The 72089-nt window shown below is 26.4% G+C and overlaps 2 protein-coding genes across 2 annotated transcripts; one reads left to right on the top strand and one right to left on the bottom strand.

Annotated features, from left to right (window-relative positions):
• Positions 1-7219: 7219 nt before the first annotated feature.
• Positions 7220-21535, top strand: LOC145836671 (nuclear receptor subfamily 2 group F member 1-B-like). Its single transcript, XM_082944456.1, has 7 exons — positions 7220-7597; positions 9627-9828; positions 14306-14543; positions 14800-14920; positions 15161-15413; positions 20669-20852; positions 21094-21535. Exons 1-7 carry the CDS (start codon positions 7220-7222, stop codon positions 21215-21217), a joined length of 1500 nt encoding a protein of 499 aa, XP_082800582.1. The 3' UTR covers positions 21218-21535.
• Positions 21536-36077: 14542 nt separating this feature from the next.
• Positions 36078-64355, bottom strand: LOC145836670 (ATP-binding cassette sub-family C member 4-like). Its single transcript, XM_082944455.1, has 30 exons — positions 64342-64355; positions 62699-62809; positions 60161-60281; positions 59436-59645; positions 59212-59301; positions 58977-59140; positions 57689-57814; positions 55907-56048; positions 55381-55491; positions 54816-54938; positions 54472-54558; positions 53551-53742; positions 51494-51706; positions 50687-50755; positions 50295-50436; positions 49123-49211; positions 47019-47191; positions 46574-46704; positions 45824-45970; positions 44736-44815; positions 44208-44358; positions 43772-43891; positions 43254-43471; positions 40322-40516; positions 40045-40203; positions 37933-38022; positions 37328-37500; positions 36833-36938; positions 36471-36620; positions 36078-36352 (listed from the first exon to the last, which is right to left on the bottom strand). Exons 1-30 carry the CDS (start codon positions 64353-64355, stop codon positions 36317-36319), a joined length of 3933 nt encoding a protein of 1310 aa, XP_082800581.1. The 3' UTR covers positions 36078-36316.
• Between the last annotated feature and the right edge of the window lie 7734 nt (positions 64356-72089).

The raw sequence follows: 72089 nt of genomic DNA, 5'->3' as shown, positions 1-72089 counted from the left end.
TAAACACTTATCAAACGTTTCTTGAAAACCAAAAGTTTTCATTGCTAACGAAATTAAACTATGTAATTACAAACTATAAACTGTCAACAAATATTTATGCATCATTTAAAAACCCTATGTAAACGTAAAAACTAACCATCACTTTTAATCTGAAGTTTGTTTTTTCTTCTTTTTTTATGTGTTTTTATTCATTAACTTTAAAAAAAGTTTAGATAATTAATGTCTTTAAATAAAATTATAAAGAATAGAATTTTTTTTATACACATGCAAGTTTTATTAATTTGTTATTCTACTTTGTAAAGTTTATCATTTTTAATCCTATTATTTTGTTTTACCAACGTTTTAGTACTTTTTAAAGTACTGTAATCTTTCACTTTTTAAAAGTGCTATCTTGTATAAATGCGTCTGGTTTTAAAGCTAAAAGAAGTATGGCAGCCATTTTTAGTTTTATATTAAACAAGTTTTTTATCCTATAAAATCTTGTTTCGACGTTTAAAAGCAGCATTTAAAAAATTACTATAATTTATGTTTATAAAAAGGTTTATTTAAACTTTAGAGTAACTTATTTATTATTTTTAAGTGATTATTAAATGAAAAATATGTTGATTAAATTTGATACTATTTTATAAAAAAATAAACAATGAAAATAAAACAATTAAATGTATTTAAAAGTCGTTGTTTTCTTAATCAGGTTTAGTACTTTTTTCTTAAAACTGTGTTCATAGTTTAGTAATTTTTTGTACAAGATAATACTATATTGATCTTATTTTGTTGTACTTCTTAATTAGATTTTGTAAATTGACTGTAATTGGATTGTTAAGATGGATTCGATGAGAAAAGTTGTTTTTAGTTCAACGAGTCGATCTGAAAGGTTTTCCAAAACACACTAGCTTAGTCTACAACTTTGTATCTAATTTTATTTTGCACAAAATAAATACTATTAATCGAAAAAATTTAAACAGTATTAATGTATGTGGTTATTTTTCGACCTAAAAGAATTAATAAATTTTATAAAGCACCATAAAAAGTTGTTTAACTTTTTTACCTATAATATCTACAAAAATATTACGTTCAAATAAGAGTCTAAATAGAACTACTTTTGATAAACTTTAATGATTAATAAATTAAATATAATATTCAGTGCACAAAAAAAAAAATTAAGTTTCATATATCATGAACATTAAATATTCGAAAAACTGTTTTATAAATGTACTTTTTCAAGGACAATCAAGTTTTTAAAAGTACAAGGTAGGTCAGAAAAAGTTTTCAAAAGTCTGTACTAAAGAAGAAACTTAATTAAAAATGATACCATGGTATAAAATGTGTTTATAACACTACGATAAAACACTATATATAAGTAAATATATCTATATCTAAGCACCTTTTATAAGAAGCTCCTAAAAATATTTAATTAAATAAAAGTTTGTACATTAGTTGTATGGCACTTGTAGTAAATGCACTTGTAGTAAATCTTTAAACATTTATTAAGATCTTATTTACTAAGATCTAAAATAAACTAAACCAATAAGTATCTTTTACTACACGTTTTACAAACTTAAATTTTAAAAATATATAACGTTGTTTATTATTATTAATTTGTTTATACTACAAAATAAAAGTACACTTAAGTAGTTTATTTAAAATATAAAAAATAAAATAAAAAGTTATTATGTAAACATATAATAACACTAAGTTTAAAAATCATATACATAATACTTGGTTTAAAATGGTTTAAATGATAAACAATCTTTAAGCTAAGATAGATTGTTTCTAGTTTATTGATTTAATTAGTTTCCATAAAGTTATAAAAAACGATAATTATATAATAAAAATAGTAACTTAAAGAAATATTTATTTTGAACTAATGTTTTAAAAGACAAATTAGTATTAAATACACCGTAAAATGGTAAGTTATATAAATATATTTTTATACAAAGGCATTATATTAAGCAAACAAGTTTAATTGTTACGTCACTAAGCTCAAGTAGGCGTATACGTGTGGCCAATGACACTTGACACCTAGTCAAGACTTCCGACTAACCGTACTTACAAATAATTACGACTTATATGTTTTGCAATTTTCTCAAAGAAAACAAAACAAGTGGTTTAATTACTGCTAACCTTTTTTTAAATGCTTAAATATTTTTGGGTTTCAAAATGTAAGCGTTTCTACTAACAGATTTTTTAGTTTTTCAAAATTTTATTTCACACTAAAACCTTATATTCGGAAAACTTAAAAAAACATTCAAAGTGGAAATGTGATCTAATATAAACTTTATTCACTTGTATCTTGTTTCAATGGAAGACAGTGCTTTTATGTACCGTATCTTATTATTTGAGTCATTGTTGTATGTATGCACTAATGTGCTGAAAAGCTCCGTGTTTCTAAAGAAGTTAAAATAATATTTTTTAAATAGAAGTATTTTTCTGAACAAATTCGCTCATTAAACTATTAATATGACTATTTTTATGAATGTTTTAAACAACTGCTTTAAAAAACAAATCAACTTTTCAAAGTCTAGTTATTTTAACTTAATTGGTAAATTTATATTTCAAAAATTATATCCTTAAAGTTATTAGTTGTGTTTATGAAATAAACTTTATTACACAGATTAATTTTAATTTAAAGAAATCCACTAAATTGTTAAACTTTAATAGTAATGACAGTAAAATCAATTATTTTCAAATAGTTTGCTATTGTCACAGTATATGTTTTTTTAAATTATTTATTGATATTAACTAGTTCAAAAAAGATTTTTTTTGAATAAATCTAATAAATGTGTAATTTAAGACAATTTTCATTTTTAAATATGTGTTTGGTTTCTTACTCAAAAACTGAAAACTTTGAAAAGTTTAATTTCGAAAAATGGAAGAAAAAAAAAGTATGACATCACGAGCTAACAAGGTTTTTCTCACCCTAGTTAATATTTATACGTCATAAGGCTCCCACAGCGAACAATTTTTAGTGGGTGGCTCAGCAAAAAGTATGACAGTTGATTGTGTCGTCACAGCTGTTTGTCGAAAAAGACTACCACTACTTTTTATTGCTTTTTCGGCTTTGTATTCTATTTTCGCTTGAGTTTTTATACTTGTTTTAGAGTTACTACTTTTTTGTTATTTGTAATCTTTTTTAAGTACTTCTGGCATTATGCAGTTTTACTAAAATTTTCTCACTAAAAATTTAAAACGTAACAACTAAACCCTGTAAGTAGATAAACTTCAGCATACGTTTTATATAAACAGGCAATAACTTACATTGGTAAGTAGTCTCTGTTTTTAATAATACCTACTTTGCTTTTCTATGCCTATAAAGTACGGAGTACTATATTCATATATTAAAACAAAACAACATGTCAATAAATTTATAAATATACAAACATTAAGCTTTTCTTGATAAGCATTAAATCAATACTTCATGATAGAATTTTTGTTTTGCTTGACTTAAAATACGTTTAGAAAAACTTAGAACTAAGAAGATTATGTAAGTTTATAGAAAGTTACTAAAAAAAAAGTTCGTTAAATTAAAACTATAAATTTATTTAAAAATAAAAGAAAACAGTTTGAGGTTTTGTTGGTACTTTTAAATGTTACTTGTTTTTCTAACCTTTCTGATTTTACTTTTCATTAAACTGTCACAAACTTTAAAATCTTTCCCCAAGAGGTTGTAAATGTTGTGTATTCTAGTATTCATCATCATTAGATGACAAACTACTGCATCGAGTGTATATTCATACGTCATAAAGGGATATGAGAAACTCGCGGTTTGATAAATTGTTTTGTAAACTGCAAAAAGTGTCAACAGTAAAGAAGATAAATTTTATTTCAAAATAAAATAAAAAAACAAAATATTTTTTAAGTAAAACTTATATGAATCATAACCATGAAAGTAAAAAAGAAGATATTTAAGAATTAAAAAGGGTCTTATATTTTTCAAACAGGTTAATTTGGTTTTGTAATTTCATGAGATATATTTGCATTTTATTAAATACCTATTGTTGCACATATTTAGATAAAGTTTGGACGGTTTACAAAAAAAGTACAATGTTTAAAAAAAGTATTATACAAAATCATAATTTTTATAGTTTATATTTGAGAATTTTATGATATAATATTTATTTTTACATTAGTTAATTTAATTAGCTTAAGGTTAATTTAATTAGAAATATTTAAAAGAGTAATTCAAACACTAACAAAAATTTTTTAATTTATAAGCGATTTTTTTATAGTTTTCATGAATTTATTTTTATATCCGTAAACAAAAAAAAAAATTTATATAGTTTATACGATACTAAAGGGCTTATTCTGTTTCAAAAAAGTTTGAGTTTGTTTTAAAATCAATGGTTTTAGTTAAAAATGATAAAAACTATACAATCTTATATTTAGTGTTTTCAAAAAGTAAAACGCTATGCAAGTGTAAAGTTTTCTTTGTAAGGAAATTGAAAATATTTTAAATATTGTCATAAAATATTTTTGACTTTATTAAACTGTGGGTCACAACTTTACCACCGAAATGTCAAAGGTCCATACAATTATTTCACAGCAGGTATTCTCTTGAAACTTTATTGCGTCATCAAACAGTAATATGCTGTATAAGAACTTTAAATAAATTCGAGGGACATTTTTTCTCAAAGCTATCCAACTAAAAGAAAGTAAGATATTTTTTGCATTTATTAAACTTGTGTTATTCTAAATAATATTTTTTTTTCAATAAAAATTCTAAATTAAACAAACTTTACAGCTAATTATAATGCATATTCATTAGTACAGTTTCTTTTAACTTTGTTTTAGTAAACTGTATGTTTAGTCAGTAAGAACTTTGTAATTCGAAGTACTAATACATCCACTAATGAACTTAATTCGCATAGCTAGTGTATGTTTATTAATGTAAAATCATGATGACGTCATTATGACTTTATTGATTTGCTGTCCCTAATAAAAAATGTCGGAAGCATTAGATTGTCATTATGACGTCACGATATCGATTGCCAGGTCACCTGACCTGAACACCTTTCTGTCATACTTGCTGTCGTCATCCTGCTACGAAACGCGTTAAAAGTTTTTCGTGTTTGCTTCCTTGTTTATGAGTGTTAATAACTTTTTTCTGCGTTGGAATATTCGCAATGGTACTTTGAACACCAGAAAGTAAACACAAAAAGGTTTTGAAACCTTTTTAGGCTTTACTTTGACAAAGATTCTGGTGTTATATATTATATTTTTGTCTTATTTTATCACGATACTTTTTTTGGATAGATGATCTTTTTTTATTCTACATAATTGTTTTTGAAGGTGAGTTGCGCTAAATGTATACTTTTATACATGCATGGCGCAACTTCGCTTTAAATGTAAACTTCTTCTGCGTTTGTTTTAAATTTACGAAGCAAACTTCCAACCAAACAGAAGCCTCGCAATAAAAACAAGACACAAATGAAAGGCATGAAGTTAAAGTCTGCACTTTAAATAAACCCGGCCTCTCTGACCCGAAGTGTCAAGAAATAAGTATTTTTGTCACCTTAAAGCGTCGCAACAGATGATTTTGATTAGTTCTAAATTTCCTTCCATCAGTCACTTAGCTGAAACCGCAGTTCCACCACCAGCGTCGCCGCGGAGCACCCGAAGCTTTCCCTTTTTTACCGAGTATTTGTCTATGAGATTGGTGCTTAGCGGCTTCATTAGTCGTCTGCCGTGGAAGCATGAACACCTCTAAAAACTAGTTTATGGGTTGTAAATAGTAGTAGGTTAGAAGTAATAATAAACAAAATTATAATTTTTAAAGTGTGTTTTAAAACTTTAGTTTTGATTTTAAAACAATAAGAATAATAATTTTAATGTTAATTACTTGAGTTAATTCATTTTTTTGTGTGTGTAAATTCGATGTTTAAAAATAAAAGACTGATCGAATTTCAATTTTTACTTCCATATAAAATTTCTAAGATAAAACTTAATCACATTGCTTTAATATACTTTTTACAAAATATTTAGTTTAGGTAGTTGGTATAGAAACTATCGTTGAAAATATTTAAATGTTTTTGTAGTATAGGTTACTTTAAAAAAAAGCAAATTAATTTTTATTTTAGAAATTATATTTTATATTTAAATTTAAGTCTTAATCTTATAAAAAATATATTTTTTAACGTTTAACATACAACTCCATATAATGAGCTTTTTTTTTTTCAAAGTATTATACCGTGGCTATACGTGATTACTTTTTATCAAACTTTTTTTTAGTTACTTATATCATATTTAGCACCTGAAAGCGAAAATAAGTTTAAATAATTTTTCTAATAAACAAACAAATTTTAATAATAAAAAAAAACTTCAATTAATTATACTGGTATTAAATAAAAATAACTAATTAAATTAGTTTTACATTTATTACTTAATCTTAATGTTGGTAATTGTAAACTATTTGCTTTTACTTTATTTTATTAGGGCTAGCGTTTGTAAGAATCTTATACAGTTCTTAATTACTTGTTTTTACAGTTTTCTACTAATTAATTAAACGTACAATCAATTATGTGAAAAATTTTACTATTTGCGTTTATAAACTTTTCATTTTTTGGTAGACGCTTTATATTTTATAATTTTTAAGTTTTTAAAGCATAAGTTTTTAAGATAAATTTAATCTATAAAAGCTGCATACAATTTTTGTTGCAGTATTTATAAGTATTCAGTTTAATTGTTTTTGCAGCTTTAAAGTAATTTAGATGTCAATAAACTATATTTTTTTGTAAGGTTTTCTTTACTCGAAGTTTAAAACGTTTTTGTTTAGTTTACGGTTGAATCACATTTTTCAAAGTGTGTTTAAAACTTTTAAGTTAGACGTTTAGTTCTTATTCAATTTTAATGTAATAAAGTTGTACGTGTTGTATTAAAATGAAAAGTGTTAAAGTACATAAGATTATAAATCGTTAATAGTTCAAAATAAGTACAACACGTACGCGAAATAGTCATACAGTATGTACTTATAATTTATTAAAAGTAGTTATATTAGAAAGTATTATGTTTGTATGAAAAATACCTCTTTTAATCAATTGTTTAGTTTTAATATTATTACATTTCTGGTAAAAATTTAAAAAAAAAGGTTAAAAAATAGTTATTATTTTTATTCTTCACAATTTTTTATTTATCATTACAGAAGACTCAACCATTTTTCTTTTAAACTTTAAAAAGAAATTAACAACTTGAATAAAACATATAGATTTTGATAAAAAACAAAATCATGGCAATGGTACAAAACTGGCCCAACCACAAGTCCATAAGTTCTGGGGTCCAGCAGCAGACCCCAACCACCCCGAGCCCCCACAGCAGCGAGTCCGCCTCCAACCACCAGCTCGACCAATCACAGGTCGTCATGGTGACGCCGCAGCTGGTCGTCGACTCCCCCGCCACTCACTGTGACGTCACCTCGCCCCAGCAGCACCCCAGCAACGGAGGGATGATCGAAAATTCCGGAGGAGGAGGGGGAGGAGGGCAGGTGAGGGGGAGTCACGTGGGAGGAATGACGCCGTTGGGAGAAATTCAGCAGAAAGATTCGTCACGGACTTCGTCGAGCGCGTCGCAGCCGCCTCCGCAGGAAAAACAGCAAATTGATTGTGCGGTTGGTCAATTAGATTTAAAATAGTTAAACAGCCTAAGATTTTTTTTAATGATTCTTTAAGCAGTAATAATATTTTTAAGCGACTTAAAGCGGTTAGTAGTAAGCAGGTTTGTAATATATATATATATATATATATATATAATTATACTCAGAAAATAAAATATTAATAAAAGTAGCTTTCAAAATACCAGACAGTTGATAGTTTGTTTAATATTCAAAATTTAATAAATTAAACAAATGTATGGTCAAGATTCATCGAAAGTAAGTTCACTATAAACTAATTCATTTATTTGCTAGATAGTAAGTGGAACCTGTAACAATTGTAAACGGAAAAAAAAAAAGATTAGGATGAGAACAAATTGAAAATTTTAAAGTTAAATTTTTCATTTCGCCATATTTTTTAAAGATGTTTTTTAAACAAGTACAAGGAGACTTTGACGATAATTTTTTGTTATATTTTTTACTATATACTATAACGACTACACTTCTAAGTTAAAAGTAGGCAGTCAGTTTTTTGAATAAAAATTTTATTAATACTTATTCCTACTGTTTTTTGAATTGATCTAGTTGTTATCAAAAATAAGAAAAGTTTAACCTACTGTAAGAACACAAACTAAAATTTATGTTTAAACAATTGTCACAAAAGTCTAAAGTGCTTCCCTTACTTTCGTGAAGTTTAGGTCGGATTTTTCCGACTACATGATTAAAATAAACAGTGAGATTAGTGGCTTATAAACAAACTGTGACTTCATAGCTTGAATCATGCTAAACAATACGAAGTGACTCATGGAGGCTAAAAAAGTGACAGTTGCTAATCGAAAAAGTAAAAATGTACGAGCCCTTGCGCTGATTAGCTAAGTAATAGGAACTTGTTTTTCAATTTAATTAACTTGAATTACTCGAAAAAAGATTTGAAAGTTTAAACACAGTGCTTAGTTTTAAAAGTTTAGGGAAAGTTAAAAAATATTCAACGAAAATGTTATACTAAACTCATAGATTTACTTACACAAGCACCTAACTTTTAATAAATTTACGAGCTTATATGGTTTTTAGAATCAAACAAAATACTTTTCTATACATTTTAAATTAAAATTTTTAGCGAATTAATACAAAATATAACCCATATAAAAAATGTTAACTCAGTACTCATAATAATTTTTTTTAAAGATAAAGTATAGTCAAGATAAAAATGTATAAAAATTACGCAAAGTAAATAATATTATAATTAAACAACTATCTATTATTTTATGTTCAACTTGAAAGCTTTAATAACTTATATTTTAACAATTTCATTCAAAATCAAGACAACTTTCAAATTAAAAACTTTTGGAAGTTTTAAGGTACTCGTCTATATTATTTCACAATTTAACTAACTACATCGTTTCCTTATACTAATTAAAAGTTTTCATTAAAAAGACAGCAGAAACTTTCGCCGCAAATTTCACCAAACAAACGGAGTCACAGTATCCGGTGTGGAAGCGTAAACAGATTAGCATTAGATGATGCTGCGGCAGTAATGACTTTTCGAGTATTTATATTAAAAAGCAGGGTTTAAGGGAAACCTTGCACACTTCACAAGAGCAAACGTAAACACTCGAGGCTCCGTAACGTAGTAATTGAACTGCGTTTGATGCTGATTGAGTCATGATCGTAGCGATAGAGTCAGTTAAAATGAGGCGAAATTTTAGCGTTTTGTTTTAGGTAGCTGTTAAGAAATTTTATTTCAAGACGCTAAATAGGAATAGATGCTGTTTTTATAGTTAGTTAGAAGTGTTTTATTTTGTATTGAAAAATAAAGATTCTGCTTGATCACTTTTTTTTTAAATAATGATAGTAAGTAAATTCATATTTCAAAATTGATCAACTTGGTTTAGGTTTATTTGATAAATGATGTTTTTAGATTTAAAAAATTTCGAAATAACTGTATTTCAAAAAAAACGTATAGAGTTTTAAAGTTGTTCTGTAAACATTACAAAACACACATAAAAATTTATCATACCTAAAAAATTATAATTAAAAAAAAAAACAGGTTTGTGGTGACAAATCGTCGGGAAAGCACTACGGCCAGTACACATGCGAGGGATGCAAGTCCTTCTTCAAACGATCAGTGAGGAAGAACCTGACCTACTCGTGCAGGGGAAGCCGTCAGTGCCCGGTGGATCAGCACCACAGGAACCAGTGTCAGTTCTGCAGGCTGAAAAAGTGCATTGAGATCGGCATGAGACGCGAAGGTCAGTTGATTGATAATAATTTACTTTTTAAGTTACTTGTTTTTTATAACTACTTGAGTTTTTAAAGAAAAAATATCATTGTACAATATATAGTTTTTAAAAGTATAATTTAGTTCGGAAATTCAGTTTTTAGTTTGTAATTGCAACATTTAAACGTTAATTACGAAGTGTGTTTACAAAATGGTAATCACCTCAAAACGGTTAGAGTTCACCTTTAACACAAAAAAAAGTATTAGATACTCGTTAAAATTTAATCTAAAGAGGCAAACTGATAAATAAATAATCAAAAATTCAAATAAAGCTCCACGAGAGAAAAAGTACTACTATAATCGACAAAAATACTATTTAATTTCTAAAGTTTAAAAAATATTTTATCTTAAGTATAAACATTAACCGTTTCACATAACTTTTAGCATCTTAAAATGCGACTTATCAAAATAATAAACGGTTAAAATTCCGCAGCAATCTAGTAAGGTAGCAGCGAAACATTGCGTAGTATATAAATAAGTATTAGTTATTAAGTGCTAGTAAATACATGGTGGGTGGTACTTACTACGTCATTATGAGATGCTCACTAACTACTGTAAACCTATTTTGCTTTTTACATTAAGTTGCAATTACAACTTGTCCAAAAGTCTTCATTAAAGTTTGAAACTTGAGAATTAAAAAATACTGTGTTTTTAAGTTTTGTAAAAGGTTAGTGAAATTAACGCAAACTATATTATAAGTTTGGTATTACTTTTAATTATTTTTTTTTATAAAAGCTATATTTAATAAATATGAAATTTATATTTTTAAATTTGAAATTTTCTGCGTACAAAAAAAAACGGGTTATACTTAAAATAAATATTATAAATAGCATTTGAATACACTTTAAGTATGCAAAAAGTATGATCGCCATTTTAGCAGCTGCACAAGTATGTTTTTAGCGTTTGGAATAAAAACACTGTATAAAATAATCAAAATGATAAAAAATATTTTATAGTCCGCTTTATTTTAAGCATGTAAGATATTATTAACAAACATTAAGCAAGCCAAACTTAGCCCTTAACGAAGGTAATTAATTGAATTCTATTGGGACAAATCAATAGTTGACAGTTATGCGCAGCATTTAATTGCGACCTTTGATTCAATAAAACTGTTTAATTTTACTTCGAAGTATATATCTTATATACCATGGACAAGTAAAATAAATTTACAAAAACAAAAATTTTATTTTTTTAATGTTACGTGGATATGTTTATTCTGTGTATTACAAAAGTATAAAACATAAATTAATGAGAGCTAAGTTTGAAACAAATTTAAAAAAATTGTGAAACTTTAAGTATTTAAAGCTTAAAGTTAACTTTCTTGTACATAATATATTCAAACATTAATATTTTTTATTTTAAAACCTTTGAATAAAACTTCTCAAAAATAGCTTGTTAATTTGTAGCATAAAAGTTTTTATTTATAAGCTAAATATATATTCAAATAAGCTCTAAATACTTTTTTTAGGATTAAGTTTAAGTTTGTAAACATTTAAAAAAAAAATCAGGTATAATCTTATAACCTAGCATTGAATAGGTAGCATGTGTATGAAACCATTTATATGCTTTAATTCAATAACAAAACCTTGCACACAATTTAAACGGAAATTTTAGAAATTAAACCAAATATACTTGCTTTAAAAATTACTTAAAATCACAGTCAGATATTTTATTAAAACACCAAAAGGTATAGTTTTAGTGAACAACCGAAAAACAGTTAACGTACAAACTGTGTTTCTATTTAAAAATTCTGTTTTGTTTTTTGAATACGAATTTCTAAGCAATGTTGTAGACAAAAAAAAAAGTTTTAGTTAGTATTTGTTTCGGACATATTAGCTAATTATTGATAACATTTGAAAATTGTTCAATCACTGCTAATGAAAGCAAGGCGATAATACTTTAATGTGCTTTTAATTTAAAAGTGGTGTCGTCTACACTGGTTAATTATCGAAACTACTTAATATAATGCATCTTAATCTACATACCGCTAGATATTGATTACACATTAAGTGTTTTATTATCATTTAAACGAATAAATTTGCTTTATATTTATTCTTATGAACTCAAAGTATGAAAATTAAGTATTTTTGGTTTTTATAATATATTCAACGAACTTAAAAATACTTATGTTAGTTTTTTTAGACAAAAACATAAACTGTCTAGTTTCATACTGAAACAAACAAAGCGATATGTTTATAGTTAAATAATTTTTTTTTTTTTTTTTAATTAGTTTAAAAAACTTTCATTAAACGTAATAGCAAAAAACAAACTATTACAGTACATGTATGTGTTAACTAAATAAAACGTATGTAAAAACAATACATTTAAAAAATCTAAAATTCTTAATTAATTCTTCTTAAATTTAAACTGCTAAATTGTATCATATAACTATTTAAAAGGTTAAATAAAGCATCTCTATATTTTCCTTATCTTAAATAAAGGTAAGTGGTATAATTGCTTTTAAAAACTCAACTACGTTTTTCCCAGCGTCGGAAAAGGTAATGAATTTTTTATCGACTTCTCATTTCTGAAGCAAAAATAAAATGAAAACAACCAAGGAGCCATTTTGTACTTTAAACACATAAATTCACAGATAATGCCATCCTTTACAACAATAAGTTTAAGCCGCGAATTTATGAGAGCCGATTTTGAAACGCTTCCAAATAACGCCTTCCACTAATTAACACCAGAATTAAGAGTTACACCCGAGAAGTGACACAGAGGTGTGAAGCTTTGATTTGGAGTGATGTGTAGTGAGGTGACTTGGTGCAACCCAGAGGTCAAAATGTCTGCTTCTGATCAAAACTTATAACAGATAAAAATGATTGATTGCTTCGTTCGCCTTGTAGCTTGGTCTGCAGATACTGATCTTTCGTTTTTTTTCTTGTTCCATTCCCGTATGAAAATTTGAATAAACAAATTAATTTTATTTATGATTGTATAACTAGTACGTTATCTATAGCTACTGTGAATAAAAGTCGAAGAAGTTTTACTTGTGCTTAAACGGCGTTGTGTCTCTTGAAACGTGTGATGATCTTGGCTTATGTCTATTTCGTTTGCTACTTCTTAATGAGTCTTGACCTAGTCATAAAAACTAGAATACTTGTGAATTGTGATCATAATCAGAAATTTTTCGTAGAAGTTTGTCATTTAATTTAAAAATAAACTTTACACCACAAGAACTGTATAGTTGTACTTTTAAGTTTTGAATTTATAATGAGAAGTGAGTGAGGTTTCATTTTTGCGATATTGACTTTCGTGCATGAGTTATCATTTTTACTTTGGAAAAACAGTAACATTTTCATATTATTTAAAGCTTGTAAAAATCATAAACTTTAACAAGTCAGCAGTTTTCAAAAGGTTATTAACTAACATACTTCCGAAAAATGTTTTTGTAAGTTTAACTTTTCGATCAATCTTAAATATATTTTTGTTACGTTTATAAAATCACAGTGGATACTCAAGTATTTGGCTGTAAGTAAGTTAACATGAACTACTTTTTGTAACGTAAAACGATTAAATGATACTTGAAAAAAGCTAAAATAATGATTAATATGGTGAAAATTTCAACAACTAGACTTTTAGTTACAGCTTTTAATTAAAAAATTAAATAATTCATCAAGTCACTTTTTGTGATATATTTAACATAACATGGTAAGATATGACATTTAATTGTCAAAAAAGTACTTAAAATATTTTCTGAAAACTTATATTTCCAACACTTCGTTCTTAAGCTTTTGTCGTTTAAACCAAAATAGTGAGGTAGAAAAGAAATCACGGATATATATATATATAAATACATAAGATACAAATATTCAGAATATGATTTTAACCACGCACGCTACTAGCTTATTAGCCAAATACTTGTAAGTGAAGCAATTAATACACTTATTCAAATTAAAAATCATAAACCACCCGATACAGTGTTAATAGCGCAACTGCCAATCAAAACGCCTGAACTCGTTTGAATTGGCTCCATTAATCTGGCAACGTGTTAACCGCCAACTGTGACGTGGCTCATTCAATGGGATCTAATTAATTTGACCTCTTTGCAACTACTCCCCCGATTTGGCCCGGCCACCGCTTTTTATTAGACCATAATAAAGTCAATTATCAAAATAGTAATCGTTGAGCTTGAAAGAATTGCATTTAATTAAGATTGAGATTGTTTAATATTTTTTAATAGTTGTTTACAGTCAAGCGATTACTAATAAACGCAAAAACAGTTTTAAATATTTAAGGTTCAAATTTTTTTTGTAATTCGTAGAGCGCAATTTTGTTAAAAAAGGCTTGAGTTTTTGACAAAAAATCTCCTTTGGAAATACATATTTTAAATAGATGTAATTTTTTTTTAAAGTTTTTAAAACTGTTTCAAAGGAAAATTGTAAGTTATAAATTTATTGGAGAGCTCGACGTTTCATAGTTGAAAAATTAAAAATAACTTGCAGCGGTGCAGCAGGGGAGGATGCCCTCCACTCCGGTCGCCCACCATCCCCATCACCACGCCCACATGAACTTCCACCATCCGGGTCACTTCAACCCGCACGTCCACCACCCCATCCACCCGCACCATGACATGAACGGCGGGCACCACCACATGGTGGCGTCGCAGCACCATTTCGTGTACACCCCGCCGAGCAGCACCATTCACATGCTGGTGGGGGCCGAGCCCGACGCTAACAGCAGGTTTGTTTCTAATATAACAGAAAAAAGTACTAAGTAAATATATATGTTACATTAAACAAAAATAAGATAAATATTAAGTTATAGCTATACAAATAAGACAAAAACTAAAACAACAAAAAAAGTGAACTTTTGCTCAGAAACTACTTAGCCGAAGTGTAAACGGGTGCTAACCTTAATTTTTTTAAAAGTATTAATTGATTTTTTTATTTTAGAAAAAGTAAGATATGTAAATCTAACTCTATTTTGATTTTGAAAGGTTTTCATTCCAAAGCGGAATACCGAGTCAGCTGATGGGTATTGAAAGCGCTTGCGAGTTTGCGGCCAGACTGCTGTTCAGCGCAGTTGAATGGGCAAAGAACATTCCGTTTATAGGCCAGGTTAGTATTAACATAATAAAAATAAAAAGTGTTGTAAACATTTTATCCTAGTTTTAGAATATATAAACTTAAAAATTACACAAAGTTGTACGATTATTATTCTAATTTCTTTTAGAAAAATTTTAGAGTGAGAACTAACTTTTGAATATATAAACTTTAATAAAAACGTAAGAGAAACCTTACACGCAATTTCAAAGGAATGCTATAAGTCATTAACTTTTAAATATCAAAATAAAACAGTTTCAGCCCGCAGACCAGATCGCCATGCTCAAGTTCGTCTGGTCCGAACTGTTCGTGTTAAACGCCGCCCAGTCCAACATGCAGCTCCAGTCTTTGGTCCAAGCCATCTCGGTCCAGCACCACACTCACGACCACGTGTTTCACCTGATGGACCACATAAAAGTGTTCCAGGAGCAGGTGGAGCGGCTGAAGGGACTTAACATCGATCGCGCCGAATACTCCTGCCTGAAAGCAATAGTGTTGTTGACTCCAGGTGAATAGTTATCTAAATTATCTTTTATTAAATATATATAACTATTTTTTTGAATTCACAAGCAGTATAAGCTTGTTCTTAAGTAAGTTTTGGTTCAAATTTGTTTGGTGTTATGTTAGGCCAGCAGTGATGTCTATTTTGATTAAGTAAATTGTTAGTACTTTACGCGAAACAGTGCCGAACACAATAGTCTTATAGAACTAAATTATGTATTTAAAAGTTAAATTGTTTTATTTCTTTAAAAAAATAAAAAAACTAACGTTAGAAACTAAAAGCTAAAAACTAAGCTTAAGAAGTGTTTTTTAACATTCTTTACGGTTGTTTTTTCTAACCTATTTTCAAAACATATGAAACGGAACTAAACAGTCTCATTTAAAATTCAAACGCTTAAAACAAAGCTCGAAAAAAAACCAAACTGAAAACACCTTCCGGAGTAAGTTTTCTACTTGGAGAAAATTATCTTATCAGAACAAATTAAACTTTATGAAGCGAAGCTCGTTCTCATATAAAAACATATTTACGATTAAATGCATAAGCGCCGCGTGTCAGAAGGTCGGCAAAGGTTTCATTTATCGTTTCATAATTGAGTTAAATTTGAAGAATTCTTCGTTTCTTTTGTTGGACAGCTGCCCCTTTGATGTGCAACTCGCAGCTTTGCATTTCAAAGTTTACACAAATAAAAAGTAAAGAGAGACTTTTAAACACACAGTAGCGTTGCAAGCCGATTGTTACGTCATAAAACCATGCAGATTTTTTTGCGTGGGCCAAAAAAGTTTAGCATTTCTCACGCGCGAGTATCTTTGATGAGTTTTGGCAGCAATCAGCCAACTTTTTCCGCCGACCGATCGAATTTCAAACACTTCGCCCTCGCGCTAATTAATAGCTACAAAAACAAAACGCATTTGATTGAAACTCTTTCGCAGACGGCCAAAATATTTATAATAGATATGTGCAGGTTTTGATTAGAATCTAAAAATTAAAACCACTCTAGCATAATTAAAAGCTAACCGACGGGTAGACACAAGTACTTTTTTGTGAGAATTATTTCTGCAGAGCTAATTAGTTGTAGTTTTGAAATTATTATATAACAAACAAAAGCTTTATTTTTGTTTCAAGTTAGTATAATTGTATGTTTAATTATCTTTTTAATTGACAGTTTATATAAAAAACTTTCATATAACTGAACTACACAAAAAATACGTCAAGTTTATTTTATTAACCAATCTTTTTATTTTCATTAATTGTTTATTTTTGGAATTTATTTAAGAAGTTTGGTTTAATGTAATTTAATAAATTAAAATACTTTAATTTCAAGCTCTGTATTTTTTGTAGGACATTAAAATTTTTTTTATTAAAGTTGTTTATAATCTTTGTAAATCTAGTTTAATACACAACATTTTATTGACAAACAAGTATTGTTATTTTTGTAGTTTTTTCTAGTTTCATTTGAAAATATTGCTTTTTATAAGGTCGATACTCTAGAAATCAATTTAAAGTGCTAAATAAAAAACCTGCATGATTAAAGATTACTTTTCGTCAATTGTTTTACAACTGCTAGCAAGCTTACGGTACTTTTTGAAAAGAAGAAGATTTAATTAGACAGACCAAAAGTATCAAAATTAGTCGGACACGACACGCATGACTAATCAATTTTTAAAGTCAAGTACAAAAAATTGAAGCAAAACTAAAAACTGTGTTGCTTTCATGGGAAACGCTGCACATTTGAGTAAACAAGCCGTTTTTATCTGGGGTATTCATGAACATATCGGATTACCCAGGTACCTCCATTGTGATGTCACAATGATGTGCGATATGCATGGTCTGAACACGCGCAAGTTGAAGGGCTTTAAGTGTTGCAATTTGATTGTGTGTGAGTCTTTGAAATTTTAACTTTTGCGGGAAGATATTTAAAAAGTAGTCGAAGCTTGGTGTTTGGTAGTAGTCTTTGGTTTTTATATTAAAAAAAAAAGTTTTAAGTTGCAGACAAAACTGTTGTTGAAAATATTTTAGCGAAAAACACACGAAGTAAGGCTATTTTAAATATTCAAACTTTAGGCAAACAACTTTTGCAAGTTTTTAATTAACTAGTGTTTTAAGTTCACTCATAAATACTTGATGTGTTTGTGTGAACAAAAACAAGCAGTAAATTAAAAAATAGGTCATTCAAAACAATTACGTCACTTTCTGTAAAAAGCTAAAATATATGTTAACCTTTGTTTTTCATTGAAATTTTCAGAACAACTTTTTTTTTAAACTTGATTGAGTATTATTTTTAAACTTAAAGTTACTTAGTTGTATTAACTGTAATATTTAGTTAAATAAATTAGTCACTATTTAATTAAGTACTACTTAAAACTTTACTCAAATAACGTTTATATTTATAAAAACTTAGTTTTAGTTTAACAACAGTTAAAAAACACTTTAATCGTTTTGAGATATTTTGAAAGGTTGTTAAAAGGAAAAAAAAAACCTAACGATTTTATTTATATTGATATGTAATACTGTAAGTACAATAATTTTTAAAGATTGTCGAAGTGCAAATATTCTAATTAAAACTTTTTTAATACTACCCGCTAATGAAAAAAATAAGGGTATGAAAAATGTTTTTTTGTTTTCTTAAACAAAACTTAACTTGAATTAACAATTTGCGGTTAGAACGCAGACAACATCTGTTTAGCGGTTAAACTGAAGTAAACCACTCGACAATTTATTTAAATTTTCTAAATATATTTTAAACATAAATTAGACTAACAAAATTTAAAAATGGAATAAGTATTGTTCTTATTTGTTTCTTAACAAACTCTATGTTTAAAGTAAAGCATATAAACAAAAAAACGTAACTTTAGGGTAATTACAACTGTAATGTAAACAAAAAATATTAATTAATACTATTTCTTTGTATTAATCATAAACTTAAGCATAGAAGTATGAAAAATTAGTATAGATTTAGTGGAATAGTAAATTCTTTTATAATTTTTAAAGTTTAGAAAAAAACCTATGACAATCTTTACTTGATATATGCTAAAACTCATTTTCATTTAAAACAAATTGCGTTTACATACATCGATATAAATAAACTTAAAAACAAATTTTGAACTTCTTCATAAATAAAAAGTTTAAAAATATTCAATAAATAAAACAATCAAAATTGAAAATACACTAAAATTATAAAAAATACGGTAACTTATACGTATAAAATATGATGATTTTACTTCTAGTACATATTTTTAACAATAAAGGAATTAACCGGAATACCGCCATTTAAAATATGTACTTTTTTGAAGAACTGCACCAATATTTAATTTTAATGCAGTATCATGTTTGTATGGTATAAAATAAGATTTTCGATGCTATTAATTTTACGAAGGTTATCTATTTTTGTAGGTTATTTTTTTTAAATTTTAGAAAAAAAAAGTTTCAAAATACAAAGTATAGTTGTGTTTAATTTTGATACTCTGTTAACATTTATAGATTATTAAACGTGCACAAACTAAGTTGTTTATTTGCGCAGCGACTAAAATAATTAAACATCAATGAAAATGTCAATCAGCAAAACTTACAATGACGTCATAATTAATGAAGTGTGCCAACGAATACTTCTTAAGATAAAATGATTGACGAGCAATTCTCGGCAATTTATTTTGAAGCAGATGTATTTGAAAAAATCGAATCTACATGAGCTGCTTTTTGTTTTTATTTTTTCGTTAAAGTTTTGCAATTTCGTCATTGCTAGAAATTTTTCTTGAGGTAAGTATTGATTAGCCATCAAGGTAAATTGAAATGCTTTAGTCGAGCCATTTGTACCGCAGCCTTTTAAAATCGGTCTTTCAGTTGGGATAAGTGGAGAATAAGTTAAATGAAACAAAAAAATCATTTACGATCAACCTGCTATAAATCTGGACAGAACTGTCAATTTCGTAATATAACAAATGCGGTTTAATAAAAGATAGCTCTAAAAATTAAAACGAAATTTTAATAAAAATAAACATTGTCGCATAAAATAAAATAGTATATGATTAGTTAAATATTAATTCAAATACTCGCACAGTTTAATTTAAATTATTGATTGTCATAATTTTAAACAAGTAGTGCTCTAGTTTTTAAATTACTTCTAGGTCAAGAATTTCGGTTAAGGTTAACAAAATGTTTTAAATGACTTTAATAACTGCAAAAATGTTTTACGCTTTCCCTATGAACAGTTTCTTATTGTAATTTCTGCCGAAAAAATAATATTTACCGCCTAAATTACTACGGAAAATTGTTTAAAGCAGTATTTTTAGTATTTTTGTACTTATTAACATGCTTAACTTAAAACAATTAAGTTATAGAAAAAAGTCTTATTAGTTTTACAAGGTTAAATAAGAATTTATCAAATCATGTTTTAAAATTACAATTAAAAATTTAAAAATATATATTGTAATTTATTTAAAACTATTGTCCAATGGACTTTATCATTTAATAAATGTAATAGAAAACTTAATTAATTTTTCAATGACGATACATATTTATAATATTTTCTTAAAATTAAGAAGAAAAATTACGAGACTATTTTTTATAGCCTTTATAGCTAGTATTCAAAAAATAGTTTTATTTTGAGAGTATATTTAAAACTTAAACGGAGATAGAAAAAATGAAAAAGTTTAATATCAACTAATTTATTAAACTTGTTACTTACAATACACAATGTATTTTTCATATATATAAACTTTTGCATATTTTGAAATTCGATAAGAATGAAAAAAAATAACGGAGCTTGAATAGTTGATTTACAAATATTGCAGTTCTAAAAAAGTGTTGTGGATGAAAAAAATATTTTATTTGACACAAATAAACTTAAGATAAATGTTTTTAATGTAAACTTCAGAGAAATCAGTTTTATACTCCGTTTGTTTATTTCTTAGCTTCGGTATTTTTACTATCTTCTTAGAAGTAGGTTACAAGTGAAGTAAGTTGTTACTTACAGAAATAATCTGGTTTTTATATGCATGAAAATTTGTAAAACATTTCAAAACTAAAATAATAATTAAACACGGTATCCTAATTTTTAGTATACAAACTAACTTGATACCTTTCAAGATAAAAAAACGTATACATAAAAAACGGTACATGATTGAACTGGTATAAAATCTTCAAATTTATAAACTATCGAATTCAAGTGGTTTATACAGTGATTAAACCGTTAAAAAAACCTTTTAAAAAAAAAATTTCAAAACAATATCAAACTAAAATTTTTTAAACCAAGATTTGCATTACAGACGCACAAGGAGTGGCCGACACCCATCAGGTGGAGAAACTTCAGGAGAAGGTTCAGTCGGACCTGGAGGAGCACACCCGCCACAGCTACCCGCGGCAACCCAACAGGTTCGGCAAGTTGCTGCTCCGCCTCCCCTCCCTGCGAATGGTGTCTGCCTCCGCCATCGAACAGCTGTTCTTCGTCAGGTTGGTTTGTTTGAGTGGTTGGAACATTTTTCTGATGTGTTGCAAAAAACATGTGAAGTAAAACAGCTTTTTCTTTAAAACATTATAAGCTAAAATAAAATGTTATATATCTAAGATTTAATTTGAAAAAAAAATACTTGTAATCTTTATATGTCCATTGTCAATGAAATTTTTGCCCCTTAAACTTCTTAAATAGTTTAGTAAAAAAAAACAAAAATTAAATCGTTCTTTATATTTTTAGATTAGTAGGAAAAACTCCCATCGACACGCTGATAAGGGACATGCTTCTTTCTTCCACCAACTACGCCTGGTCATACCCACCACAATGCCCGACAGTACCCGTGCATCACCCTGGTGTGGTATGAATAAAAAAGCTGCATGAGGAAAAGCATGATTTGCTGAAATTCTAAGGTTCTATCAGGGTCGAACGGTTTCTGAGCTTATAAAGTGTTTCGTTTTTTCTTTTGTAAATTTAATATTCTATATCAGATTGTTTATATTTTTTATAACAGTAACTGCACTAAAACAAAGTATGATGTTAACATTCGGATAATATAGAAAAAACTTCTATTATAAGATCTTTTTATGGTAAAACTGTTTAGCTATTGCTAAGTTTTAATTCTATTGAGGTGTAAAAAAGTTTGAAGATTTTTTATTTTTTTGTTAGCTTTGGTCTAACTAAAGTTTTAAGGTACCTTGCAAGCTTTATTCCAACGCTCTTTTCTTTTTTTTTATACAAACAAAAAATATGACGTCGTTTTTCGTTTTTAAATTTGTTTTTTATACTATTAGACAAACTATAAAATTACTAATAGAATAATAGTTTTCGTTGAAGTTTTTTTTTATTATAATACTTAAAAACTTACTGTAATAGTAATTCTTTGTTCCACAAGCTTTGACAATCGCATTCATTATATTAACAAAGTATAGAATGAAGATGTTTATTTAAGAAGAAAAAAACTATTACTGTAAAACCTGAAAGATATCATTACTATTTCTACGTTAGTAATTTTAAATACTTTCTTTGTAAGTTCTTTTTTGTTAAATGTTTTAATACAAAAATATAAATATAAATTAATTTTAAGTTTAAATTTTAAATTGATATATATTATAGAGTAAAAAATGAGTATAACAAGTTACTCGTGAGATCATTCAAAAAGTCACTCGATTCTATTAATGCTTATAAAAAGAATTTAGTATTTTTTTAATTATTTTTATAAAATAACCAGCTAAAATTTACTTATTTTTCATATTAAGACGCCAAAACACAGTCTTCAAATAAAGAAATTATTGGTTACTTGTTTATCAGTTTTATTTCTTGCTTAAAATTTATACTAAAGATTAACTCTGTGTATTTTGTGAATAGTTTCAATAAATTTGTTGTTTAGTAACAAGCTTTGAATTTATTTTATTAACTGAAATAAAAAACAATATTTAAGTTGGAAAAGAGATGTTAATTTGTCAAAATAATGTACACAATAAGTTTACAACTTATTTATGATAAGTCATAAAGGTGCTTTAAGTGAAATTTTATTTAGAGAATCCTTTTTTTTTTTTTCAATTACATAAGTTTGTCTGTAAATGCTATTTATTACTAAATAAAGCATATATTTTCATTTTCTTAATCATTAATGAAAATAAAAGTTTTAAAATTAAAAAAAAAATCTTTCATAATACTTTTAACACTAAAACACTTTAAACATAATTTTTAATAAACAAATAAAATTAAATACATGTAAGAATTTTGAATAGAAATTTTATTATTAAATTAAGTAAAAACTTTACGTACTAAAACTAATTTTAAAACTCTAGTTCAATCGCAGCTTAGACATAAAACAAAAATACTTTTTTTACATAGAAGCTAAAATCAAAATATAAATATAAATTTTATCAAATAAAATATAAGTAAAACTAAACAGTAAATGTAGTGTTAGTAAGAAACTATAGAGGACTTATTATTTATTTCTGAACAATTTTTTTAGTTGTTATTTATTTTATTGAGAGTACCTATTTAAACAAACTAAAAGTTCATAATTGCTAACAAACTAAAAAAAATTTCAACAACGGATGTTTTTTTAATCAAAGAAATCTTAAAAAATTTAAACCATGAAAATAAAAGTTTTAAATTATGTACATTTTACAATTTAACAGGTTTACTTTACTCATGTGGACCAATATTATATTTCGGTAAATAAATTTCTTTATTAATAAAAAAACTACTGTCTATTCTTAAATTTTAAACTGAAAAATCACAATGAAATTCTAAACCGTAGATTTAAATTAAAAAAGAATAGTTTCTTAATTTTTAGGTATGTACACTTAAAACAGTTTTTTTTGCTTTATAAAATAGTATATATATATTAACTAAATCATTACTTACTTTAATCAAACCCTGTGAAATTACATATTACTAATTAGTTTCAAACTTTTCAAAAGCAACAAAATGTTTTCGGAAAAACGTGTTTTTAAGAAACTAGATTAAGAAGATTTTTTTTTGTAATTTAGTATAAAAGTTATTGTTCCACATTGTTTTTGTCCTCTTTTTTTTTGTAGTTTAAAACTAAGACCGCAAGTACAATAAATATAATGTTAATGTAGTATCTATTACTAACTTTATCGTTTTGGGCATTTCAATTCTTAAAAATATATTTTGTATTATTTTTATAAATCATTTATTCAACGACATTTATAAACTTCAAGACAATTGTTTGATTGATTTTTCGAGCTGGATTTCTAAATTCAACTAACTTCTTTATATGATTTAAATATATTTAAACGTTCACCAAATTATATATTAGAGCGCTCTTAAATCAGAGTGAAAATAAGCAAATCATAAAGATTATGAAATAGATAAGCACAAAATGCTATTTGATAACAAATGGGTTATTTTAATATAATAAGAGCCAATTTTGATCCTTTATCAGAAGCAAACTTTTTTTTATGGTATAAGTTTTTTAAGTGGTAATTATTTAACAGTTTATTAAACTATTATAAGTATTTAAAAATGATTAAAGATGTTTTGCAGATTTTACAAAAGTCAAAACTTCTAATGTTTGCAAAAACTTCTCTGTTTGTTAAAGTAATGTCCTCTCTTATACAACATATAACTACCGCTCAGTTTTATCAATAAAGTAGTTATTCAGATCATCTACCACCTATCATGTAAACTAACCACCATTTAGTCTTGGTTTATAACTTTGGTCCTTAGACCAAACTTTTTGAGCGCTTTTTTAATCTTTCAATAAACAATAATATAGAATATTTTTAAAACAATCAGTAACCAACAATACGTAAAAATAATAGTTGTAGAAGATATGCTTTTTAATACTCTTTTTTTTTTAATATTTCAAATACATTTAAATCTAGTTTTGCTTTAGAATTACATTTTTTCTAACTTATAAGCAGAGCTCTCAAGAAGTTTTATTTATTAAATGCTATTAATGTTAGATTTTTTACGTAAAAAACATAATATAAGTTTATATCATAACTCTAGCAAAGTAAAAAATACTAAAACTACATAAAACTGTGAAACTAAAACGTATTGGTTAAATAAAATTAACAAAAAAGCTAGTTTTATGAATAGAAGAAAACTAAAAGTAATATTTTAGTTTTATAGCTGTTTAGAATAGTCGACTTGTTTTTTTTTGTGAAACTAATTACATATAAAAATAAACTTTGTGAAACTTATGTTAAAAAAATAGAACAGCAATATCTAAACAAATTATATGATTTGCATAAGTCCCAGGTCTCAGCTTTTTTTAGCCATATTTTCAATAGAAAATTTTTAAAAACGAATGCTATAGAATTTAATGCAGAGAATTTAAAAAAAATTTCTATACAGGTCATAATAACCACAACAATTACGATGAAAGAAGTTTTATATGCCGCAACATAAAATCATATTAATGCCGTAGAAAGTGTTGAGTACTGTAATAAAGTTCTTACTAAGATGTTCTGTCCTGGACAAGATCTTAAAAGGTGTCCGTGGTGTGCGACCCGATAACCGAAAGGTTCTTCGTGCACCAGGTTCTAGGACCAAATATTTTAAGCGTCTTTTTTATCGTTCAATAAACTATACTAAGGCAAAAAAAAAGTTTTGCAGTTTATATTGGGTTTCAATAAAATTTATATACCTCACAGTACTTCAGTTGCAAAACGATATACCTATATGTGTTTTTTTAGTAGCACTAAGGTTAAAAATTTTTGAAGATTTCAAAAATGTAATTATACCTGTGCTACTAATTTTAAAAAATTCGCAATACAACGGGGTTTATCTCTTAGTTAAATCTTGTTTGACCACTTGTTACTGTTAAGTCAGAATAATTTTATCTTTACTTTTTTAGTTTAAAAGTTTTTTCAGTTTTAAAGTTTTTAAAGAATACGTTAGAGTTGGCCAACGTTTTTAGTCGGCGAGTTGAACGTAGAAAATTTAAGTTCTTGGAGGGCTTGAGCGTTTCAATTTCACTATGTTCACGAAAGTTACTTAATTATCCTATTCGATTCGACAAAATACTAGTTATATGTGACTTTTTTTTTGCTATATCTTGTGTAAATTTCAAATCTCCCACAAATTGAACCTAAGATTATTTACTTTGCTTTCAATTTCACATCCCAGAACATCTAGTGTAAGTTTAAAAAACTCGTTTTTCAAGCCAAAATTACAGTTTGCAGTTTTACTTTTCGCGGGCCGGATCCCACTTTAAATTTGTAAATACTGACTGGACGGCCATTTTCACTCCGTGGGTCTTACGTTGTTCCTCCTCTTTAAAACGTCATCATAAAATAACGATTAAATTTTGACACTCATGTAAGTAGAGAAAAAATATTAAAAAATATACAACAGTTAATACGTACATAAATGTAAAATTTTTGTAATTAAAAAAAAAATTATATTGTAATAACTGAATAAAAGTTAAAAATACCTTGTTTAGAAGCATTAAAAACATTTAAAACATTAATTAATAATCAAAGAAATAATGTATACTTTTAGTAGTAAAAGAGAAAAAGTATCAGTGATGTGTTACCTTTCTAGCTTATAAATACCTTTGTTTAGTACATACTTTTTTATTAGTAATATATACTAGATATATTTGATGTTTGCAAGTAAAGCTTTAGTGTAATAAAAAAAATCTGCAACTATTTGTCTAAAGTAAATTCTTTGTAAGTAATGGTGTTCTAAAAAAATCATTAACATTTAATTTCAAAGTATAAAAACAAAAATGATGTTATATTGAACGTTGATCTTTTAATTTTCAGCACATTATGCCCAATAATCACTTACCAACCTAGAACAAGATTAATTACGACGTCCAAATATGCAGCAGTGAGACCGTTTCTTGAGTATGAAATGTTCAAATTAAATTATGCCACAGTTCAAGCAATACTTTAATTTTGTATAAGTTGAAGGCGGAAAATTTGAGTAACAAACCTGAGGAGCAGAAGTGAAGTTTAGGCGTTGTAACTAAACTTATTATTTTAAGACTTTATTGTGCAAACTAAGCTTCGGTCAAAGACCTCACCAGTGCTAGAAAAAATTAAAGATATATAACAGTCATGGAAAATTTGTATTGTAAAACTGTAAATAGTTTAGGCGTTGTAAATATTATAGAAAGAAAGTCAACAGTACTCTGAAAATCATATAAATTTTAAAGTAATCATTGTAGAACCGTGTCGAGTATTTGGGATTAGAAAATTTATTTAGGTTTTAAGTACATAGATTTAAATAAAGAGTATCTGTAAAAAGACAAAATGATTAAAAAGATATTTAGCCATACTAAAGATTCCCTAATATTGAATATAGAACAAAAATGAAACTATTTTGTTTTGCATATTGTTTAACTGTACATGATTAAAATGTACAATAATTTTTCAATAAAAAGCTGGTAGTTATATGCTAAAATTTACTTAAAAAAAGGGGTTACATGACAATTCAAATTCGGACAGTTCAAATTCTTAAAAAAATATTTAAAAGACTATATCTCAGAAAGTAGTAAAATTAAACAAATACATATGTAGATTTTATTGATATCTACACGCCACTTTTTTCTTTTTTGCAAGATCTAAAATATTTTGAAGATATTTTAAAATTACTAAAAACAACTTTGTGTTTTACTGTATTAAAGACATATCTCAAATAATTAATTAATTTTTTGCAAAAATAAAAAAAATGGCTTGCAAATATTAATAAAATTTGTATAAAAACAAATTATACAGTAATCTTCCTTTATTCTACCAACATATGTTTCTGTGTGTCAACGAATCAACACACTTCAACTGGGTTCTGTAAAAAAATATTTACTGTAATGAGAGAATAGAAGCATAGAATAAAGTATGTGTATACATGTTTTCATAAGATATTTTCTACAGATAATAGTTATTACTATTTTTAATATCTCTCTAATTAATATTTTAATATATATAATGATTTAATATTAAGTATTTATTTTTCGATAATTATAGGTAAAATACTTAATATTAAATCCGACTGTTATAAAACTATATAATATTTATGATTATTAAGTCTAAAATAAGTAAAGTAAGCTAAATTACACAACAAAACTACAAATTATAATATAAACAAACAACTCACGTTAATGGGAAAGATAACCATTAACGTGAGTTGTTTGTTTATATTATAATTTGTTGTTTTGTTGTGTTTTTCAAACACTTTTACTAGTTACGCATTTTAGAATTCTAAAAATTTCAAAAATAAAAACTTTAATTTTTGTAATATTGCTCAAATTAGGTTTATTATATATTTTTAATATAAAATATGTTTATAAATGTTAACTCACCTCTCTATATCTCTAGAATTTGTAAACTTATGTTCTTTGGCTAATTGATAAATATTTATACCACAGTTTATCAGAAATTTTGTTAACAATAAGAGGTAAAATAAAAAAAATTGTAGTAACATAAACAATTTTTATTAAACATTTTTCATATATTTCATATATTTTTGTTCAAAAGAAGAAATCCATTACAACACCAAACGCATATATTTGTAAAAGGCTATAGAAACTAATTTTAATATAGACACCATACCATTTGTTAATTGTAAACAAATGCCTAATTATAAATTGAACTTGCTAAATAGAATAGAGTATAAATGTAAAGTATCAAATAAGTCGCGTATAAATAAAGATAAAGATAAAATTTACTTATTATTAATATTAGTAAAATTTTTCTACAAGTATTATTATTTTATATAAATTTAAATCTTTTTTTTATGTATCGTTTTATTTTATGTTTTCATGTTTATAAATAAAGTAAACAATTGTTAAAAGTGGGAAAGTCCCAAGTATGCTTTTAACTAAAAGCAATATCAATAAACAGCCATTATAATAAGTATATTTGATATCTCTCGTATCTTTACGATTTCTAATATCTTTACGCACTTTTTCTGTGGACACAATGTGCGTAAATAAGCGAGAGGATACTGTAGATAAGAATGTAGAGTTTTTCAGAAAACGTCGAGATGAGAAAAAAACATTGTAAAATTACAAACTTGTTCAAGAAATCTACCCAAAGTATTGAAGATGGACAGTTAGCTTCTTATTATCTGTCTCTCATAGTTGCTAAACAAGGACTGCCTCACACCATTGGAGAGAAAAACGTTTATTACTGTCTTAAAAACAGTTCTGGAAAAATCATTCATTATAAAAACACCAGTAATGTTTTACGTTCTATTCCTTTAAGCTACAACACTGTGAAAAGATGTATAGAAGAAATGTCAGAATGTGTTGAACAAAAGTTAGTTCGCATGATGTGCAATATTTTTTTTTCGATGCAGGTTAACGAGTCCACTTTGCCGAAAAATAAATGTCTTTTTCTTGTTTGCGTGCGTTAAATAGTTGATGATACAACATACAAAGAACTAGCGTTCTCCCAACTAATGGAAACGCATAGCACAGGAAAGTTTGTGTTTGAAAAATTAAAAAATATTTTGAAGTAAATAAAATACTTTCAAAACATCCTATTGGAATTGCAACAGATAGTGCTCCGTTTATGATAGGAAAGTATTGTGAATTAATCACATGTTACAAAGAGTTAAACCCTGATACATTTACTACTAATTGCGTTATACATCGCCAGCATTTAGTTGCAAAAAATTTGAGCGTCCGTTTGATTGACTTATTAAACTTTGTGATAAAAGCTGTCAACAAAATAAAAAGGCATGCTTTACAAAGTCGTCTGTTAAAACAGCTGTGCAATGACAATGATGAGGCTTTTGATAAGTTTATAATGTATACAGAAGTGAAATGGTTACCAAAAGGAAACTGTTTAGAAAAGTTTTTGGCTGTTTTTATATCAGTTATTGATTTTTTTTTCTCAAAAGGATAAGATGTTGGCCAGGGTCAGCAGGCAGTTGGTGGTCGCGGGCCAAATTGCAAGTTTCCAAAGTCTTCGCGGGCCGCAGTTTTAGTTTTAGTGACATTTGAATAATCTTATGGTTTTAGTTTTAGTCACACTAGAGAAAAGTTTTACTTTTATTCACCTTATTATTTAAAATGACTTTTAGCTATACATAGAATGCCTATTAAAATTAATATTCATTAGATTATGATTTACATTGACTAATATACTTTAAAAATATGTATTAATATTGTTAATGAAATATGTACTTTCATAAGCACTTAATAAGTTAAACTTAATACTTTTTTAATTTTACTTACAACCTAACTCTATAAAAACTTACTTGAAAGACAATTTATGGGTTACTTTTATACATTTGTTATATCATCAACAGTTATTTATATTTTTAAGAGTATTTACTTCGGAAAAAGTTTTTGCGAGTTAAATAATTTACACTCATTAAGAATTTTAGTAATTAGTTAACATAATAAAATTAATACCTGTTTGTATTCCAGAAAGCTAAAACAAATGATTTAACATAATTATTTCTCAAATACTTTAATAAAATATTTTATTAGTAATTAGACTTTTACATGGTTGCCACTAAAAATAAAAAATGTCTGAGATGTATCAAACCAGCTTAATCTTATTAAAATTTGAAAAAGCTAATAAATAGTTGTTAATCAAGCTTAAATACCTAGTTAAAATATCATCATTATCAAAAAGTACACAAAGTGTAAGAAAACAAGAAAAAAATGCAATTAGTAAACTACACAACAGTCATAAAAACTATACTGAGAATTGGAAGATTTCTTTAAAGTGTTTGAAATAAAAGCTTAACACACCGGAGTTTTAAAGCTTTTGAAATAGCCTGTTTGTGTATCAATCCAGTTAATATAAAGTTCACTACATAAAGAAATAATAAAGGTTATAACAAGTTAATAACTACATGCCAAAAATGTATAAGTCAGCTGGAATGGACAATTGAGTTTCTTAAACAAGTTTAACAAAAGTATAAAATTTTATTGAGTCATTAGCGAAGTAAAAATTTTTTTTTTATTAAGCATGATAGCAGTTCTTTATTTGCAATAAGAATATTGCATTTAAAAATATTAATTATGAAATATAAGACGAGCTAAAAGAATAAAAAAAGCGTTAGTTAGGAGTTATTGCGAGAAACAATAAAAAAAAATTACCAAAGTCATTTCCGACAAAGCACATTAGTATCTTCAGTAACTACAGACTAATCAGAAAAAATTGTTAAGGCAAGTAATAAAGTAGCAAAATTTACTACCTAAAATGAGTTATCGTTTATAATTAAAAACTTTTATAAAGAATTGATGTTGGCGGTAATGAAAAACTTTTGTTTATTTCTTCAATGACAACATGAAGTCGTGTTTAGGAAATGCATTAAGGTTATAAAGTCGCATAAATCAAATTGAACTTTAATCAAACTGTTAACATGAGAGCACTGATAGAAAAACTATTGCTCATCTGAGAATTTTTATTAGAAATGTTTTTACTAACTTTGACATTTTAGTAGAATTTCTTGGTTTAGTTCCAACGCGAAGAGCACAACAATCGGTGAAATTTTTCAAGTAAAGGTGCAATGTACCAATACGGAGTTTTTGGAAGTACAATTCCTTCTTTTATTTTTAGTATAAAGTTTAATTGAAGTTTAAAAAAATGTCTTAAAACATTTATCAATATTAAAAAATACTGTTAAGCTACTATAATATATTTTTTAATAAAAAAACATTTATTTGGTAATTTTTTTTGAGTCAAATCGAAATTTCATTACTTTAAATGTAAAAATTGTTTGAAATTCCAGGTTTTTCGAAAAATTCTCGAATTCAAGTTTTTTTCTAGAATTTTTAACCATATATTCACAAATTCAAAGCTTTTCCGGGATTCAACTTTTTTGGCAACACTGATTGTTCATTCTTTAATGTACACAATAATATAAATAATATTTTGAATTATATCAGCTGCAAGACTTAAAATTTAACATATATTAAAACTCAAACTAACACTGTGGATTGAGCAAAACATACCTCATAAGTTTAATTTGCCACTCTTTAAAGCAAAAAAGCCAGCCTGAGTCAACAAAAACATTCCTGATATTTTTGTATACAAAAAGAAATTCTAGCCAAAAACTTAAAAAATGGCTTAGTTGACCTGAGATTTGAAGTTTTCAAATAGTAATAGTCTGAGTGTTTGGCAATGTTTAGTTGTTTATTTGCTTGAATTTGAACTATTTTGATTAACAATGTACAAACTTTATAAATTTACCATCCTTATATCTAGTTTATATTAAATAGGTAGCTCGAAAAAACAGCAATTGTGTGTATTGATATTCAAGGCATGAAAATTAACTTAGCTTGAAAAAAACAATGTTTAAAAAATGGAATGTATACCTAACAAAAACTATATTAACTTATGTCATATATATTGTTTTAAATGTGTCTGTACAAATTTAGATATGACATGTATAAATAACAATGTTAGAAAAGTATGCATAAACTAACTTAAACTAACTAAAGTATTAAATAAAAAGTGGTTTAAAATATGAGCATTTTTTTAAGTTGGTGTGCATAGACAACTTATAAAAAATTAAAATGAACCTTACTCTTATTACTATGTTATTTTAAATGTGTTCACACTAAAATATAACTTTTACAAACAAAAAAATTATAAAAGAAACTGAGGTATAAAAAATATTGAAAAATAATATCTAAGCTATAAAGAAATGACACTTTAGTTAATTACTGTGCATTACTTTTGTACAAAATGGAAGATATTTGCACTTAGTTAATTTTATAAATAGGTATTATATAACCAACTTATTAAATCCAAGCACTCTTGACACTATTTTTTCAGATAATTACCTACTGTTGTAAAAAAGAAGTAATTATGAAACTGAGAAATATATCCTGTTAGAACGCTAATCTGTCTTTTTCACATTTTTAAACTAAAGCAGTAATTACTTGAAATTATTTTAAAATGTTATAGAGAGACTTAAAATCAAACTAATCAAATTAAGTCGAATTACCGAAAAAATTTAACTAGAAATATAATTTTGCTCAGCGGGCCACATTTACATGCTCGCGGGCCACAAAATTTTCTTTCGCGGGCCGCATTCCATTAAAAAAAAATAACATGCTCGCGGGCCGCAGATTTACCCTTCGCGGGCCGCAGTTTGCCGACCCCTGATGTTGGCAGACAGTCTTGTTAAAAGAAAAATAGACATGTGAGACATATATGGTAAGGTCAATAATCGGAACAAAACTTTACAAGGTAAAAACTTGAATCTTGTAAAAGTCAAAAGTAAGATAACCAGTTTCAGAAACCAACTTAAATTGTACGAAAAAAAAATCAAAAATAATCAGTTTTCACAGTTTACAAGTTTGCAAAACTTGAAACTTCAAATAAGTGAAGGTGAAGTAGAAGTACTTTCATCTCATCTGATACAGCTTTAATGTGATATTGATAAACGGTTTACTGACGTTTTTCAACTAAACGTCCCGAAGTGTATTATGGATCCCTTCGAAGCAGATCTTTTTGAAGTAAATGTTGACTTACAGAAAACTTTCTCAGACTTACAAACTGACCTTGAACCTAAAATTTGTTTTTCCAAAGAGCTTTATGAAAGCTTTTGGAATCAACAAAAACTAATGCAAAAGTATCCAATCACTTGGCAGGAAGTTAGACTGTTGTTTATAGCTTTTCCTTCTAGCTATGATGTTGATAGCTATGAATCTAGATATTTGCAAAAAAAGGTGACTTGAGGCTTTATTTGACTGATTTAGAATCAGATATAGAAAAACTTGCAAGCAGTCATGAAGCTCATCCTTCACATTAGATTAGACTTCAGTTGCAGAAATTATTTGTTGTAGGGTTTCAATTTTAGTTGATTTTTTTAAAGGTTTCTTATTTAACCTGGTTTGTATTTAAGTAGTCTTTTTATAACAAAAATGTTATTAAGTTATTTATTCTACAACAGGTTTGCTTGATGCCTAATGAATATTAATTACGGTACACTTCCTCTTCAGTTCGCACTTTTTACCCAAAAAAAGTGCAAATTTATAAATTCTTAGATTTAACTTAAATAAAGAATATAATTAACTAAGTATTTATAAAACAAAAAAACTATTACACTTAATATCTTATATAGATCAATCTTTTTAGTGAATCTTGATGCCTAATGAATATTTATTTTATGTTTTAGTGGATTTTACGCTTATTCATAACATTATTATATTATAACATATTGAAATTTTCCATTTTATTAAAAAAATGATAATGCATATTTGAGTTCGCACTTTTTGGTTTTGTTCAAAGTGCAAATTCAAGCGAAAGTCTACTGTATTTATTGAGTGGTTTATGTCTTAAAGTTATTATTAGTTATCTTTTGACTTGGTTAATTTTGTAGTTTACATTTGTCGTTTTACATCACATTAAAAGTTTTTATAGCATAGTAAATAAAATACTTTTTTAAAGATATTTATTTGACAGATAATTGTTATTACTTGTTTATTCTGTATAAGTAAAAAAAAGTAGTCTTGTAAATCATTAAAGTTTTTATTTCAAAAAAGATTTTTTGACTTTGAAGTGTATAAATTTGAGGTCTGTATTTGAAATGTCTTTAACTATTTCACTAACTTTTGATTTTTCACTATTTTCCCCTTTTAAATTATTATAGGTTGATAGCTAGAAAACAAATTCTTTTTGTACAGAATTAAATAAGCTATCATAAAAACTGCTAGTTACAAAACAAAATTTTAATCTAATAAAAATCTTTTAAAATGATTACTTTCTGTTCACAAAATTAGCTGTAAAAACTTTAATTTTTATTTTTTTGAATTTAAATAAAAAAAATAAAATATTGTTAGGATAAAGGTTTAGTTTTTTAAAGGTTGTTCCAAGTAAAATACTGTTTCATGGTATTCTATTACGAAACATATAGCTTAAAAATTTAAAATTAAATTTTTAATTTTACAACTAAATTGCTTATAATATATTTTAGCATTGAAATTAACAATTTTCTGCATTAACAGAAGCTATCGATAAAACCATGTTTCATGTGAGATAATCTATCAGTCAATCAAACTTCCTAAAACTAAAACAGCAATGATGTTTTAATATTTATGTCATTATGTGTAAAATAAGCTGATCATTCTTTTGTAGTTTTTTAATATATCGTAAAATAATTTTAGAATATGTCTATTTATAAAATAATTTAAGTATATTGTGCTACTTAAATAAGTTACTTAGCATTCACTTCTATATGTCCGAAATTCGTTATATAAGAGATTATTATAATGTCAGGTTTCAGTTAAGATTTTCGATGGATAACGTACGGTCCAGATCCAGTCAAACTTCGGCCCGCTAAGTTACTTGAAAACTACTTGTGCAAAACAAATAAAACTTAGCTTTTTGATATTTAATATTATGAAATACGCTTTCAATTTGGTTTTCAGTTCACAATAGTACTTCCTAGATCACAATAATAGTAAACCAGTTTATTAAAATTTTGCTCGAATTTTTTAATTTCTTATATGTTAGTTTTATAAATTATGCAGCCCGCAAGTACATTTTTTTAACAAGTCGATACTAGAAATGATTTTTTAGTAAAAATGACTTGCTGACTACAAAAGTTGTCCACAACTAACCTAAAGGTTTTATTAGTTTCAAAACAATTCATATTTAAACAGAATTGATTACAGATTACAGTTTTTAAATACACTTTACTGGGCTTTTAAGAAAATAACTGTAAATTATTTTTTCAAGCCCTGTAAATTACTTTGAACACAGCCCAAAAGTGCGTGCATAAGAAGTTCCAGACTAAATTACATTTCGAATACAACTTTTTTGACTCAAAAATGCATACTCAAGAAGAAAAAATACTTTATAAAATCATGGGGGGCAATTTTTTTTCAAACTTCTTAAAAGGGAGCGATTTAGTAAATGAGTTTAGCGAACCCTGGTTTAGAGTTTTAACCAAGCTACAAGATACTTTTTACATATTTTAAAAATTCGGAGGCAAAGATAGGTTCCTTATGGGGGCGCAAACTAAAATGGCGAAAAAAGACTACTTTACTAAAAACCTATCTTCTCCTACGTTTTTTGAGATAACTACCTCAAACTTGCAGGAAATGTTCCTTGCAATATTTAGAAAAAACATTCAGAACAAACTTTAAAAAAATGAAAAATAAAAATTTTATAAAAAAATAACAAACAGTGTGATTTTTAGTGATTCGCTGTTTTAATTTGCGCCCCCATAATGAGCCTATTGTAGTCTCCGACTTCGACCTGCTATATCTCAAAAGTCATTTTGGTTTTTAAAATCTTTAAAAAGCAACTTGTAGCTTAGTTAAAACTCAATAAAATAAGACTAAATTGTGAAAAAGGTGATTTACCCCCCTATGCCCTTAACTAACCCGAGTATGTGGCAGCCCTGATATTTCAAGATCAGAAATATTTTGGTAAATAGGTGACCATTGGTTCTGCTTATTTAGATCAGTCATAAATTTAAAAATAATATTTGTTAGTCAGTTTTATATAATGTACACTAGATTATGATAATAAACTCTAAAAACTTTTTGTATAGACCTGAATCAATTTATTAAAGGTTTAAATCAGAAGCAATTTAAGATTGAAATGAAATGATAACACTTGAGTAAAATAATGAATTAACTTGAAAAAAAAAACTTTTAAATAAAAAATTAAAAAAAACTTTGATTTTTTAGCAGATTATTTCTAATTGAAAGATTACTTATAACTTTAATTTACTATTGAAATTATTTTTTAAAACCATTTATATGCAAAGTTATTTGCAAACAGTGGTACAAATGAATAATGACTGTCGAATGCTATAAATATAAAATAAACTAAAACGAAATGTCAAAAATAAAATAAACGAAAAAAATTTGTAAGATTACCTACATTAGACTAAAACTAATAATAAATAATTTTTTCTAGCTAGCAGTAACACAAACAGGGTGTAGTTTTGTGTAATTTTCTGATGTAAGATAAGACCTATGAGCTAGAAAATAAATAATAGCAACTCAAATGTAGCATTGTGCAAACTTCGGGGAGATCAAATATTCTTATTTTTTCAACATTTCTTGACGTTCGAGATGAGCCTGAAATTAAAGTAAAACAGGTTAAATAAGTTTTTTTTTTCTGTTAGAAGTTAAAGTGTCCCAGTGAAAACATTAATACTATATAAAACTCAACAAATGTTCAACTTTTGAAACCAACTTTCTTAGCGAGGTGCGTGAGGTTTTTCACTTCGGATTTACCGTAGGACTCCATGAGGGAGTAGAGGTACGATTTCTTGCTACCACTCGTTGAACTGGTTATCAATTCGTGAGGCTCGCCGAACTCCACCAACTTTCCATAATCCATCACCTGGTAAAAAAATTAAAATAAGAAAAAGCAAAAGATGTAAAATAATTATAACATTTTACCCTTTTTCATTTATGGTTTGAAAAAAAAAAAGTTCACTTTTTCTTTATTTTCGATGCAAACTATACTTTTTTTTAATAACTGTTTTAAATCAAAACTTTCAAGTGTTTCCGCATGGTTGTTTTAAGTTAAAGAATAATCAAACTAAAACCAACCATAACTTTATCACAATCGATGATAGTGTTCAAACGATGGGCTATTGTGAGAACGGTGCAGTCCTTGGAACTGATTCGCAATGCTACTTGAATGAGACGATCCGTTCTGTGTTAAAAAATAATTGTAAAAAAAGTAATAATATAAGTAAAACTAAAAAAGTAAAACACTTAATGCAAAAAAAATTAAGTTTTTTAAAAATCAAGTAGAGCATAATATCAGCACAAAACGTGTTTTTCCTTTTTGTATCTGTATCATTTAAAGACTTAGATTTTAAGTATAGTAAAGAAAAACAATATAACAATAAAAAAAATAAGTAATAAAAAAAAAATACAACATTAACTTTAATTTAAGTAATTAGTTAAAAATGTTCATAACGTTGATTCGATTAAAATCAAAAATACTATGTAATTAAAGATTGAACAATTTTAAAAATCCACTCTGCAAAATAAAATGTTATTTATCATTAAATTTAACAAATACAAAAATTTACTTACTCGAGGTCCACATTAGCTGTTGCTTCGTCGATCATGACAATTTTACTTTTGCGCAAAATGGCCCTGGACAGACAGAAAAGCTGTCTTTCCCCCACGCTGAAATTTGAACCGCCCTCGCTGACTTGCGTGTCCAATTTCAACTTGTACTTTGAAACTCGATCTTTCAATTGAACCTTAAAATAATAAATGATGAATTTATTTGACAAAACTTAGAGATTCATACAATAAATATTTTAATCAAAAAAAAGTTAATTTGGTGTAATGATTTTTTTTTCTTAGCAGTTTTATGAAAAGACTTATGAATATTTCTGAAAACATCTATAATTCTGAGTATTTAAACTTTTAGTATCAAAAATATTGCAGAAAATTTAACACTACTTTTGAACAAAAACATTTTCATAAAGTATTTCTAAAACTTTGTACATTTATAAATTATACTTTTTCAATCATAGCAGAAAAAAAAGTTTCATAGAAAAACTTAAGTTTTCAAAATTATTTAAATTTACTTCATTGGAATTTATAAGAGTTCGAATTTTTTTTTTTTGATATAACACAAAACTCGCTAAAACATAATTTTAAATTAAACTTTAATGTCAATTTAATACTTTTTCAAGAGAACTCCACAGTTCGTCATCAGTAAAAACATCGAAAGGATCCATGTTGAATCGAATTGTGCCGTAGAACAAACGCGGATCCTGTGAAACAATTATTGAAATAAGCAACATTGGATACTTTAACTGCTAATTCTGTTAAGAAACACGTTAAACCAAGCACTTTGAGAGTATGAACTTTAAAATTGCTGTTTAGTTTTCACCTGAGAAAAAATTAAAAACAATACACAGCATTTAAAAGAACCTGCTCAAACCTTATCACAACTATAAACAATATATTTATCACACACTTATTCTAGTTGACAGGAATCTTTCACGACAATAAATAAAAATATGTTTTTTTTAGTTTAATTAAACTAGGTCACAAAAAAAGTACTAAAAAAAATTAGAGAAAATGATAGCATACTTGAAATTTCTATTGTGCATAGTATACTGTAGGGTAGGTGTCAAATATGCACAAAGGGTCACTTTTGCACAAAAGTACATTTTTGCACGAAGATATTTTTGCCCGGGTTGATTATATTTTTGTTTCTTAATTATTTTAATTTCTTATTTTACTTTTACTATCACTGCTACCCCTAACCCTCGGTCAGTAACTGTTTTTTTTTTCTTTGTTATTAATTTTTTTTTGCTACTTAATTTTATAAGTTATTTTTAATTTTTTATTTCTACTATCACTGTTACCCCTAACCCTCGGTCGGTGACTTATTTTTTCTTGCTTTGCTTTATTATTTTATCCTTTTTTTTTACTCTCGTGCAAAAATTACCCTCCATGCAAAAATGACCCTCCATGCAAAAGTGACCCATTGTGCATATTTGACCCGTTGCCACAATATATATATAACTAAAATAAAATACTATTGTGTGAATTAAAAATAATTTTTCAAAAAAGCAATGCAGATTTCTTTCAGCTCTGTTTTTGTATATAAATTTAAGTTACTTAATTATAAAATGGAAATCTTGAAAAAATTTCATACAAAACCCTTATAAATCTATAAATGAGGTTTTTTAATAAATCTAAAGTAAATCTTTCGATAAACAATAGTTTTACTATTTTTTATCTCAAAACTAAAATGAAAAAATATTTACAAATTTAAATTTCTAACCACATTCATAAAGTCGTAGCCTTTTTTTAATCAGTAACCTATTAACTCAAAAGAGGTAGTCAAGTAAGTCTTCATTTTTACTTATTTTTTATTTATCTGACTTGCAATATTTTAACTATCTATCATTAATTTAATTAACTTCCATCTTTTAAAATAGGTTTTGAACATACGTCTCTTTTATTTAGAATTAGAAAAACAACTTCATTCTTTTAATTAACAGTTTCATAATTCCAATACATTACAGAAAATTCCTTTTTTAATGTTAGTACACAGTGCTGTTATTAAAAACAATTCAACAAAAGTTAAAAAACATTAAAACATGTTTCAGTTTTATTAACTTTAGTCAAATTAATTTGCAAAGAAAAAAATATTTATATCACAAAAAGAAAATATTTTTAGTTAAAATGATTTTAATTACAATATTTACTTTTTTTTAATTTGACGTTTGTTAATTTATTTCCGTTTTAGACTAATGAAACTTTTAACACGTGAATTAAATAGTTTTGAAATAGTTAAATAAATTTGAATCATAATTTACTATAAAAGTTATTTTACATTACATGTATGCTTTCAGTGTTAATAATTATAAGCAATACCAGTGAATTACTTGTTCACAATAATTACAAAAAACAAAATTAATTTTGTTTGATTGCTTTTCACGATAACTTACTTGTTTGGTCGCATATCTAAACAAAATTTCAGAAGTTAATAGTATGCTTACATTATAATTAAGTGTATTTAGATTTAAAAAATGTTTTGTGTAGTATAAATATTTTGAAAAACTCTATATAATATCCAAAATTAAGTTGATTATAGTATCATATTTAAAAGTACTATCATGTTTCATATTAACATATAATTTTTTTTCAAATGTATATAAAACTTAGATGATAGTTATCAACTAAATAGTCCACCTTTTAAAGCAACACCTTTCATAAAAACTTCAATTTAAAAAAATGTAACTTAGTTTTTATTGATATTATAAAATCATCATACATACTTGGGGAATTATTGAAAGAGCATTTCTCAAAACTTTAACGTCCACTTTCGAAATTGGCACGTCGTCGATGAAGATTTCTCCCGCGGAAAATTCGTTCAAGCGGTAGAGGGCGGCTATGAGCGAACTCTTACCCGCTCCCGTTCTCCCAATAACCCCTATCTTGAAAAGAGTGTTAAACAACTATAATTTTTAATATACTAGATATGATATATAATTAACACACTTAGTGATAAACTAACTATTTTTTATCTGTATAAAACAATTTGAACCAACGAACTTTTTCGCGGGCTTTCACGTCAAACGTGAGCTCCTTCAGAATTTCCGGCCCTCCTTTGTAATGGGCGAAAGAGACGTTTTTGAAGGAAATTGCGCCGCTCTGTGGCCAGTCTTTGGCGGGTTTTTGCGGCACGAAAGACGCGTCGACTTCCGGTTCCAAGTCGATGTATTCCTGCAGTCTTTCAACCGAAGTGAACTGTTTGAATGGTTAAAAATTGAAAAACGTAATAACAAAGTTTAAGCTGATCATTAATACCTAGCTATTCCAATAACGCTTATAAAAAACATTTCTAATTTTAGAATTACAAAAAAAACTAAAGAGTATTATGATGTTTTGGTTAAAAAAAAAAACTTAGATACTTAGGTGCAAAAAAAGAAGGGTTTATACAAATTAAGTATCTATAATAAACAGTAATTAATTACTTTAAACAAGTAATAAACAGGGTTACCAAAAATTTCTTGAAAAATGTTTCAAGTTTTCCTAAACTTAATCCAAGTTTTTGAAATCACATGTTTTTAGTCCCAGTTTAAAATTAAGTTTAAGGTAGAAAACTGTCTTGAGTAGTAAAAACATTTAAAAGATTTTGTAATGGTACTTTAAAAGTATTTTATAATAAATTAAATTATGATATGATATAAAAAATATTGTATTTAATAGATATTTGTATCTAAAAACTCATTATTTTGTATCTACAATTTCTAGGTTTTTTAGTGATTTTTGGTCAAAGTTCCAGGATTTTATAAATTATTCATAACCTAGGTTCTCGGCAACCCCCAATAATTACTATACAGTGTGTTTAGTGAAAGAATGATTGAACAATAATGAAGTAAAAATATTGCTCAATGTAGATCACAGGGTCCTTCGGCCATTAATTTATACAGTTTTTTGAACCGGAGTTTGTGCTTTCAGTTTGCTGTGTCAATACTTGCTTCTAATAAAATATTTTCAAAAAATATACTATAATTTTTTTTTAACTTTTAGTGTACTCAAAAAGTTTAATCATCGAGAAACTTAAATACAAATCAAATGCATTTAGTGGTAGTTCTAACAATAAGAGATTAAAATGACAATCGAAATTTTTTTCAAATAAAAAGAGAAACCTACTTGAAACAATATTATTAAAAAACTTAAAAGTTAGGCTAGTTAAGTAGTTTCCTTTTAAGAATATTTGTCAACACTAAACCAACTTAAATAAGTTATTTTATTCTAAATATATTTCTTAAAATTTAAACCTTTTAAAGTATCTTTTTCAGCTATCAATTGTTTTAAATTACTATAATTAAGTAATATACATTTCTATCATTGTTGATTTAAAATAAATGCTTGTTTTAACTTTTGTTAAAATTTCAAATGTACCTATAAATCATTGAACTAACACAGAAGATGAAGGTATATCAGATCTAAGGTCGGCAGCCTATTATGTGGAAAGGGACAAATGAATAAAATTCTTCTTCGACTAAAGTATTTCAAAACGTTTTCTTTAAGGTAGAAATAATATACACTAGAATACATTTGGAATGAAATACACGTAAAATACGCAACACAGTTTACTCACAAGGAAAAAAGACTTTATAATGTAGTTATTATTGTGAAAAACTTTAAGCCTGACTTTTATATTAGTTGTTATTTAGCTGAAAAGAGGGTAGGCCAGAAATTTTGACTTAGTGGGACAAGCTAATCGCTTTTCAGTCAAATATTAATTGGTTATTATTGCCTCATAGCAATGAGATGCACAATGACTCTTCATCAAGAGTCATATTTATAGATACAACTGTGCAAAAATGTATTAAAATAAACAACTTTATGAAATTTTCTTTTGTGATTTTCGGATCATTACGTCAGTACACATTTTAAACACATTAGTTGTAAAAAATATTTATTTACCAAAAAATATATAAACAATGTAAGTTATCAAACGGATTACTAGTTTAAAATTATTTTTTTTTAAACGTTAAAAAAATAATATAGTAAGGAAATGCTATTAAATGTTTTAAACAAATGTTCAAGCTGTTAATTAATTGATTTTAAGTTAATTATTTACTTTCAGGTGTCTTTGTTTTGCCTAAAAAACTTACACTGGTAAACTGTGAGTTGCGATTTACTAAAATTTAAATTCTGGTTGAGTAGAGGCCTCTTAAAGCTTTGTTAATTATCAAGCAAATACAGGGTTGCCAAAGGCTTTAAATTTAAAAAAAATCCAGACTTTATAAACTTCTTCCAGATTTAAAAAATATATATCTGGTCAATTTTTAGTTTAAAATTAAATTAGATGAAAAAACTGTCTTAAATACTACAACAGCGTTGAAACTATTTTGTAATGCCTTTTTTAAATGTGTTTATTAATAAAATAATTAATAATATTTTTTTTTCTATATGATATTTTTCGTATCTTATCGAAATTTAATTACTTTACATGTAAAAATTATTTAAATTCCCAGGTGTTTTAGTGAATTTTGTTCAAAATTCCAGATTTTTACAAAGTTTTCCCAATTCAAAGTTTTTCCAGGTGTTTCGGCAGACCTGAATAGATTTAGTAGAACACAAATCGATACATTTGAAAATTTTATGATTTTAAACTCGTTTAAAAACAGTTTCTAAATATTTGAAATCGTTAGCTAAAAGATTTTAAACAATATATAATCCTCTAGTATTTAACTTCTTAATAAAAACACATATTAATTGCTGATAAAATAAAAACTGTTCACAAAACCAGCTTTGTCTAAAAAAACAATTATATTTTGATAAATAATTATGAATTTCCAAACTGTTTAAAAATCAGACATTTTTAAAGTTTATTACATCAAACGTTCCTTATACCTTCGACAAACACTAAATTTAAAAGCTAAACTAAAAATTTGCTAAACCCATAAAACCCCAAACAAGTTTTTAATTAGTAGTTCAAATTCAATAAATAAACTAATCAAAAACCAACGATGCTTTCAACTTCGGTGCTCTGCCTCACGCACCACTGGAACATGCCCACCAGTGACAACGCGTACGTGATGCTGAGACCTATGCTGCCCGGCGAGCTCAGCCCCTGGCCCTGGAACACTATGGACAGGTAGGCCACGCTGCATATGAACACGATGCACAGCGCGTCCAACCGCTGACCGAACCAACGCGATATCGCCATGAACATCACCCACGACGCTTTGAAAATTTTTTAATTCAAAAAGCTTTGTTTAAGTATTTGCTTGGAAGAATTTAAACAGTAATTTAAAAATAACATTAATGATTATAAAATATTATATAATTTCAATCTTTTATAAATAAAAATTATTAAAAAAAATCATTAGAATTAAAAGAATAAACAATGATTTACAAAAATTCTAATTACTATTAAACTTTATTTATTATTGTAAGATATGACATTTGAAAAAGTATTGAAAAGAATAAACTAACGTAGTCAACATTTTACTTTCTATGTTTTTAACTAAGTGTTCAACTCACCACTGTGAACGTCTTGGGCGGAGTGAAAATGGTTTTCAAAGTTTTCCTGCATTTTGAACGCTCGCACAGTCGTCAGTCCTTCGAGCGTGTTTGATAAGTGTGAAAAAATTGGACTTCTATCTGTGAAAATCGTAATGCTAAATATAAAACACTTATAACAAGAATGTCTATTTTATCTTTCTTAATTAACGGAGGTACGTGTACTTCAACTCTTTTTCTGCCAAAAATAAAAGATTTAATTAAAAAACCTTAAAGTTATTAAAAAAATAAAACTGTATGAGAGTATTACAAGAATATCTACTAGAATACTAACTACTAATAGCTCAAATTCAATAATTTACTTTTGGATTTCAACTTGAGTTTTAAATCAATAATTACAGTATCCTTTAAGTAAAAAAAATATTACTTATTTCATTAGAACTAAACAAATACTCACTGTTTCCTTCTAATCTTTTCACGTCTCGAGATCTCTTGACAAAGAACTGGCGAAGAAGGAACAGCGAAATACAAACGGGAAGGATTATGACAACTGAGATGTAATTGACAAAACACGCGTTCACTATGATCACACACGAGTATGCGAACAGCTGTAATAAGTTTTTTATTATTGTTCTTTAAATAAGAATTTAAACATTTTGTTATTTTATGATACTTAAAAATCCTTAATATGGTTTTAGAGCTAGTAACTCGAATAAATTGCGAAACATAATTACCACTGGAATAATTAAAAAACATAAACTTGTTAGCATCTTGTTACACAATAATTTAAGACGTTGATTTAAGACAAACATTCATTAAAAACAATAATTTAAGAGGAACATTGAAAACAATTTTCAGACAGTTTATAAACAAGATTAAGTTTAAGCATACATAACTTAATTAAATCAAGACATAATTTATTTTAGCTTAAAAAATTGTATGACAACAAATCAACCTAATCATTGTTTATTAAGACACAACTAACATATGTGAAGTCCATCAAAGTACTAGGCATCAAATCATCGATTAGTCCGAGGTCTTTGGAAAATCTATTCAATACACGCCCTAAATTATTTTTTAATGCTGTCATCTATATATATGCTATGTAAACTAAATAATATGCGATTTTAACCACCTTAAACCCATTGTAATAAATATTTAATGCGGTAGTTAACTTATTCAGGGTTGCCACAGATCAAGCTGAGAAAAATTTCCTGAAATTTCACTGACATTTTCCTGACTTTTCTAAATCAAACTCTTAATCAAAACTTATTCTAAAATATATAATCAAACACTTGAAACAACTTAAAGCTTTTAAGATTTTTTGTTAATTTAGGTTAAAACAACAGTTTTTTTTTGCTGAATTCAATCATCTAACTTCCATTACAACATTTTAACCACCTGTGTATGATTGATGTACTTGCAATAAAGAGCTCTATCAGCAAAATACTTGTTTTTTCTAAATTATAAAGACAACTTGTCTGAAAAAGAAACAATAAACTACTAAAATAGTAAAACTATTTATACATAAAATACTAAACTAAGTGCTTAATTATAAAGAACTTAGTAATTTACTGAATCAAAAAACACTTTGATTCTAAAATTCTGCAAGATAAAACGCTTGTGTATATATCAAAATTTCACTATGGAAGTGTCCTTACAACAGACCATCAATACTAAAAAGCATACAAAAAATGTTCAAGTTGGGTAATTGTTCAATATGTTAATAGAAAAATTTTCAGTTTTATAAAAGATATTTTATTAATTTCTACCAGATAAAGGCATTGGAAATTAAGTAATTTTGGAAATTTCTAGGAAAATTTTGCAATTTTAGTCAGACTTTAAGGGATTTTTATTAGTTTTTTACCATTTGAAAGCTTTATTAAAAAGAAAATTTTGTAAATTTGAACTGACGAAACCTGACATTTTTTTCAAATTTTGTTAAATTTGCTAACTTTTGTCTTTTGTTATTTTCGTTTCTTCTGACTTTTCCTGACCTTGTGGCAACCCTGCTTATTTTACGCAAACAACTAAGTACTATATTTCTTCAATAAAGAAACTGTTGCAACTGACCGACGGGGTTAACGTCAAAGAAGCGGACTGAGGTGTCGAGTACCGACCTAAACATTTTGTTGTGCAAGTTGATGCCCGATTTTATCGAATACCGAAACTGAAACATCGATCTGGCAAACATGAAGAAACACGTCCCGGCTACTATGGCTGAAAAGTATTTTTTTATTACTTACATTGTAAATTATACTACACTACTTAGCTAAAAACTGTGAAGCTTGCTATATCTTGCCACTTTTTGAGGCTAAAAAGCCAGCTTAAATGTCCAAGAACTAGCCTAAATTGCATCAAGCTTGTCTAAGTCGGCCATATTTTTAAGATTTGTTTAAATCTTTATTCTAAGCCAAAATTTAAAAAAATATTAAAAATCAAGTTTAAATTTTTATAGATACCAAATTATAAAAGAACTTAATAGAACACAATTTTTAAGCAAACAGTTATTTTAAAGTCAAAAAACTGCCAGAGATTTAGGAAAAACATCAAAATTACTCAGAGTTTCACTAAAAAATCCAAACAAATGTGAGTCAGCCTGAGTTTTACAAAAAAGTTTAAAGTCTGAATGTATGACTGTAATAAGAATAAAACTATCTATGCGCAATTATTTCATTAATAAATAGCTTTATTAAGTTTTAAACGATTTTAAAATTTGTCACATAAAAACTTGATAAGAATAAATTAAACTCTGACTTTAAGCTTGCTCAAATTGAAAAAATGGTTTATTAGATTATCAAATGTAAATTATTTCAAACTTACCACCGTAGACTTTTGCGTAAAACAAATCGTCAAATTTTTCGGGCGCAACCGTTGATGTCGCATTATTATCAGTAGTGTTGTTTGAATTCGATGACATCATACTCGTTTGAAACTCTGTTGATTTCGTACCCCTGAAGATTTATTTTTATTAACCGTAATTAGAACTCAAAAATTATCATTAAAAAAAAATTACTAATTAAAAATAACCACTTAAATAAAATATTTGTTGATTAATAAAAACTATTAAGGTAAAAATCTTACATAACAGTAACTCAAAAGACAAAAGATATCTATTTGACATTTAAGCTATACTTCTTAGCTTTAGTTGTAACTGTTTAGCAATAACATATAAGAAAGTTATCTAAATAGCACAATAAAAAAAGTCTAAATTTAAAAATTAAACACTAAATATATAAGACTTATAATATATAAGACTTAAACGAACCAGTGAGCGAGCCACAGGTCAGATACGAGCATGGTGGCGTGGTTGATGATGATGAACAGCGTGAGCAGAAACAGCAGCGGTTTGTTGTACCCGATGTACTTCCACACCACCCGCATTTCAACGTTACCTTTCTTCTTACCCTCCGTCTCATCGTCAACTGACCTTTCCGAACTCTGCGTTTGTGTGCGCTTTAGGCTTGACAAAGAATTTTTTAAAAATGCTTAAAATTTTCATTTTAATCTTTATGTAAATTTTCCTTGTTTGACTTTTAGTTTTTGTGTGCACCTTAATCAACCGTTTATAGAAAAATATTTAATCTAAAACATCTTTAGTTCGAGACATTTAGTAATTAGACTTAGTAGAAAATACTTGTGCGTGATATATATAACTTTTATGTCATCTTTAATGAAAATAAATGATAGAAAACTAAAGCAGCTTAACGATCGAGTTTTCTACGTCTTTAGACAAGGTTCGTACGAGAAATTTTTAAATTTTAGCCTGATAATTCTCAATTTAGATTGACATTTTCCCAAAGATGGCAATTTTGGCCTTAAGAGGCAATTCTGGCTATCAATGGGTCGGTGTTAATTGGTAAGACGGAAAAAATAGTAAACTGGTAATTAACTAGTATTGGGGAATTTTTTTTAAATTTCTGCCAAGGGGGCGCTTATGAAAATGAGTTTGAAAAATCCTACCATAACGTATGCTTGTCGGCGCCCAGTTGGTCTTATAACCAGGTGAAACAACAAAACATGTAAGATAATTTGTAGTTGCGTAGCTTATTAATAATATAATTTCCTAATGCATTTTTTATTTTTCAATTCTAAATTGTTAAAAAAATATAGTCCCATAAATAATCATAAACCTATCAACAGATATAAACCTATTAGATAAGTTGTGGTTGAGTAGCTTAATAACACTAGACTTTTCTGGTACTATTTTTTAACTTCAAGCTATTTAAAAAGATCCGGTCTCTGCAAAATAATTATTGTGTAACTGCTACAGACATACTAACGGACAGTACTTTACAGAAAATATTGCTACAAAAATCAAAAGTTTATTTAGAAATAAATTCACATCTTAATATAATCTTCTCCAAACATAATCAAAATTATCCTTAAATTTCAAATAGAAATTCAGAAATTTTCAAGCATTTGTACTGACAAATTGTCTTCAGAAGGAAAATGATTGTTTAGAATGAAAATCACAATTTATTAACCTATTCAAAAAATACTCTGAAACTTTGAAGCATTTGAACTTAAAAAACTTACATTCAAGAATTTTCAAGCGTTTAAACCAGGGTTTCCCTAAGTGGGCCAAGTAGCCCCCTTGGGAGCCGTTACAGAAATTTAGGGGGCCATGAGCAGCAAAGGGGCCACAGGGGAGAATTAGGTCATAATTTTAAACTTACACTAGATATTCTGGAGTTGATGATGAAAAGCAAAAATAAAAGTCTTAGGCGTTTTTAATAGTAGTTTTTTGAGAAATCTTGTCGGAGGGGGCCATAGCTTTTAAATTTTCTTTAAAGGGGGCCATTAGAAAAAAAAGTTTGGGAAACCCTGAATTAAACTGAAAAAAAAATCATTTTGCAACTTTTTCCAAAAAACAGATTTAGCCTGACTTAGCCCGATTAAGCCTGACGCATAAACCTTGTAAAGACAAAAGCAATGAAAATTTTCACACAAAATAGTTTTCTGACTTAAAATATTTAAAAAACCTTTAGTTTCACAGATTAGTGTAAGTTAAAATACTTATTTAAATGCATTTTATGTTCATATTTAAAATATAGTTTTTAATCGTTTAGTAATACTTTCTAATCTTTATTTATTTCAGAAGTAAACAGTTAAACTTACACAAAGTTTTTGAAACTTAGTTTTAGATTTCATTAAACAAGATCTACAACTTCAACTGTTTAAATAAATGAAGTTCTTAAAACAGATAGAAAATGACTATATAAATCAAGTAAAATATAACCTCTTATTCACCGTACTTTTAAAAAACTACTTTTAAAACCTAAATAGTTAAATCATTTGTCAAACTAACAAAAACTTTGTTACTGGTGAACCTAAATAAATTGAATTTTCTTAAAATAAGTAAAACTTACCTTAGGCTGTGGCAACAAGGAAACATTTTCCAAAGATTCATGTTTTTCAGCTTCATTGGAAAAATAAACTTTAAGGTCGTCTTCGTTTTCTATAAATTTATATTTCATTACTTTTTTTTTTAATAATTAAATGATACTAACATAAATACTTTTATTAAAACAAAAACCATAAATAATAAAGTATCTAAATAGTTTGGATTTTTTATTTTATTTATAAAAATTAAACTATAGCTTAATAGCACATGTTTCTAGACATTGGAGATACAAAAAGGAAAGTTCGGTAATTATGTTCAAAACTAATTTAAAACTTATATTGAGTATAATATTTATTATAATGTATTAACATTTATGTATATTATACGAATATTTTCGTTCAAGATTTTACTTTATTTTAGATTTTATAAAACGTTATTTATAAATTGAACTATGCTTGTTTATATTGTTACTAATAAAAGATAAAATATAACAACACTTTGAAGACTAACACACTTTATAATTTTTTATTTCAAATTCAAGTTCATTTTACTAAGTGGGAATATAAAAAAAATTAAGCAAATTCAGTAATTCGTGTTAAGATGTAAACTTCTAAAAATCAATATTCCTGGGTAGACATTTAAAAATGTCATTTAAACAACTTTGCATTGATTTTGTTGCAAAGAAATTATTTAATTATTAATAAACAATTTTTTAAAGTTCTAAATTCAACAAGTGTCAAAATATTTCAAGGTGTAAACATGTGATAATTTTAAATGTAACATATCATATGATAAAACACAATGAACTTTTCAACTGTATATTATCTATATTCAGATCGAACTGTATACTAAAGCAGATGTAAATAACCATATCATATAATTTTATTGTTTTATTTTTATTAATTAGAACTGTTTTTTCATATTATTTTCAAAGAGTATTTCTCACTCCTATTTACTTTCTGAGACAAATATAAGTTTTAAGTGAAAATTCTATACTTAGCAATTCGATTTGGTAAAACCAAACGGTGATCAAGGTAAAAGATTTAATATCGAAATGGTCGACTTTAATACGACTAGAAAATCTATAAATATATATTATCCACAATATTGTTATAGTTTTAAATTCATGTTGAACTTCAACATAAATCAAGTAAAAACAATTTATAAAATAGTTCAACAAATTATTAATAGACTAACGTTGTTCCATAGACTTTCTTTTAATTTCTATTGACTCATTAGCAGTTGATTCTCCAGAAAGGTTAGGTTTAACTAGTTCATCAATATTCAAACGTTTTTCTTTTTTCAATTCTTCATAAGAACAGTATTCAATCAATTCACCCTAAAAAATAATCAGTATTTGTGAAATTTCCATTAAATTATACCACCTAGAAAGTAACCAAAACAAAATCTAAAATCTGTGTCGAATTTTGTATTGCATAAAGAACTTATCTACTTTATAAATCTAGACAATCAAGTTAGCATTGTTTATATTAAAAAAAATTCAGTTGAAAGAAAAATAATGCTACATTTACGCTAAAATTCGATAATAAAATACTGTTTATGTTATAAATTGGATATAAAAAGTCAACCTCTTTTAAAACAGCCACTTTGTCGACTTTATCTAGGAAACTGACTTGATGAGTGACCAGTATAACTATCTGAAACAAAGTTATAAATAAAACGATATATGTTGTTATTCAGTTGTAAATCAAACAATTAAAGTTGTCGACTTCAGCAAAGTTTTTTATTATAAAAGTCAGTATTTTATACCTTAAAACTCAAGAATAGTATTTGTAACTTTTTTGAAAATATTTTAGGAAACGAAATCTTGATTTTAATATGACAAGAACGGTAATTTTAAACTTTTTTTAAACTTTTATGTTTAACAGAAATTTCATTTCATTTTTAAGAGTAAAAGTCAATAAAATTAGCTATTATTTTTAATTTTTAACGGTTATGTAGATTAGTTTACACAATAAACGTAAATATTTTTTACAATTTTTTTTGGACTTTATATAACTTCAAAATGAATTGTAAATGTCGGTGGTATGAGAATCAATTTTATTCTACTTTTGCATTATTGTTATCACACTCGTGTTAACATAAAATTAACCTTACAAAATTAATATTGAAAATATTTATTAAATTGACTTTTAAAACAAATATTTTGATAATGGTTGGGATTACTAGGCAAACTATAAAAAAAACTTAAAAATTAAACAATTCAAAAATTTAAAAATAACTTTTAAAAAGTATGTTATTCTAACTTTACATAACTTTTAGTTTTTGCACTACAATTTTCGAGCAAGTACCTCTGTTCTATTTTTTTTATTATTACTATTGTAAGTTGTATTTTAGCTTCAACTAATATATTTTACGGAAAACAACACTCTTACTTTGTCTTTCAAATAATCGCAGATGCATTCTTTGAACACTTTGCTGCCCACTGAGGCGTCCAGTGCACTCAACGGGTCGTCCAATAAGTACACCTGACAGTCGCTCCGATACACGCTCCTCGCCAGGTTCACCCGCGCCTTCTGGCCCCCAGACAGGGAAATCCCCTTCTCCCCGATCATCGTCAGGTCGCCCTGCTTCAAACTTTTGAAGTCCTTAAAATTTTAAGTATTTATTACTTGTCTGGTAATTTCAAAAACATTTTTTTATGATTACACTTTAAAATCAATATGAGACAAATGGTAAACTCTTTTTTTAAACATTTTTGTTAAATTCCTTTATGATGCTTTCTACTTAAACACATAAAAATTTAAGTTTTTTTATAGAAAAATAGTTGTTTACTACTTTAGTTGAAGCTTTTTACACAAAACTTTATTTTTTATTTTGTAATGCTTTTATCATCTAACTTATTAATATTTTTAAGATAAAAGATGACCATTGGGAGCTAATTTTAATACTTTTACATGCAAGTTATGAATTATAATCTACTGTATTTTTTTATTACTCTCTTGCATCAAAGCCAACAAAATGTTTACGATCAAATTGATATTTTTTGGGCTAACTTCAAAATCAAACAGCTGATGACTGTTTAGAAAGCTAAATTGAATTTGTAAACTGCATATACAATGACCATAAAACATATTGAAACAATATATGAAAAAAAAATATTCAAAACAAACTATAACTCAATGAACTCTTAAGGTACCAGATACTATCAATGTAATCATTTTCAAATGAACTTTTATAAAAGGGATATACATAATGCTATTTTCAATGTAAGTAAAGTTATGCAAGCATGGCTCCAGAGTGTTAAATAAGGGGATTCTGTCTTTTTTATTTAGTTTTTTATTTAGCCTTTTTTTTCTATCTACTACTCTATAACTAATTCACATATAGAAAATCATTAAATATCCAACTATTAACACATATGTATAGATGTACGATAATTAAAATTTATTAACAGGAAATAATCAATACTTTATTTCTCCCCTCAAGTCATAAGTAATACAGAATATCATTACTGTGTTTTAATGATGTTGCATGCATGTAAATTTTGTTTAACTCCCACACAAACTGCAGTTCGACCGTTGCGCAATTCATCAAAAAAATTAACTAAAATAACATAAATATTTTTTTGCTAGCATGTGTCTTATATAGACAACTAAGCAGCATATAAAAATTAAATGTCATAATGTTTTTTTCAAAGGATTGTTTAAAAAACAGGTACGTATTTTTTGCTAATAACAACTAAAATATTTTTTCAATATTCAAAAACCATACTAGAAGCTTAGATACTAGGTAGGTGGATACAAAAAAAAAATTTAATTCACATGAGTACTTATAGCTCACAATAGTTATGATTTGAAACAAGTGAATATAAACTAACGGAGGACAAAACTGATATTTAGTTATCCAACTTATTTTTTTCTGAATTGAAATTTTTATTCCTTAAATAAATTTTGAAAATTATACCCAATTGAATAGTTAAAGTACTTATTTCAAAACTTTGTAATAACTTTTATAGGTCAACTCTTTTTATAAAGTTAGATGATTTCAATCGTGAGTCAAAACTTAAAAAGTAATTACAATAAAGTAAACAACCAATTCACTAGATTTTGTAAAGTTTATAAGAAAATTAATAAAATAAAGTTTTAGTTATTAATACTATATCCTTTCGAACAGCTAGCTAACTATGAAAATACAATTATAATGATAAGTATATTTAAGTCAAATTTAAATATATACAGTTTTGAATAAACTTATTTATAAGCCTGTAAAACTGTTTTAGTATGCATGTTGATACAATTTGTTCAGATTCGTATTGTTATACTTATAACAAGTAAACAATGTTTGTAAAATTGAACACAACATAAAAATAATAAGATTACAAAAGCTACTTTAACGTAAAATACAGCGTATAAACATTAAATATTTGTTTAATTATAAAAAGTATTCTAATAAATAACTTTAATTAAATATGTATATTCAAAACACTCACAGGCAGCAAACTGCACACTGTTACAACTTCCTTGTACTTCTTCTCATCGTAATCTTCACCGAACAGTATGTTGTCCCTCAATGTGCCGTAGAACAACCACGGAACCTGGCTGGAGTAGCTGATGTTTCCATCGACTTTCAAGCTGCCCTTGCTCACTTCAAGCTCTCTCAGCATGGCAGTCAGCAGTGAAGACTGTTGAAAATTAGTTAAAATTTAACCGGAAACACAGCTTCAATGTTGAAATTTGTTTTCAGTTTTCTTTAAGTAGTTTCTACAGCAGTCAACTTTTTAAACTAATAGTGCGAGTTTTTATTATTTTACAACAAAAACTTATACTAGTTGGTCATTAACTGTTTAACCTATAAACCTGTTTATGACCTCTTAATATTTATGTGATAATATTTATATGCATATAAAAGTAGAGACAGTCATTAAACGGTAATTCATGTGACTTCACGTAAGCTTTTAGAAGTTTTATTTTAAATAAAACTTCAATTTCAAATAGTGTAAATGTTGTTTATAAATATCTAATTAAAAAACACAACTTTTAATAGTGGTATATAAAATCACGGAAAGCTTGTTTATGATCTATACATAATGCTTTTATTTTAATTACGTTTTTACTGTCAAGTTTTGCACTTCAAAAAACGTATTTTATTCGAGTACTAATGAAAATAACCTATATCACATAATTTTTATATAAATCAACATACATGCACTTTTAAAAAAAATTAAAGTGTACAAAAAGTTAAAGAGTAAAACTAATTGTTTAAGTTTTATAAAAAACACAAAGGCAATTTGGCGTAAATATCAAACTACTGTTTTTGGTTCAAAATGAGCTTGTAATTTATTAGTCAAAAAAGCACATACTATATTTATTTATAAACTGTATATAAACAAATTTGAAAATTTAAAACTAACTTTTCCAGAACCTGTCGGTCCTACAACCCCTATATGCTGTTTGTCTTCTATTTTCATGGAAATATTATTCAGCACCATAGAAGAAGTCTAAAAAAAAATTCAAGTTTAGTTTTTTTTTAATTAGTAAAATTACTGAAGAATTTTTAAAAAATTACCGAAGTATTAAAGTATTACACTTTGCTATAAGTAAAAACATTAGTACATTAAAGATTTTTTTAACTGTTCGTTTGGTAACAAAGCATTCAAATAATAATGAGTGTAAAATAAAAGCTTTGTTAATTTCTTTGAAGTATAATACTTGTTTATGTAGCAAGTACTCTGTTATAAACAACTATTAAATAAACTTTTTCTTTATCGTTCCACTGACAATAAACGTTTTCAAGTTCAACTTTTGGCTCAACTTTATTTTTATTTTCTTCCTCTTCATCATTATCTTGGTAATTGATTTCTTCAAGGAGTAAATAGTCCTGTTTTTAAAATCCTGCTTTGATTCATATTTTTCTTTAGAAAAACACCATTTAAACAATAAGCTCTGATAATATATTTCCTATTTAATTAGCCTTTAATAAAGCCGAATAAAAGAAGTTTTATAAATTAGTTTCAGGTAGGGTAGCTAATAAAGTGTTTTTTTAAATAATCACAAACAATGACTGAATAGCCTTATAAAATTTAATAGACCTCTAAATAACAATATAAACTAACGTTTAGCTTTTTTGTAAACATTGTAAATCTTTATGAAAAGAAAAATTGAATGTAAAAAATAAAAGTTCAAAGTTAAAACATCTAATCTAAGGACAAAAATATATAGCATGTTTGTAACTCATAAAAAAATACAATACCTTATTTATTTATAAAGTTATAAAACTATATTTCAACTTCAATAAAAAAGTATTGAATAAATAGTGAAACCTGAATTCTTTTAGTGCTGATTCTGCATTCGGCGCTTCTCTCGACGGCTTGAATGAAAAATATTCCGAGGGTGCTTCGGATGACATCGAACAAACTCGTCACGAAAAATATCTGAGCAAAGTTGCCTTAATGTTTCAAAAACAAATACTATAAGCAAACTGGTTACTACTTTTAGAAGTTTAAAAAATTTTGCCTATAATTATTGCCCGTTTAATAAAGAAGAAGTATAAAAATAATTGATACTGAAATGTATAAATATTTTATGACGTATAATAAAATTTCAAAGAATTTTTACAACTTTTAAGCTCATCAAAACACACACTTAAATCTTTTATGGTACAATTAGAAATTTAAAGAAATTACTAAGAAAAGTTTTAATAGGTGAGTTTGAGTTCTAAATTTATAACGAATTATAATTAACTATAAATTCGGTAGGTAGAAATAATTTTACTACGACTTAATTAAGTGCTACTTTGTTTAAGTTAAGAAAGTTTTAAATTACAACTTGAAATATATAGCAACTAACGAGAGATGCACTCAAATGTCCGTCGAACACGAGAACGTACATGAGAAAGACTACGAGGGAAATCATTTTGGGAGTGTTGAATATCATGGCCATGTTGTAAGCTCTCAGAACGCACCCTTTCAGCAGTTCGGCAACTTCGCTTCTGTGTGATGAAGTTAAAATACTTTAGTATTTCTTTTTAGAAGCAAACAATTTATTACAACATACAAACAAAACTTGATAGGTATGTCTAGAACAGCGGTTCTTAATTTTTTTCTTGTTCTACTCCTTTTTGAAAGGTTATTACCAAATTTATCCCTTTTTGGAAGATAATTACCAAATTTACCGCCATTATACAAAATAATGTTTGATTTTGAGGAATTTTTTTTTTTAACCTTACTTTATAAAAAAGTCGTAAAATAAGAGTTTATTTAACAAAAAAATAGTTAAATACTAACTTATAAATTAAAAATGCAATTAATAAACATATATTTACAAAACTTGTTATAAAGAAAAATTACCCCCTAAAACAAGGAGATTTACCCCCTGGGGTAAATTTGTCCCAGGTTAAGAATCGCTGGTCTACAAAGTCCAAAAAGATTTTAGTTGTATAAAAAACATTTATTTAATTAAATAATTTAAATAAATATAGTTAAACTTTGTAAGCCAGTAAACTAATTACTACTGTTATCTAATAAACCTCAATCGAAATATTATAATATATACGTATACTAAGGTAATAATTATATTTAATTTATCTTTGAGTTCTCCTTTTTGTTTATAACAGCCTTTTAAGAAAAGTTAGAATTTCAAAATTTAAAAATTCTGTTTGTTGGCATCAATATTCATTGAACACCTGACGTTATAAAGTATTACGACTGCAAAGAGGTTTTGACAGTAAAAAATTTAAAATCATTATATAAACGTTGTTTTTTTTACAAAATTACTAAACTTTAATAAACGAACATACATTGTCTTTCTCAAATAAAAGTTGTTATCACATAATTTCCGCATTATATTTTTTTAAACTATTTTTTTAACATTACAAAAAGAATTCAATGGTTCTCAAACTTGTACAAAGATGCGCACAGTAGATCACTAATAAAATATTTTGTGCACACTAGACTGAGAAGTTTTTTATTACTTGAAAAACAAAAAATAAATGCTGAGTTCTTCATTAAGAAAAATACTAAATGTTAACATTTCAAGAAGTTTATAGATTATTATTTTTCTATGCTAAAATTACAAGTTTTGTCAAAGTTCAAGTGACTATCAACTCAACAGTAACTTTTTTTGCGTGATAACATATGTATAAAGTAGAGACAGCCATTTAACGGCTACTCATGTGACTTTAAGATGTTTTATTTACATTCAATTTCAAATACTGTCAAACTTTATTAACATATTGATGAAATTTTACAACTAGATAACTGTAAAACATAACTCGTGATTTATAACCATTAAAATTTGACGATTTAGCAAACTTTAAATTTTACATAGTACCTATATTTTCTTGTTATTTTAATTAGCTAAACAAATTAGCAATGTAAAAAACAAAGCGCGACTGTCAGTTAATTTAAGTTTATTGAAATGATATACTTGAGTAAAAAATACTTCGTATTTAATTGTTTATAACCTAAACTAATGTTTATTTAGAAATATCATCTTTTAAACAGACTAACAATAGTTATTTCTTCATACAAATTTTTTTTTAATGAGAAACAAGAATGGTTAGTAATATTACATACAATGCAAATGTTGTTAAAAATATATCGTACAGTAAAAAATAAACATTTGATTTACTTTCTCAAATCTGACACAACTTTGTTAAATGAGCTTTCCCACGTGTACATTTTAATGAGCCTCATAGAAGCAATGACTTCGTTCATCATTCTTATTCTTTTGTCGGTAATGAGCGCCATTCTCGATCTGTTTACATAATGTAATACAAATAAAAATGATACAAAATTATTTTGACATTGATTTATGCGAGTTTTGTTACTAAGAAGTTAAGAAGGTTTCAAACTATTAGAAGGAATGCGTAGGTAAGGTTGAAAATATTTCCCTTAATTTATAAATCAAACATACATTATACTTTATTGTTTAATATGAAGTTTAACTTCATTGCTTTTAAAAACTAATGGTATCTTCTATTTCTAAATAAAATTAAATGTTATAAATTTTTTCATTTGCTGTTGAAAATTAAAAAAAAAATCTTAATTCTAAGTCATGCTACGAACATATCAAGTTATATAGTTACATTTTTGTTTCTTAAATAGATATTTAAAACTATTACATTTAAAATTATAATTTTTATTAAATTAAATTTTATTAAATTTTTTATTAAATTTATTAAATTAAAATTTTCAGTAATATTTTGCTTTTATCTTAATTTAATTGTTCAATTGCTATTTTCCATGACTGTCACATATCTTTTTTTAGATTTATTTAAGCACTGAAGAGGTCTTTGACCGAAACTTAGTTTGTAAAATAAATTTTTGAAAGAATAAATACATTTAAAATTAATTTAACTTATTAATTTGTTAGAATAATAATTTTTAATTTCCTTTAAAAATATTTTTTGTTCAATTTAATAATTTAATTTACTTTAAGGTATTTAGTTAAAGATTAAGAAATCATATTTTATAACAAACTACAAGCACTTTTAAGATGTTTTAATAGTTATAACTTAAATTGTTTACTTTATACTTTATAGACAACAATATAAGTTCTCGACTTAAATATAAGGAAAATGATTGTATTTTTAATAAAATTTAAAATTTTGAACTGCTATAACTTATATGTCTAGACAAAATGATTAAAGGTTTTTATGTTTTTAAAAACAACATAACATTAAAACTTGATTTTTTTTTAAACATTTTTCTTTGCATCTATAAATATAACATACATAAACATAAAATTATTGACATCGAACAAACTGTATATTTCCCGTTATAGTTTAAATTTCGATGTATGTATAAATTTCTTTAACTTAATGTTTAAAATTTTATTTTAATAAACTTAGTATACCTATGTGGTGCAATCTAAATTTATTAAGTTTATAAACAGTAAAACTATAATAAAAAAATACCTTATTTTTCCAAATCTTCTTCCAATGTAGGACTGGGACGCGGTGTTAATGACGATTATTACCAGTCCGAACAAAGCAGAAACTCCGACTTCCATCCAAACCAAATACACGACAACCGCTGCTTGAAGAGGTCCCAGCCACACGTAGTGAAGAAAAATTGTCACCTGTTCAATAATTTTTTTAAATGGTTATTGAACTGTTTTATTCGTAAACAACGACAAAATAAATTATTTACCAGATCGTAGCGTAGCACATCAGAGGAAGCAAGGTTGACAACTTTTCCTGTAGACGTGCTTGCGAGTGAGTTTTGACTCAGTTTCAAAGTCTGTAAAACGTAAATATCTATCACAAAGTTAAACAAAAAGTAAGAAACAAAGAGATTTCAGTTTAAAATTTCAGCTTTTTAAATTATCCAACTTTAATTTAACACCTTCAAACTTTCTATTTCAACCCACTAACTTTTTTGTACATGAGCGCGGTCGTGGCAATCCTGAGGTGCATTCCGAGTTCGACGAGGTAGTAGAAGAGGTAGTGGTGGGTGAAAGTGTTGATGACGGGAATGAGAACGATGAAGCCGGCGTACATGTAAGCGCTCTCGATGCTGTTTTTCCCCTCAAAAAACAAGATCAACCCGCGCAAGCAAAAAGGAGATAGCACGCGAAGTGATTCCTAAAAAGTAACGCTTTTGAAAAAAGTTATTAATATTTGCTAGTTGTTGTTGCTAAACTTATTGTTTTGTAGTTGTAAACTAGTTCAAACTAATAACAGTATATATCTAAATGACAGCATTTGGACCTTTACACTTGATAAGTTCAACAAAAGTATTTATGTAGGTTACTATACAAATCAGGGGTGGGCAACGTACAGCCAACGTGCAGGATCTGGCCTACAATATATTTTTAGCTTGAAACTGCAATGTGCAAAAAAAACAAGAATGAGTTTTTTATTTAAGATGTGCTTTTATTTTTGTTTGCCGCCCTCTCAGTGTTTAATGATTTTGCTATTGCAGTTTTGCTCTGTGAAGTTTATCTTATTGAAATCTTAGAAAATTATACAGATTTCCAGGACTTATTAAAAAATCTTGAAACAAATGAATTCTTAAGTAAATCTGGCGGCTGGCTAAAAAAGTTGCCCAACTTAGCTATAAATCAACACACAAATGTATAATAAAATAAGAGACATACTTCAAACAGTGTAGGCAACAAAAGCCAAAGCCAATCCCATTTAAAAGCACTCCACAGAGCTCTTGACAGCTTAGGTATTTTCTTCTTTGCTTTTGATCTTTCTATTTCAGCATTCCAAGACCTGTACACAAAATGAAACTCTAAGCAGGGTACAAAAATGTTTTAGTATGTTTTATTTTTAATTAAATTAGTTCTTTTTCTGCAGAATCTATCATTTAACATTTAATTAAAATATTCTAAAAAATAGATGACTAAATTTAGCATAAAACTAATTTTTTCTTTACTGAGTTTTATTCTATAAATTTTAATAACTGCTTCTGGTCAAAAGTAGTTTATATAGTTAAACTTTAATACTACGTAAATTATAACAGTGTTTACTTTAAAACTTTGAAATAATCTTTTAGTAAAAATATATTACTTTAATAATATTAGATTTAAGAATAATCTGATAAGCGTAATTAGTAAATTTACCTTAGTATAAAATTTCACTCATACTCAAATTAATAATAAAAAATAATCAAAAAAACAGCATGCAAGCAATGCTTTATAATATTAAACAATAAAGTCAATTAAACATAATTTAAAGTTATATGAGTTAGTAGAAGAATAACTCCTTATTACAGTTCACTTAGTTTTTTTAAGTAATACTTACGTTACTTATAAAAAATGAACGATCTGTAAAGATAGCTGAAATTATTGGTACAAATGAGAAAACTCTACAAATACGATACAAGTTTTGCACTATGAATAAGATAATACATTAACTTCAGTTTAACATTCAGAAATAACTTATGATACCTGTATATAACGAAATTAGTTTTTTACAATTTTTTGTTAGAGAGTCTTTGTCTGAAATTTTTTAAATCCTAGTGCATTTTTAATTTGATCTTTACTTTAAATATTTAATAGTTTCAAGATGATTTATTCAGTTTTGATAAACCGTTAGTTTTTTCATCTAACTACCCAGTAAAAACCCTTACCTTATTAAACATTTCAACTAAATGCATTTTTAGTAAGAAAAATTGCTTTTATTAATTCATATATGAAGAGATTGGTAACACATTTGTTAAGAATTATTGCTAATAAAAACTAAAAGAAAATATGAAGTTCGAAAAATAATGCTTAACAAAACATTTTCAACTGCACTTTCTCTTAAGAAAAGTTTATAGAATTGCATCTATTTTGACACAAAACTTGCTTTGTTACAAGATTTGTATATATCTAATTTTTTTATTTTAATAGTTAAGTTATGTACACACAATCTTGTGAACACACATTGTTTTTCTTAGGTTGACAATCATGCTCAATTCTTATAAAGTTTGTGATATTTAGTCATAAATATTCTATTGGTTAACATTTTATAATATCACACTTCTCATTAAAGTTTAATTCAACGAAACCAAAAAATTCAATTATCTTTAGTATTGTGATATATTAAATCAGTAGCTGAATGTGTAGCCTTAATTTGTATGTTTGTATTTTAAACAAGCTTTACGTAACCTGCCAACCCTGAAAAAAGGGCAACCAAGGTTGAGCTAACAAGCAGGTATTTTAAAACTATTCTATTAAAACAAAAATTAATTCCCAAATAAAACTTACCAAAAATTTATAGAAGCTAAGATGAGGGTATTCAGTAAGAAATAAAGGAGACACAACATAAAAAGTCTGTGCACCTGTATAAAGTAAAGAAAACTGAAACCAAAAAATTGGACAGAAGAAATTATTTTTAAAAAGTTGACTAATTATGCAAAGTCCTTGTAGCTCACCACTTTATATATTTATATATTAGTTTTGTTGTTTATCACACACTAAAATAGAATTCCTTTTACAATTTTTTCATGATACAATGTATATACTTTTTAGTTTGCATATATCAATATCCAAAACAGATTTGATAAGGTTAGTGTTTAGGACTGAAAATTTAAAAACTAAAAACATAAATCACTATACTATGTTCTTGTTATTTTACTAAAATTTCTTAAGAATTATAGAGAAAACTAAAAGTACATTAAACAATCTATAAATTAAACCTTGTTTAAATTTGTATCTGTAAGACCATAAAAATAAACCATAGAAAATTATAAGAACTAGAAAGCTCATATTTGGATTTATACTTTAATGAATTTAAAAAAAAAAATATCTAAAAATCTAATATTGTTTAGTTGAATCTATCTCTACTAAAAATCAGCTAAAATTTTAACACATAAACTTTCAAAGTTAGCCAGCTAAATTCTAATTGAAAAGAATAATGTACTTCTACTGAAAAATTTGTAAGAACTTTAACATTTTGTTTTGTTAATCTTTTGTTAGGTTTTATTACGTTTTTACTCAAATATGTTTCAATTTACTAGAAAACTAAGAAATGTGAACTTGAAGTATCTGCAACTCAAAATATACTCCAAACATACTTTAAGTAAATGGTATTATTAAAGACTCTGAATAATAAAAACGTAAAAATAAATAGTTACTTAGTTTAACATCTAATATTTTTTTGTCAAAATTTTGTTTAAAATTTATAACTACTTAATTAGAACTTACTTTTCTAGTCTTGAACAAACAACTTTGGAAGTATCAGATTCCAACACTTCATACAAGTCTTCATTTTCTATTGGTTTGTACTTACCTTTTCCAAAGAAACCGTTTAACCACCTACAAAATATGCAAACTTAGATCAAGTATTGATTAATCAGTCTAAAAAACACAAAAGAATTCATAATAGTAAAAAAAATAAAAGCTTTGTTTTAAGCGCATTAAGCGCATAGGGGTTGGTAAAACACTTTTTTTACAATTTGATCTAATTTAATATAGTTTTTACTAAGCTACAAGATGCTTTTTACAAATTTTAAAAATTCAAAATAATTTTTGAGATATAGCCCGTCAAAGTTGGAGGTAACAATAGGTTCCTTATGGGAGGCGCAAAATTAAACAGCAAATAACTAGAAATCACTAAAAGTCTATCTTCTCCTACCTTTTTTGAGATAAATACTTAAAATTTTTAGGAAATGTTCCTTGCAAGATTTAGAAAACTCTGATGGAACTAAACTTTAAAAAGTAAAAAAAATAAAAGTTTTATAACAAAAAACAAAACAAAACTGTTCCTTATGTTTATTTGTTATATAAAATTTTATTTTTTCTATTTTTTTTTAATTCCTTACTACATAATTTTCTAAATATTGCAAGGAAGATTTACTAAAAGTTTGAGGTAGTTATCTCAAAAAACATAGGAGAAGATAGGTTTTTAGTGAAATAGTCTATTTTGCGTTTTAGTTTGCGCGTCCCATAAGGAGCTTATTGTAGCCTCCCCACTTTGACTGGCTATATCTCAAAAATTAATTTGTTTTTTTAAATGTGTTAAAAGCATCTTAAAGCTTAGTAAGAAACTATATAAATAAGATCAAATTGTCTAAAAAGTGTTTTACCCCCCCTTATGCCCTTAATTTCAAAGGTAAAAAAAATAAATGAAGGAGATAATTTATATACTAGTCAGCTTAAAATAATGAAATTTAACTCATTTTGTACTTTATTCAAATTTAACATTTACAGTTATATAAAAGCTTTAAGTATAAACTATAAGTGGGTTTATATAGAACATTAAAATATCATTTAACTATTAACATATAGATGAAGAAAATATTAAATTTCGTAAAAACTTGTGTTAAAATGATTCAAAAGAATAAAAATTGTTAAAAAAATATCAATAAATTAATAAGTACTTGCTTCATTGAAACTGACTCATGCTTCTCTGTGTTTAACTAATAACACAATTCCCTGGATTATTTTCTATTCTTAGAAAAAACTTATATTTTTTATAAACCCGTGAAACTGTGTTATTAGTTTCACACAAAGAAACATGTATCAGTTTATTTTAAGAAATAAACATTTTGTTTTAGATTCAAATGTTTATAGGTTTCTCACTGTCAATTTGCTAAAAAACTTAAAATTAACTAAAAATAAACTTTATTCTTTATTTCTTTAAGCAATTGATCTCAATTTTCTACAAAAGTTCCATCCAGGAAATGATATTGTAAGGATTAAAGAAAATAATATAAACTAATTATGGTTAAAAAAGTATACTTTATTAAAAAAAAACAATTCATAAATTTAAAACTTAAAAAGAGAAAATGCAACTATTTGCTAAGTTTAGTTATTGAAATGAGATCAACATGTAAAAAAAGTCTTACTCCATCCCTAACATTTTTAGAAAGTTTATCAAAGTTCTAAATGAAAATTAAGGTAATTTTTTTTAATATAGATTTTAAATAGATTTATGCAAATTTTATATTTTATTCGCGACCGGTTTCGGTGGCAAGAGATTGCGACCTTTTCAAGCAAAAATAAAATATTATAATAATAATATTATATAATATAGATTTTATTAATATTTAAATAGTTTTTGACCAGAAAATTAAATTTGTATTATATTTTTGTACCAATTTCAGTTGTAACCCATATTCAAATCAGGGTTGCCACTCTATGAGTCAGAAAAAAACAGTCCTGAGTGACCTTAAAAAGTTTTGAATCATCCTGAGTTTTTTAAAATCCTTGGAAAAAAATTTAAACCTTTCAAAATAAATAAAGTCAAATTCTTCAACAAAGTTAGTTAAAAAACAACAAAATATTGCAACTAAATCAACTTTATCTCACTTAAAAACTATAAAAATCTGTCCTGAATTATCTTGAGTGTGGGGCAACCCTTAATTAGTTAATATAACAAGCTAGTTATTGAGCATAAATTTTGTGAAAAGTTATATAGGTCAACCATAATTAAATGACTAAGTTAAAAAAACTGGTACTAAAATATTTACAATAACAATCTAGTTTAAAACTAACCAATATGTTAACACAGAAAAAATGTTAGCAGATTTTCTAGGATTCTTTTTGAGCTGAACATTATCTATCATTTTAAATAATTATCTGTAACATAATTTTTGCATCAAAAAGGACTTTAGGAAAATTAAAAGAAAATTATCTTGTTTTGTACAAAATTTTCTTTTTCTATTGATTTTTACTTAAGATATTGCTATTCAAACTTTAAACAAACTTTTATTAAATCATTTCATATAGAAGTTATAGGAAAAATTAAGTACTCTGTTATATTTCTTGTATTCAATTTTTCTATACTCCTACCTGGCAGTGTAACCTATCAAAATCACAGTCAACACAGAAAAGTATATATTCTATCTTTTAGATATTGTAGGTTTATCAGTTATACCTCGAAACTTTTGAAATAATAAATAAATTATAACTGTTCAAAATATAGGTTTAATCGTTTGCTAACAAAAGATCCTAGTGAAATAACTTCACTGGAATATAAATAAAACAAATTGTACAGTAATCTTCCTTTATTGTACCAACATATGTTTCTGTGTGTTAACGAATCAACAAAAAGAAATCAAAAAAAAATTATCAACTGCCACAGGCTACAAATATTTTGCAAAAGTCATAGTTGATAAAGTTAATTCTGTAATGACTGATTGCACTGCCAAAAATCTAAAAGTGATTGACTCTGTTTGTCAAGATCTGGGAGCTGAGCAATCCCCTACCTCTGTGACCTGTAACATGCATGTGTTAATGATGTTCCAACGAAGAGCTCAAAAAGTATAAAATAAGCATCTTTACATTGAAGTCAGATTGGCTAAAAAAGCATTCTAACATAAAAACCAAGCTCTTCAATTTTCAGGTTTTAAATGGCAGGAATAAACTAGACATCTGATGAGTATTGTAAAAACCTAATCTCAGACTTAGATAACTTACATTCACATATATAAATTCCACATTTACAAAAAGTTCTTACAGCATTAAATCAGGAAAATTTATCTAAAAAGCAAACATATTGAACATGTTTCAGGCCAGGTGGTTATGTTGCTGTATTTTGGATTGATAGGTAAGTATGTTTGGCATTTAGCTAATGTTGTAGGAATTTGCAGTAGTGATACCTTTCTACTATCATATTTAAAAAGATTAATCACAGCAAAGAAGGTCAGATTTGGATATCTCCTGAAATGTCTGAGGTTATTAAAATACTAATGGACAAGTATCAGATCATTAATGAAACCATTGGGTTTCATACTTTTGTCCAAGTCGAATAAAATGCTGTATAAATAATGAAACCATTATAAGCTTAAAAACAGTATTTGAAAAGAAAAATAAATATGATTAGTTATTAACATAAAAATTTTAAAAACCTTAATTATTGCTATTTTGATACCTCTACTTTGTGTATATGTTGCTAACTTTGGACAATTTTTGCCCAATAGAAGGAGCCCTGGTGGCTAGCTTTTGAGGTAAGTCAACCCAACCAAACTTTTTTTGTGACATTTAAACACAATTTACAATACAAAGAGTAAGTTTTTAATTAGAAAAATCTTTAGAGAATGGAAACAAAATACAATTACTACAGTTGGTATTAGGGGTAGCTTGGAAAATCTGCAAATAAAATTGCAAACCTGAAAAATGTTGAGTCAGCAAATTTTTTAAAAACTAATAGAAAAAAAAATTTTAAGTTTTTTTTTATGTATGCCCTTATACCTAACCCACCTTACCCAAAAATATCACAAAAAAATAAGTTTTAGTGTTAAAAGTTAAAAATAACATAAAAAATTATTTAAAATTTTGCTGACTCAGCAAAGTTTGGCCCAAAAATTTTCAACAATTCTCCAATCTAAAATCTTTGGTGGCTAGCTTTTGGAGTGAGACGACTCAACCAAAAAATTTTTGTGAGCTTTAAACACAATTTAGAACCGTTATAGGAGGTACCCAAAGTTGTACTCAAAAAAATCAAAAATAATATACCCCCTATTATAAGTTTCTGGACTATTATGAGATCAATATCATTGTTGATTTTCTTACCGTTTATATATACTTTGTATGTTTTTATTGCATATAAACTTTGTTTGCTATTATTAATTGTGTAGTTTTCAATAATAGCCTGACATATTTTGCTCTTTTAGTAGTTTTTGAAATGAATCCTATATCTAATCTAAATCATATTAAGTTGTCATCATTTAACAATACAAGAGACTTGTCTTTTTAACCCTGAAGGACAATCTTCAGCCTATTATCCTAATAAAAAACTTATTGAAAAAATGTTGGATGTTGTATTCATTTAGTAGTTAAAAGTTAGTTTTTTATAAATCCTTCTTTAATAATTTTAAAATAGTTTTCACCAACAAGGTCAATTTTATTATCATTATTTTAGTTTTTTGTGAAACCTTTATTGAGTGATTGTAGAAAAATAAAAACAATCAATTGTTTGTAAATATTCATATAATGTCTTTATATTAATGCAGTAATCAGAAAATTCTCCAATTAATTGTTTTTAAAAGTTTTATGATCAAATAAAAATATTTTTATGTTTAAATTGAAAAAAAATAGTAAGAAATTTAATTACTTTCTAGGATAATTTTTTATAAATATTGCAAGAAAAATTTCCTGAGACTTGAGGTATTTATCTCAAAAAAGTAGGAGTAAATTTTTAGTGAAATAGTCTTTTTTTGTTTTTTTTTAGTTTGAGCCTCCCGTAAAAATCTTTTGTACTATCCATTTTAACAGGCTACATCTCAAAAAATATTTTTAATATTAAAAGTCTGTAAAAAGCAATTTGTAAAAATGTGAAAAAGGTAACTCACCCCCCTCTTATGACCTTGGCATATGATATTAAGATATAAAAAATGTCCAATTTCCAAGATTTTTCATGATCAGGGTTCATGCGCAATTTTTTAAATTTAATCAGACATTTTTCAAGGTAGACCAATTTAGACTGACATTTTCCAAAGTAGGTAATATTTGCTCTTAAGAGGCAATTTTGGCTATTAGGAAGTCAGTGCTAAATATTAAAAGGGAAGAAATAGATTGGCAATCAACTAGTAAAGGGGCGATAACTAGAAAATGGGGATAAAAAAATATTCAGTACAGGGAGTGTTTAAGAAAAGAAGTTTGGGAAACCCTGCACTAAACATTGTTGTTCAGCACCCAGTTGGTCTTTCAAATAGATGAAATATCATAACCTATTAGATAAGTTTTAGTTTATAATAGCCTATTAATAATAGAACTTTCAAATACTTTTTTGATTTTTCAAATTTTAATTATTTAAAAGATATGATTTCTGAAAATTATCATAGAAGTCTTTGTTTTTGGAATTTGAATGTTTTATAGGCATAATGCTAAAAAACCAAAAGTTTTATACAAATTCACCCACATCTAAGTAATCTACTCAAGACAAAATAAAAATCATTCTCATACTTCTTTTTTAAATTCAGAAATTTTCAAGCATTTGTACTGACAAATAGTGACATTTTATTTTCAAAAGCTAAATGATTAATCAAAATAAAATAACAAAAATAGATCATTAACAATCTAATAAAAACACTTTTGAAATATTTAAACATTTAATATGAGCTTTTGCCACCTTTTCCAAAAAAAAAATTGATTTAGCTTAACTTAGCCTAATTTAGTCTGACGTGCACAAACATTGCATGATTTTTTTATCTAAGTTAAATTTCAAATTTTTTTTTGGGTAAAATGGCCACCCTGTAAAGAGCTTGAATGTTAGGTGGGAGAAGCTTGCTAATAACAGCAGCAAAGACAATTTATGCTTAACATGGTTTAACAACAGAAATTATGCTTAGAAATATAAAGTACAACTAACAAAATATACTTTTCAATGTTAAGCTTGATGTAATTGACATTATATTTCTTTTAACAAAAACTTAAACAGTTAAGTACTACTGTGACCTAAAAAGCTTCAAATAAGAACCAATGAGTGGGAGTTGCTTGCAAATGACCACATCAAATGGCAATCTACTATATACAAAAGTGAGAAACAAAGGTTAAGGGCATAGAGGTGTTCAACATTTTTTTTACAAAAAATTATATTGGCTCTTATTCCAAAGCTTAGAGTATATACTATAAGATAGTTTTTACAGAACAAAAAAAATAAATTAACTTTTGAGGTATAACAAGTTTTGTTAAAAATCCAATACAACCATATGGAAATGAAAAATTTCAAGGTCAACAATGTCTTAAAATTTTTAAAAAATCACTAAAATCAATCTCCTCCTTCATTTTTAAAGCAATTTAATTCAAATTTTCAGGAAATGTACTTTTTAGTATTACAAACAACTTGTATATAGCGGATTTTTGAAAAAAAAAGTTGTAAAAAAATTTATGACCAAAACTTAAAAATTTATATAGAAAAAATAAATTCTAGAAAAATTTAAAAATATGTTTCTTACAAGTAGTTTAAAATTTATTAAAGATTAGTATGAAAAAGTTTTAAAACAATTGCTCAAAAACTTATGGAGGAGATAGATTTTTAGTGAAATAGTCTATTTTTGCCCTTTTAGTTTGTGCCTCCCTTAAGGAACTTATTGAATGCTCTAACTTTAATTGCTTATATCTTAGAAGTTACCTTGGTTTCTAACAAGCAGTAAAAACAAGTTATCTATTTATGTATTTTATCACATAATACAATGTTTTCTAAAAAATTAAATTTCATAATTGAAAGACCTAGAACAAGACTTGGCCTAAACTCATTTAGGTATTTGGGTCCAAGGTTTTGGTCTAGTGTCCAAGAAAATTTAAAAAAACTAATAAAATATAAGTTTAAATGTGGTTATAAAAATTTTTTATTAACTTGCTACAAAAAGTGAAACTTGAGTGACTATATTCATATGTCTGAGTATATTGTTTTATTGTCTTATTTTTTTGTGCATTTGTGTATTATTTAGAATAGATTTTGTTTTCCCTGTTGATTTCTGTATAAATTCAAGTTTGATTATTTTACGTTATTTATCTTATTTTTATTATATAAAAGAACATTTCTGTTGAGATGTTTTACTTTTTTTAATATAAGTTTGTTATGAGAGAAATTATTTGTCAAGTTTTTAAATATTGATAAAGATTTGTGTTAACTTAATGCTAGCAATAAATTACATTAGTTTTTCTTTTAGAAGTTTATTGTTTTGTAGTTATTTGTTTTTAAATTATACTGCTTAATGGTATGTTGCTACTTAAATTTCCAACAGCTAATTGTGGAATCACTTCTTGGTGGCAGTGGTATCATAATTGGGTTGTTGCTATTGTTGTTTTGTTCAGAATGTTGGCAGCATTTATTTGGTGGTTTGAGCTTCAGGATTTTTCCACACTATGTGGTTTTTAATGTTGAGATTTTAACCTTGTGAGTGTTTGCCAAACGACGTGTGACCACGGGTTTTTTCAATAAGGGTTAGAATTGTTTTTTTTTTTTTGGTTAGTTAAAAGTTCTACTTTTTTTTGTATATAGATAGATTTAGTTTTATTTTTTTAGTTAAAAGGTAAAATTTCTAATTGATAAGTTTAAAATAGGGCAGGTGGAATAACACGTAATGAGTTCAAACTCACTTTCTTGACCTTCAGAAAACGTTTATCTTTGCAGAGGGGAGAGTAAGTTCTCCTAATTTTTTTCTACCTTAAAAAAAATGTAAAAAATAAGATTAAATTTGAAAAAAAAAAGTTTTACCATCATAGTCCTATTAATTATACCTCCTGATATATTATTTTTAAAAGTTTTTTTTTGAAATAAGATTCCTTTAGTTTTTAAACTTTTATTGTCACAATTTGATTTGTCATGTTACTTTATTGCTTTTCATGCAAAATAGATTATTTTCTGTCTTCAAAACTTAGTTTCTCATTCCAATGTAATATTATGTAATCTGAAGAGGCTGGCTTCCTTAGTATTATGTAACTGATGTTACATTCGAAAAAAGTTAGTCTTCAAAAACTAGCTATTCTCAGTTCTAAAAAGAACCGTTTTAAAGTTAATCTCAACCATACTAAATATCTTAAACACGATCGAAAGTTTAAAACCATGTGATTCCAAAACCATTTTTCTTCAATAATAATTTTGTATTTGATGTATCTAAACCTAAAATATATTCATGGCGAAATCTTAACTGCAACAAAAACTAAAAACAAATAAGATTGTTAATAAACTCAAAGAACATTTAAAATAAATAGTTTTTATTTTTATAACAAATTTAAAAAAAGAAAAACTTCTATTAAATTTATACTTGTTTATTTACTTTACTTATTTTTTGTTTTTATCACGTTTTTTTAATTAAATCCATAACTTAAGGAATAAACTTACAAAAATGTTTTTGAATCAATGAATTCCAACTTATAATCTAAAAAACTAATAAAAACTGTTACAATCTTAGCCGGACTAAAATGATAGTATTTAGTAAATGTACTATATACCCTATCAAAATGCTTAATAACTTTCATGATATCTGTCCTGAACAAGACGTTAAACTGTATCCTAGTGTTGTAGATTCAAAAAACCTAAAGGTTTTTTCGTTCCAGTTCCTAGGATCAAATAATTTTGAGCGCTTTTTTTCGTCGTAAAATAAACAATACTGAAGTAGAAAGCATTACAAATAAATTATACTTTAAAAAATGTTCATTCAAAATTATTTTACTTTATTTAATTAATTGGTCTTATAATAAAGAATCATTTAATTCAATCTTGGGATTTCTCAGTAAGTTCAATTCTTGTAAGTCAATTTATTTTTGATCGTAGCCTACTACTCTAATAAACTAGGAATTCTATTCTATACCGTAATAATTTTTTTAGGAGATCGTGTTAAATGAATGTGTACTTCATCTAAATTTTTAAATTAACACTTCAAATTAATTAGTATTAAAATTACTTTACATACAAACATAGAATCATCCACTCACTTGTAGACAGTTTTAAAGAGTTTTTATTTTAGCATTAAATTTTTTTTTTTTTAACTTAATTTAATTTTTGATAGCCTTTCGTAATATCTTTGATAAAGTAAATCATAGTGACTTTATTATATTTATTTACCTCAATTTAATTGGGTTAGTTTTATTCGCTCTATCTAAAAAAATTAAATTGAATATGATGTGAATTATAAAAAAAAACTAA

The sequence above is a fragment of the Thalia democratica genome, chromosome 5 (genome assembly GCF_965202585.1).
Source record: "Thalia democratica chromosome 5, ktThaDemo2.hap1.1, whole genome shotgun sequence".
Lineage (NCBI taxonomy): Eukaryota > Metazoa > Chordata > Thaliacea > Salpida > Salpidae > Thalia > Thalia democratica.
The sequence above is the reverse complement of the archived record's forward strand: the minus strand, read 5'-3'. Positions and strand labels throughout refer to the sequence as shown.

Bases quoted from the DNA above. Each gene is read 5' to 3' on its own strand.
- LOC145836671 (XM_082944456.1), top strand. From the start codon at position 7,220: ATGGCAATGGTACAAAACTGGCCCAACCACAAGTCCATAAGTTCTGGG. The intron at 7,598-9,626 runs GTTGGTCAATTA...AAAAAAAAACAG, and splicing joins AACAGCAAATTGATTGTGCG to GTTTGTGGTGACAAATCGTC. The intron at 14,544-14,799 runs GTTTGTTTCTAA...TGATTTTGAAAG, and splicing joins GAGCCCGACGCTAACAGCAG to GTTTTCATTCCAAAGCGGAA.
- LOC145836670 (XM_082944455.1), bottom strand. The intron at 44,816-45,823 runs GTCAGTTGCAAC...AAAATAATTTAG, and splicing joins CTTTGACGTTAACCCCGTCG to GGCGTGTATTGAATAGATTT. The intron at 36,621-36,832 runs GTTGGTTTTAGT...TTTTTTTACCAG, and splicing joins TCGATTGTGATAAAGTTATG to GTGATGGATTATGGAAAGTT.